This window comes from Salmo salar, chromosome ssa02 (assembly GCF_905237065.1).
Source record: "Salmo salar chromosome ssa02, Ssal_v3.1, whole genome shotgun sequence".
NCBI lineage: Eukaryota > Metazoa > Chordata > Actinopteri > Salmoniformes > Salmonidae > Salmo > Salmo salar.
The window spans coordinates 10,532,025-10,604,113 of NC_059443.1; the positions used below are offsets into that span (position 1 = coordinate 10,532,025).

The window sequence follows — 72,089 nt, forward strand, 5'->3', positions numbered from 1 at the left end:
CTATCTTCAGAGCTCGTGCTGCATAGGGGTGATCTAAACTGGGACCTCAACAAACACCAAATTTCATACATCTAAAGTTTCTAAATTTAGAAACAAGAACAGATATAGCCCTTGGTTCACTCAGACCGACTGACCCTTGACCAGCAAAAAAAAGCATTGAAAAGCCCCCGCGATATGCAACTTTTCAGGGAAGTAGGAACCAATATAAACAGAAGAAATAGGAAAGCAAAGGAGTTAACAAAAATTAATCTGTAGCACAAACTCCAAAAAGTTTGGGAGACTGTAAAGTTATGGAGAATAAGAGCACCTCTCCTCTCAGCTGCCCACTAAACTGAGGCTAGGAAACATTGTACAGGATAAATAACGATAATTGAGAATTTCAATAAGCATTTTTCTACAGCTGGCCATGCTTTCCATCTGGCTACCCCTACCCCGGTCAACAGCCCTGCACCCCCCACAGCAACTTGCCCAAACCTCCCCCATTTCTCCTTCACCAAAATCCAGATAGCTGATGTTCTGAAAGAGCTGCAAAATCTGGACCCGACAAATCAGCCGGGCTAGACAATCTGGACTGTCACGTCCTGACCAAAGGGGTTATTTGTTATTATAGTTTGGTCAGGACGTGGCAGGGGATATTTGTTTTTGTATGGTTCGGGGTGTGTGTATGTAGAGGTGTTTGATTTATGTATTCTGGGGTTTTGGTCATTGTTCTATGTTTGTGTTATTTCTATGTCTGATTCTAGGGTGTTTAGATCTGTGTTTAGGTAATTGAGATTGGGGCCTTCAATTGGAGTGCAGCTGTCTATCTCGTTGCCTCTGATTGAAGCTCCTATAATTAGGAATGTGTTTGTCATGGGAATTGTGGGAGGAATTGTTCTTTGCATAGCTGTGTGTTGCCTGCAAGACTGTTTGTCGGCCGGTCTTTGTTTTCTTGTTTTTATTTTGCTTAGGAATAAACATGAGCATTCACGTACCCGCTGCGCCTTGGTCCATTCACTGGGCCGACCAAGTTAAGCATTGACCCTCTCTTTCTAAAATTATCCGCACGAAATGTTTGTTGCAAACCCTATTACTAGCCTGTTCAACCTCTCTTCGTATCGTCTCAGGATCCCCAAAGATTGGAAAGCAGCTGCGGTCCCCCTCTTAAAGGGGGAGACACTCTAGACCCAAACTGCTACAGACTTATATATCCTACCCTGCCTTTCTAAGTTCTTCGAAAGCCAAGTTAACAAACAGATTACCGACCATTTGAATCCTACTGTACCTTCTCCGCTATACAAATGGCTTCCGAGCTGGTCATGGGTGCACCTCAGCCACGCTCAAGGTCCTAAACGAGTATCATAACTGCCATTGATAAGAGACAATACTGTGCAGCTGTATTCATCGACCTGGCCAAGGCTTTCGACTCTGTCAATCACCACATTCTTATCGGCAGACTCAACAGCCTTGGTTTCTCAAACGACTGCCTCGCCTGGTTCATCAACTACTTTTCGAGACAGAGTTCAGTGTGTGAAAATCGGAGGGCCTGTTGTCCAGACCACTGGCAGTCTCTTATGGGGGTGCCAGGGTTCAATCTCGGGTTGACTCTTTCTCGTATACATCAATAATGTCGCTCTTGCTGCTGGTGATTCTCTGATCCAACTCCACGCAGACTTTCCGACACCATTTGTATCACTTCTGGCCCTTCTTTGACACTGTGTTAACTAACCTCCAGACCGAGCTTCAATGCCATACAACTCTCCTTCCATGGCCTCCAACTGCTCTTAAATGCAAGTAAAACCCAATACATGCTCTTCCAACCGATCACTGCCCACACACCGCCTGTCCAGACATCCACTACTCTGGACGGTTCAGACTTAGAATATGTGGACAACTACAAATACCTAGTGTGTCTGGTTAGACTGTAAACTCTCCTTCCAGACTCACATTAAGCATCTCCAATCCAAAATTAAATCTAGAATCGCTTCCTATTTCACAACAAAGCATCCTTCACTCATGCTGCCAAACATACCCTCGTAAAACTGACTTTCCTACCGATCCTTGACCGGCTGTCATTTACAAAAAGCCTCTAACACTCTACTCAGCAAATTGATGCAGCACTATCACAGTGCCATCCATTTTGTCACCAAAGCCTCATACACTACCCACCACTGCGACCTGTACGCTCGTTGGCGGCCATCGCTTCATATTCGTTTCGCCAAACCCACTGGCTCCAGGTCATCTATAAGTCTTTGCTAGGTAAAGCCCCGCCTTATCTCAGCTCACCAGGTCACCATAGCAGCACCCACCGAGCACGCGCCCAGCAGGTATATTTCACTGATCACCCCCAAAGCCAATTCCTCGTTTGGCCGTCTTTCCTTCCAGTTCTCTGCTGCCAATGACTGGAACAAACTGCAAAATATCACTGAAGCTGGAGACCCATATCTCCCTCACTAACTTTAAGCACCAGCTGTCAGAGCAGCTCACAGATCTCTCTGCACCTGTACGTAGCCAATCTGTAAATAGCCCATCCAACTACCTCATCCCCATACTGTTATTTATTTTATTTGTATTTTGTTCCTTTGCACACCAGTATCTCTACTTGCACACTCTCATCTTCTGCACATCTGTCACTCCAGTGTTTAATTGCTATATTGTAATTATTTAGCCATTATGGCCTATTGATTGGCTTAACTCCCTTATCCTACCTCATTTGCACACACTTTATATATACTTTTTTCTATTTTATGTTGATTGGACTGCTGTATGTTTGTTTATTCCATGTGTAACTCTGTGTTGTTGTTTTTGTCACACTGCTTTGCTTTGTATCTTGGCCAGGTTGGTTTGCGCAGTTCTGTGAAGGGAGTAGTACACAGCATTGTTTCAGAAGAAAGGTATTTTCTTCTGGCCATTTTGAGCCTGTAATCGAACCCACAAATGCTGATGCTTCAGATGCTCAAATAGTCTAAAGAAGGCCAGTTTTATTGCGTTCTCATAAGTAGGACAACTGTTTTTCAGCTGTGCTAAAATAATTGCCAAAAGGGTTTTCTAATGATCAATTAGCCTTTTAAATGATAAACATGGATTAGCTAACACAACGTGCCATTGGAACACAGGAGTGATGATTGCTGATAATGGGCCCCTGTATCGCCATGATGATATTCCATAAAAAATCTGCCGTTTCCAGCTACAATAGTCATTTACAACATTAACAATGTCTACACTGTATGTCTGATCAATTTGATGTTATTTTAATGGACACAAAATTGGCTTTCTTTCAAAAACAAGGGACATTTTTAAGTGACACCAAAACTTAGTGTATGAATGCTGTGCGTGTTGTGGAATAATGTTTCTTGACCTCATGTATCTTTCAACTGATTTCATCAATTTTTACTGTAAAGTAAAAAGCTATACTTCACTGTAAAGTTGGATGAAATAGCTCGGAAGATCCACTGCAGCTACCAACTCAACTGCTGAAGCAGTCACACAGTGGGCACCAGGACACCCAGGACACTGACCTTGTGTTCCCCCTCCTCTCCCACCAGTCCCTCCGTCCTCTCTGCTGGTCTCTCCAGGGGAGGCCTGGCCGTCCTCGGGCACGGGGTTTGACGGACAGCGCTGGGACAATGCGGTAGACCCGAAAGGAAAGGAAGATAAACTCCACTATGAGGACACCAGGTTCCCAGCCCAGGATGAAGCCGCAGCCGATCACGTTGGAGGCCAGGGTCATGACCTGTCCCACCGCCAGCGGTGCCAGGATGTTGGTCACCTGATCGATGCGCCGCATGGTAGCATTCATCCCTTCAGATCAGAATCAAACCAAAAGGTACAGGGTTTAGTTGTGGTGATATGGTATCTGTGTTACCAGCTTTACTAATGCCTACATTATCAAACTATTCTGCCTCTATGGTAACGAGCATGTGATACATCCTAGAAAAACGAAATACACTGCTCAAAAACATAAAGGGAACACTTAAACAACACAATGTAACTCCAAGTCAATCACACTTCTGTGAAATCAAACTGTCCACTTAGGGAAGCAACACTGATTGACAATAAATTTCACATGCTGTTGTGCAAATGGAATAGACAACAGGTGGAAATTATAGGCAATTAGCAAGACACCCCAATAAAGGAGTGAGTTCTGCAGGTGGTGACCACAGACCACTTCTCAGTTCCTATGCTTCCTGGCTGATGTTTTGGTCACTTTTTGAATGCTGGCGGTGCTTTCACTCTAGTGGTAGCATGGAGACGGAGTCTACAACCCACACAAGTGGCTCAGGTAATGCAGCTCATCCAGGATGGCACATCAATGTCTGTCAGCGAGTGTCCAGAGCATGGAGGCGCTACCAGGAGACAGGCCAGTACATCAGGAGACGTGGAGGAGGCCGTAGGAGGGCAACAACCCAGCAGCAGGACCGCTTACCTCCGCCTTTGTGCATGGAGGAGCAGGAGCAGCACTGCCAGAGCCCTGCAAAATGACCTCCAGCAGGCCACAAATGTACATGTGTCTGCTCAAACGGTCAGAAACAGACTCCATGAGGGTGGTATGAGGGTCCAACGTCCACAGGTGGGGGGTTAGTGCTTACAGCCCAACACCGTGCAGGACGTTTGGCATTTGCCAGAGAACACCAAGATTGGCAAATTCGCCACTGGCGCCCTGTGCTCTTCACAGATGAAAGCAGGTTCACACTGAGCGCGTGTGAGTCTGGAGACGCCGTGGAGAACGTTCTGCTGCCTGCAACATCCTCCAGCATGACCGGTTTGGCGGTGGGTCAGTCATGGTGTGGGGTGGCATTTCTTTGGGGGGGCCGCACAGCCCTCCATGTGCTCGCCAGAGGTCGCCTGACTGCCATTGGGTACCGAGATGAGATCCTCAGACCCCTTGTGAGACCATATGCTGGTGCGGTTGGCCCTGGGTTCCTCCTAATGCAAGACAATGCTAGACCTCATGTGGCTGGATTGTGTCAGCAGTTCCTGCAAGAGGAAGGCATTGATGCTATGGACCGTTCCCCAGACCTGAATCCAATTGAGCACATCTGGGACATCATGTCTTGCTCCATCCACCAATGCCACGTTGCACCACAGACTGTCCAGGGAGAGTTGGCGGATGCTTTAGTCCAGGTCTGGGAGGAGATCCCTCAGGAGACCATCCGCCACCTCATCAGGAGCATGCCCAGGCGTTGTAGGGAGGTCATACAGGCACGTGGAGGCCACACACACTACTGATCCTCATTTTGACTTGTTTTAAGGACATTACATCAAAGTTGGATCAGCCTGTAGTGTGGTTTTCCACTTTAATTTTGAGTGTGACTCCAAATCCAGATCTCCATGGGTTGATAAATTGGATTTCCATTGATTATTTTTGTGTGATTTTGTTGTCAGCACATTCAACTATGTAAAGAAAAAAGTATTTAATAAGATTATTTCATTCATTCAGATCTAGGATGTTATTTTAGTGTTCCCTTAATTTTTTTGAGCAGTGTACATAGTGTCTGATAACCTTGAAGTGCTTTAACCAGCAGCCAGTTTAGCAGCTGAAACAGAAACAACAATCCCTCGTGATGTAATAGCGTGTGGCAGGTCTGCCAGTCTCACCGGCGAGGTGACCCCGGTTGTATCCAGTGATAACCACAATCCAGTCCCTCTGGATGGCGATGGTCAGCGCTGTGCTTGCTAGGTTAGCCACATCTGCCAGGACGATCACCACCGTATAACAAACCACCCAATTGTGTAAGTTTTGTGATGCAACACGTTACTACGCATGACAGCACAGAGCAGCAGGAGGCTCAGAACAGCAGCAGCAACAACATGGACACAGAACAGTGCAGGAGAAACAGCAACCGTCACAGCAGTTTGCAATAATATATCTAGCCTGATTCTCAACAGACCTGGGTTTAAGTAGTATTCATTTTCTTTCAAATACATTGAGAGTTTGATTGAGCATGTTTGGAGCACTGGATGGGTGGAGTTTGTCATTTTAGGACTATTCCATTGGTTCCATTGCACCAGGCAAACTCAATCAAGTGCAAATAAAGTCTTTTGAAAGGATACAAATGCTATTTGAATCCATATCTGATTCCAAAACATACTGTTGGTTCACATCATGAGAGTTTAGACAGTGTGGGAGAGAAAATGAAAAATATACTCACAGTTAACCAGCCATCCCAAATGCTCTCAATCCACTGTTTATATAAGAAGACCAACATCAGCACAATGCTACACACCGTCACTGAAATGTTCTGAACCAACAACGATGCATGCGCCACTAAAACCAAGGAGGGAGAAGAAACTAAGATTCTAAAATATTCTGGGACAATGCATTTCAGAGAACCATAAAGACTTCTACAGAACCATAAATGTATCATTGGTCTTAAAGGGGCATTCTGCAGTTGCTATAGCACATTCATTTTTTGACTTTTAAAGTAATGTATATAGCTATTGATTGTAAAGAATATAACTTAGTATTGACTCATGAGCTTAGTTCATCTGTTGTACCCCATTAGATCCCCAAATATATGCTTCTTTTACTTTGTAATTGTAAACTAACTCTGTATATCTTCAAAACATGATTAAAACTATAATGTTCGCTCTCATGGATGGTCAGTACTTGCATCCATAGCTCCATCTATGAATTTGTGAGTGGTTACATTTATCCAGCCAAATCCCTCAACAATTTACCAAAATAGTGGTGGGGGTGCAACTTGGTTACTGTTTGAACTGCAGAATGCCCATGTGAGGCAGACAGGCAGGAAATTAGGACTGCGTCCCAAATAGCATCCTATTTCCTATTGTATTACAGTACCTTTAGGGCGCCATTTGGGACTAGATGTCAGTCCCTATAGCTGTAAATAGAAATGATTGTTGGTCTAACCTTTGTTCCTGGGGTTGCGGTCAACCCAGTCCCCAATCAACGCCCCTAGCAGCAGCACTGACCCCGCCACCACCAAGCCGAATATTGCGGTCAGCAGCAGGTTACGTCCATACAGCTCGATCAGGAACACCGAAATGGCAAAGTGCCACATACGGTCACCCTATTAGAAAGACAAATAGTCATCATGATGGAGAAGAACGTTTTTAGCCTTTGGCTTTTAGCTTTTTACTCTTTCTAGGGGTAAAGGGCATAAAGACAAATGTAAAGTATGTCCATCTTTCATTGATTTGCAAGACACTACCAGGTTGATGACATAAACCTTATAGTGTCCAGCCGGTATGGCTTTGTAGCTCCCTTACCCATTGTTGTTACATGAAAAGGCTTCTTACCCACATGGACAGTGCCCCACTGACGTAGATCAGGAATTTAGGGCCCCTGAGGTAGATGAGGGCTGACCCTGGTGAGTAAGTTCAACAGAGATACACAGTAACATGAACAATAACCAGAGATAACATCATTATGAGTCTACAGGACACATTCTGCATCTATAGCTGGAAAACCACCTAATATTAAGCACTTAGCATCAGAGTATGTCTGAACATATTTTTGGAACAGGATGTGTTCTGATCAGAAATCAAAAGCATTAAGTTGCTCTTACACCTAACACTTTACATTAAGTAGATCGTACAGCTAAAACTTTACATTAAGTAGCTCTTATACCTAACCCTTTACATTAAGTAGCTCGTACATACCTAACCCTTTACATTAAGTAGCTCGTGACACCCAAAACTTTACATTAAGTAGCTGTTATACCTAACACTTTACATTAAGTTTCACTTATACCTAACACTTTACATTAAGTTGCTCTTATACCTAACCCTTTACATTAAGTAGCTCGTACACCTAACACTTTATATTGGGTTGCTCTAATACCTATATAAATGTAACGCTGTGATTCCGACAATCAGAACATGTTGTTACATCATCATTAAGTAATAGCTGTGTAGTTGTATTGTCAGGTCATGAGGTCAGGGTAAACTCTTGGTCATCTCTCTCTCTCCACTCCCGCAATAGACGAGCTGACCTGATGTACTCCCTGGCCTTCCTGGCCCGAGCCTCCCCTGATGTCATCAGACTCAAACTCCACCACCACCCCTCCACACTGGGCTGCGTCTGCTCGCAGGGACATCGCCTGTACAGAGTCCAAACCAGGTCACCGGTCAGGGGTCAGAGGACATACAACTACTGTAAAAGAATCCAGAAGGGGCTTGTCAACTCAAAGGAACTAGTAGAATTAAGAATGGGCCTGCTCAACTCAATTGAACTAGAATATACAGTTGAAGTCGGAAGTTTACATACACCTTAGCCAAATACATTTAAACTCAGTCTTTCACAATTCCTGACATTTAATCCAAGTAAAGATTCCCTGTCTTAGATCAGTTAGGATCACCACTTTATTTTAAGAATGTGAAATATCAGAATAATAGTAGAGAGAATGAATTATTTCACCTTTAATTTCTTTCATCACATTCCCAGTGGGTCAGAAGTTTACGTACACTCAATTGGTATTTGGTAGCATTTCCTTTAAATTGTTTAACTTGGGTCAAACGTTTCGGGTAGCCTTCCACAAGCTTCCCAAAGTAAGTTGTGTGAATTTTGGCCCATTCCTCCTGACAGAGCTGGTGTAACTGAGTCAGGTTTGTCGGCCTCCTTGCTTGCACACGCTTTTTCAGTTCTGCCCACACATTTTCTATAGGATTGAGGTCAGGACTTTGTGATGGCCACTCCAATACCTTGACTTTGTTGTCCTTAAGCCATTTTGCCACAACTTTGGAAGTATGCTTGGGGTCATTGTCCATTTGGGAAACCCATTTGTGACCAAGCTTTAATTTCCTGACTGATGTCTTGAGATGTTGCTTCAATATATCCACATAATTTTCCTCCCTCATGATGCCATCTATTTTGTGAAGTGCACCAGTCCCTCCTGCAGCAAAGCACCCCCACAACATGATGCTGCCACCCCCGTGCTTCACGGTTGGGATGGTGTTCTTCGGCTTGATAGCCTCCCCCTTTTTCCTCCAAACATAACGATGGTCATTATGGCCAAACAGTTCTATTTTTGTTTCATCAGATCAGAGGACATTTCTCAAAAAAGTACGATCTTTGTCCCCATGTGCAGTTGCACACCGTAGTCTGGCTTTTTTATGATGGTTTTGAAGCAGTGGCTTCTTCCTTGCTGACCAGCCTTTCAAGTTATGTCGATATAGGACTCGTTTTACTGTGGATATAGATACTTTTGTACTTGTTTCCTCCAGCATCTTCACAAGGTCCTTTGCTGTTGTTCTGGGATTGATTTGCACTTTTCGCATCAAAGTACGTTCATCTCTAGGAGACAGAACACGTCTCCTTCCTGAGTGGTGTGACAGCTGTGTGGTCCCATGGTGTTTATACTTGCGTACTATTGTTTGTACAAATGAACGTGGTACCTTCAGGCATTTGGAAATTGCTCCCCAAGGATGAACCAGACTTGTGGAGGTCTACAATTTTATTCTGAGGTCTTGGCTGATTTCTTTTGATTTTCCCATGATGTCAACCAAAGAGGCACTGAGTTTGAAGGTAGGCCTTGAAATACATCCACAGGTACACCTCCAATTGACTCAAATGATGTCAGAAGCTTCTAAAGCCATGACATCATTTTCTGGAATTTTCCAAGCTGTTTAAAGGCACAGTCAACTTAGTGTATGTAAACTTCTGACCCACTGGAATTGTAATACAGTGAATTATAAGTGAAATAATCTGTCTAAACAATTGTTGGAAAAATTACTTGCGTCATGCAAAACTATAGTTTGTTAACAAGAAATGTGTGGAGTGGTTGTTTTAATGACTCCAACTTAAGTATTTGTAAACTTCTGACTTCAACTGTAACTAGTATTATTAAGAATGGGTCTGTTCAAGTCAATTAAACTACAATATAACTAGTATTATTAAGAATGGGTCTGCTCAACTCAATAGAACTACAATATAACTAGTATTATTAAGAATGGGTCTGTTCAACTCAATTGAACTAGAATAGAACTAGTAGTATTAAGAATGGGTCTATTCAAGGCAATAGTCTGTTTAATAAAGGTATATGGGTGCATTGCCGAGTCCTTAGGGCGTACACTAGTAATAGAAAAACCCAAACTCATTGAACATGTTCTTTAGAACACGTGTCAAACTCATTCCATGGAGGGCCGAGTGTCTGCAGGTTTTCGCTCCTCCCTTGTACTTGATTGAGGAATTAAAGTCACTAATTAGTAAGGAACTCTCCTCATCTGGTTGTCTAGGTCTTAATTGAAAGGAAAACCAAAATTCAGCAGACTCTAGGCTCTCCATGGAATGAGTTTGACACCCCTGCTTTAGAAGTTCAATTCCTTTTAACAGCACATCAACATTTAAATGACAGGTTTAAGAAAAGTTTGTTGACATGAAGTAAAAAGAGCACCTTATTAAGCCTCAACCATGTCTAACATGTTCATCTGTTGAAGTCAGTATCTGGTTGCATTTGACAAGATCAGATAATGTTCAGTGACTGACAGAGGATGGATTCTGATTCATAAACCCTCATGTTAATTATCTTAGTGCCACCAGTCTTCACATCTTGTACCTTATCCTTTCATATCTCAGAAACCATCTCAGATAAACGTATCTCAGACAAAAATATTGTCAACCAGAAAGTACATCACACCGCAAATGTTGTTCTCAAGTTGTTTGTGCTTTACCTGTCTGAAATTAATACAAATAGTATTTCAGTGTTTTAACATGACTTGCAGTTCAGATTCTGAGGCCTACATATAAGATGGCTCCCATAGGTCATTAGGTCAAACCATCTGCAGCAGGGTACACATTCTGTTTACCTCAAATCTGGCAATAACATTCTGTACCTCAGGAAGACATTTCACAACACATCAAGCCAAGAACACACATAAACACATTTTAAACTTAAATCTCTGAAAACAAATACATTTGAGCATTTCTAGCACTGTGCGTCGATGTGCTGCTTCAATGTGCACTAAACTGCAGAGCAAAACCAAGCCAACATTTCCAGTCCTCCATGTAAAAAAAAGATATTAACACTTCTCAAGACATTTCTCAAACAATCCCAACATCACCTTGGCTCTGATGTTAGGGTGAATCCTGGCAGGTGCTCCTTGATGAGGTGTCTTTTGCCATGTATCCTACATGGAGATGCTCCTCTTTCCGGAGAGCTGGAATTCAAGCTATAGTAGTCTGAAAGGCTTGATAGAATCAGTGTGTAAAAATGCACCATTGTATGAAAGTGCCAGAAAAGCAGAACGAGGGACAACAAAAGCAGCCAGAGTATTCCAAAGACGTGACAATGAGGGGACAATATCTCTGTCCCCCGCACCACAGAAAGGATAACCGTGTCACTCGTATGACACATGCACACACAGACAAAAACCCACACACAGACGCACACGCACATGCGTGCACACACACACACACACACAAGGCCAGTTGAGTTCTGACAAAACTGGACCATGATAACATGAAACCATAACAAATAACGCAAAAGTTCTTCACAGTATGTAAGTTATACGGAACAAAAATATAAACACAAAATGTAAAAGTCTTGATCCCATGTTTCATTAGCTGAAATAAAAGATCCCAGAAATTTTCCATACTCCCCAAAATCGTATTTCTTTCAAATTTTGTGCACAAATGTGTTTGCATCCCTCTTTGTGAGCATTTCTCCTTTGCCAAGATAATCCATCCACCTGACAGGTGTGGCATATCAAGAATCTGATTAAACAGCATGATCACTACACATTACACATCTTCATTATCACAAATATTGGCACATCAAACAGAGGATGTAAGGAGCTTTCTGTATTTAGTTGCGTTCTGTGTCTTTCTTTATTTACAGTAGATACAGTCGGCCTGTCTTTCCACATGGATATAATTGTGCAATGATGAACTTGGCTGCCTACTGGTCCTCTTGCATCAGTCTCACCAATAACAAGCCACACATGCCATACAAAAAGCAGGAAGCTGAGGGAGTAAAAAATAGTGCTCAAACACTGTTGAATCATAACAATTAAATAAGGTTTATTTCCTTAAAAATGAACCTATCAATTTTATCAATATCATTGGCCATCTGACCTACAGTATGTAGCAATAAGTAATAATGTTTTGAAAGATGGAGAAGGTAATTAACTACTGAAAGGGATAATTAATCCCACAGAAAGATTATGATAGTGAGTGTTGTTTTACTGTAGAGTGCAGGTAAAAGTATGACACTGAATTCACCACCAAGTACCCTGCCTGTGTGTGTGTGTGTGTGTGTGTGTGTGTGTGTGTGTGTGTGTGTGTGTGTGTGTGTGTGTGTGTGTGTGTGTGTGTGTGTGTGTGTGTGTGTGTGTGTGTGTGTGTGTCTGTGTGTGTGTGTGTGTGTATCAAAGGGGTTGGGTACAGCAGAAGACACAGTTCTGTCTGATATGGATAAAGTATTCTTCTTCATTGTTCTACATGTCTCCGAACGTAAGTGTCATTCTAAAAGGGGGTTATGATTTTGTCTGTCCATGATACGTTTCTTCAGGAAGAGGGTGAATCTGTAGAGGGCCACCAGAGGGATTGAGACTCAGGGGAGAGCAGACAGCATCACACAGCAAACACCCAGCGGGATAGGGCTGCAACTCAGCCATGGGGAAGTGGACCTATGGAAAGGAGAGGATGTTTCTTTACCCAGTTCATCTAAAAATATGTCAAGTTTGCATCGATCACGTTTATTGGATGTAAAATGACTGGATTAAACATTAAGTAATATCATAATTTACTATTATCTGTATCTTGTCCTACTTCAGCCTGAAGTGATGCAACATTGCAACATGCAACAAAAAGCTGCCCCCGTCAGGGTTCCTATCTAATCAGGGTTCCATAGTCAGGGTTCCATGTTTATTGGATGTTCCACGTTTATTGGATGTAAAATGACTGGATTAAACATTAAGTAATATCATAATTTATTATTATCTGTATCTTGTCCTACTTCAGCCTGAAGTGATGCAACATTGCAACATGCATCAACATGCAACAAAAGCTGTCTAGTCAGGGTTCCTGTCTAGTCAGGGTTACATAGTCAGGGTTCCATGCAGCGTAAGTGGGTTGAGTTTCAGCCTGGACAACCGCGTAAGCCAGGAAGACCATCAGCAGCATCAGAAGGCTAATCACTCTGCACGTGGCCTGAAAATGTTAGGCCTTCGCCCCGTCCTCCACTCCACGTCATCACTGAACCTGAGAACATAGAAACATTCTCAGATGAGTTGAAGAAAGAAAAACAAAGATTTGATACTATTTTGTTATCTTCGCACTTGAGATTGAGCTTGATCAGAAGTGAGATAATTTATAGATGGAAAAAACACATACAGTACTAACTTGTTTATCCCATAGATGTAAACCACAGCGATAATCTCAAACAAGACTATGATGAGTAGAAGCAGGGATCCTACATAGCTGTTGAAGATCTCCATCCAGTAGTTTCCTGAGCCCATGGTAAAGATCAGAGCCACAGTGAAGGAGGTGAGGCACATCAACCCTAATAAAACAAACAGACAAATACATGATTATCCATGACTGATTCTATGTTATTATTATTTTCTTAAATGTATATTTTTATGTCTTTTCTGACTTTATTAAACAGAGAGAGCGAGAGGGGACGACAGTGGGGAAAGCTAGAGAGAGTTTGAGTCAAACGGCAGTAAAGGCCAGATTTGAAACCTATGCTGACACCGGCATTACCTCTAGACCAGCTAGGCCACGACCAGCTAGGCCACGACCAGCTAGGCCACGACCAGCTAGGGCCACGACCAGCCAGGGCCACGACCAGCTAGGCCACGGCCACGACCAGCTAGGCCACGACCAGCTAGGCCACGACCAGCTAGGCCACGACCAGCTAGGCCACGACCAGCTAGGCCACAGACCAGCTAGGCCACCAGATATTAGAATAGCTGAGAACATTGGGTAGATTGTTTTGGAGTCTGAAGGAGCTTGAATGGTATGTCTATAGCAGGGAAGGCTCCTCAGAGGAGGTGGGGATGACCATCCTCCTCAGTAAAACTCCAGATTGTGGCTTTAATCTAAACTCACATTCCTCCATACTGAGTTGCGCAAGAGATGACCCCCTTGACACAGTTTAATATACCCAGTGGAGGCTCCTCAGAGGAGGAAGGGGAGGACCATCCCTCCTCAGTAAAACTCCAGATTGTGGCTTTAATCTAAACTCACATTCCTCCATACTGAGTTGCGCAAGAGATGACCCCTTGACACAGTTTAATATACCCAGTGGAGGCTCCTCAGAGGAGGAAGGGGAGGACCATCCTCCTCAGTAAAACTGCAGATTGTGGCTTTAATCTAAACTCACATTCCCCCCATATTGAGTTGCGCAAGAGATGACCCCCTTGACACAGTTTAAGTAGGATCAATAGCACAAGTTTAATATACACAGAGAAGGCTCCTCAGAGGAGGAAGGGGAGGACCATATTCACGTCACCAAATAATTGATTAAAACACACTGTTTTGCAATGGTCTACAGTAGCCTCAACATCACTCTGTAGGGTAGCACCATTGTGTAGTCAGAGGACAGCTAGCTTCCGTCCTCCTCTGGGTACATTTACTTCAATGCAAAACCTAGGAGACTCTTGGTTCTCTCCCCTTCCATAGACTTACACTGTAATTATGACAACTTCCGGAGGACATCCTCCAAACTGCTCTTGAAACATGAACTGACATGTTGTCCAACCAATCAAAGGATCAGAGAATGAATCTAGTACTGCAAGCATAAGCTACAGCTAGCTAGCACTACAGTGCATAAAAAGGGGTGAGTAGTTGACTCAAAGAGAGAGAAAGACAATACTTCAAGAGTTTTCAACAAATTCAGTGCCTGTTTTTCCGTTGGGGTTTTGTGGGTAATTGTTTCTGTTGAGTGTTTTGCACCTGACAGGACTGTTTGGCTGTCAGTTTTTCGTTTTGTTTTGTGTAGTGTTCTTTAGTAAATTAAAATCATGATGAACACTAACTCCGCTGCGCCTTGGTCTACTCTCTCTCCCGACAGCTGTTACAGCATCCCTGAAACCTATAAAACACTACACAGATATTTCCAACAAACAATCACATTTCCAAATTGTTAGACAGTAACAGTACACATGGAATTATTACACATGTAACTATTTAACATCTGGATTTCCTTCATGCCAAACCAGCCCACCTACTCCTACTAGATTGAGTTCCAAACTCCAATGCTTCCCATGTGGAGCCTCTGTCCAATTGCCAGCTCCAAATGCAGCAGGGGAAGGCCCTCAAACACCAAGGCAATGAGATAAGGGATCAGGAAAGCACCTTTGAAAGCAGACTTAACTTTTATTCAGAATAGCACTAGTAACGGTATATATATATATCTTTTGTTGTTGTTGTCCGGGACCATGTACAACATGCCATCGCACCGGATTTAGATAGAGAGCTCATATTTATCTGTAGTCCCTGGGCAGAAAACATCTTTGTCTAATCCGAGGTGAGTGATCGCTGTCCTGATATCCAGAAGCTCTTTTCTGCCATAAGATACGGTGGCAGAAATATTATGAACAAAATCATTTACAAATAACGTGAAAAACCACATAACAGCACAGTTGGTTGGGCGCCGTAAAACTGCTGCCATTTCTTCCAGCGCCATTTTAAGAAGCTGCCAAAGCTCAGTAGGTTGTATTTCTTAATGTTATTGCAGTGGTGATAGGTGTTTGGTTTTTTTGTCCAGTACTTTCAGAGTTCAATTATAGAGCTTTTGAAGTGGTTTCATTGCTGTGACACTAGCTTGTGACCAGGTTGTAAAAACAGGACGAGAGATGGGATAAAATAATTGAGTGCATGTACAGCATGTACAGTTTAGCAGCATCTGTTGACATTTGGTTTCTGATAAATTTGAAATTCACCATGTTGCATTTTTGGTGTTCCATATACTTGTTTTATTCGATTTCTGAAGGAAAGGTCAGTCAATAATTATTCCTAAGTATTTAAAATGTGACACCTCCTTGATACTCTGCCCCTTTACAGTTACCTCAGGCTGATGGGTCTCACTGTACCTGATGGAGAAATACATGCAGACAGTTTTGGTTATGTTTAATGTTAGACATGAGTGGTCCAACCAGTCAGCTATTTTAGCCATTGCTGCTGTAAGTTTACGAAGCAGCCTGTTGCTTTGTCTTGGAATGGACATAGAAGACCATGCCGTCTGCATACATCTGCATTTTGATTTCGGGACATACAAATTCATCCTTGAGGGACCCCGATAGAGCGGTCAGCGGATGTTGAGTTTGATTTTGGTGCGTGGTTTATTTTGGTTACATAAGAGTTCCATCCGTCTGTTTGCGCGAGCTGATAGGTTGTGGGTTGACTAGTTGAGTATCTGGAGCATCAGTATTTGTGGGTTCGATTACAGGCTCAAAATGGCCAGTAACAAAGAGGCAGAGTTGCAAAGAAAAAGCCATATCTCAGACTGCCCAATAAAAATAAAAGATTAAGATGGGCAAAAGAACACAGACACTGGACAGAGGAACTCTGCCTAGAAGGCCAGCATTCCGGAGTCGCCTCTTCACTGTTGACATTGAGACTGGTGTTTTGCGTGTACTATTTAATGAAGCTGCCAGTTGAGGACTTGTGAGGCGTCTGTTTCTCAAACTAGACACTAATGTACTTGTCCTCTTGCTCAGTTGTGCACGGGGCCTCCCACTCCTCTTTCTATTTGGTTAGAGCCAGTTGCGCTGTTTGGAAGGGAGTAGTACACAGTGTTGCTACGAGATCTTCAGTTTCTTGCCAATTTCTCACATGGATTAGCCTTCATTTCTCAGAACAAGAATAGACTGAATGCTCAGGCATTCAGCGTAGCCGGCCTTCTTGCTGCTGTCGAACATACTGCTGGCAAACGCCTTCACTCATCAACCCTGGACTTGTCCTGTCATCATTACACACACATGGTTCCAATCCCAACTCTATCACTGTATATATATACTTCTTCTGCCATTTGTCTTTGTCAGTCATTGTAAATGTTACTTGTTTTCCTGAGAGGAATTTCTCCTGCTATTTCCTGAGTACTTTATATGTTGCACTTTGGGTTCGCCCTGTGCCTTTTTGTTTATGAAGATATATTTTGAACACAACAGCGTTTTGGTTTCGTCCCACTTTGTTCTATGGTACTTAAATAAGTTCAGTAGTTCTAAACCTGCGACTGCATCCTGCCTACTCCTCTCCGCCCCAGTGACACCTAATGCACTGTAGATCCAGTCTGGATTTGGCTTCAACTCCAAATCTGCAAGACAACTTTCCCGAAAGGGACACAATAAAATCATTAATATGGTACAGTTTTCCTACAAAGAAAGTCTCAGTATGAGCTAGTCTATCAACATGAACTGAAGCAATGCACTAACTTGTGTGTCTAACATAACCTGCGAATGTAATCTGTTATGGTCGAATTGTGACATAAATATCTTATTGGGTTTTCAATCAGTTTCTACATTTCAAAACTCTGTAGTTTAGCTGCTTATTATGTTTAGAGGGAATATTACTAATTCAGGATATAAAGTTTCTAGAAGAGCTTCTTAGTGACTGTGTCGTCAAAGTAGAAGACAAAAATTATGAACATGAGGGGACTGGTACAATAAATACATGACAATGGTTGTCATTTTATCATAGTAATCAATGGCATTTTGCATCTAGATCAGTACTCCCACCATCTTGAATAATGCAGTAATCCTAGAGATTGTTGAACTGTGTTTTGTGCAGTAGGAACATGCTGTGGGCACTTATGAGGAGATCTCAGGTTTGTCACAGAGAACAGGGATATGCTAAATCCTTAGAATACACGAGGCGGTCCCATGATGCCTATCATAAGCCCGCACTCTGTGAGTATCCCTATAAATTATAGGACTTACTAACAGATCGATCGAGATCAAGTTTCTGCGAGGTGTGGACACGTCCGTTGGACGAATGATCCCATCTCCTTGGAAACCAAACACAGATCGATGAAAAAGTATCCTACTCAGACAGAAGCGATCATCCCCGAGGGGACCCTGCAGAACTCACTGTTGCTCATTCAAGACCAACGGACTGACTTCACAATACATCCCGACCTGGATCAGAGAAAGTACGAAAACAACTCTAATAGACTTTACCTTCCGGGACTGAGGACTGAGGACTGAGGACTGCACGAGAGAGAGAAGTGGGTCTCACTCCTTTGGCTGTGAGCTATTTTTGGCCTGCTGGCCTCATATCACTACTGTTAAGAGAAGAGGACAATGGACTTTTTTTTCCTCCATCCCATCCTAGAGGAATCCACTTGGTCGGGCAACATCGGCATTCAAGTACATGACCTATTGCATTCTTATATTCCTCTCAAAGTGGCGTTGTGTGTGACGTGGTGGAAGTCATTGAGTAATTGTAAGACGGCTGGTCTAATTTACGAGCCCATGGTCAATACTGTCCCGGCATTGTCCACATTCGGAGGCTAACTGATTGCCTAGTTCATTGTCTATTCCTGGTTGGTGAAGCTCTCTATAAGGTCAAGGTTGTGAAAGCCTGTGTTGGTGAACCCCTTTCACATTGTCTCTTTCAATTACTAAGATCAAGGCATTCTCAAAAGTCCTGTGAATGTTCTGTTGAAGTATTGCCTGACTTGAGTAATGAAGTTCATTCATATTGACCTGTGGAGATTCTCACCTCAATAACTGTGTTGTATCCCGTTATACCCTGCTTTTATATAGTATCTTTAACTACCTAATTTTCCAACCGATTTAGTCTAGTAAATAAAACCTTAAATGAATTATTTGTGGCATTGTGTTAATTTGCGAGCTATTGGGTTCTTGAGGTTCCAGACCTCAACGACTGTTCAGAATGGAAACATGGTAAAAATGATTATATTGTTGATAGGATTTACACTGTAACGATTAATGATAACTACTGATAGAGTTAATTCAAGAGTCTCTATAGGCAACCCTTAATGGTGCCCCTTTCATTTGAACAGGATTACCAGATTAATCAAATAAATCTGATCAATTCATTATTCCAGTAATTAATCAGTAAATTATCTGGAATATTTATTAGCCCAAGTCGCAAGACCAGAACTGCACACTGAATGCTAATCCCCGAGGAATACTAAAACAAGACCAGAACTACACACTGAATGCTAATCCCCGAGGACTACACTATAACAAAGCTTGGTAATCCCGAGGACTATACTATAAAAAAACACTGAAAAAGAACTACACACTGAATGGTAATCCCGAGGACTACACTATAACAAGACCAGAACTACACACTGAATGGTAATCCCCGAGGACTATACTATAACAAGACCAGAACTACACACTGAATGGTAATCCCCGAGGACTACATATAAAAGACAGAACTACACACTGAATGGTAATCCCCGAGGACTATACTATAACAAGACCAGAACTACACACTGAATGGTAATCCCCGAGGACTATACTATAACAAGACCAGAACTACACACTGAATGCTAAACTATACATAAAACAGACTACGAATGGTAATCCCCGAGGACTATACTATAACAAGACCAGAAAAAGGTAATGAGGACTATACTATAACAAGACCAGAACTACACACTGAATGGTAATCCCCGAGGACTATACTATAACAAGAACATAACAAGAACAAGGGATATAAATTTAGTTTAATGTTGACTTTTCAGCACAAAATTACAACAATGTGTCAATCAATGTAAGCTTTAATGGCTTTTCTGCCATACCTCATTCCATTCAACCTTGTAGTGTGAAACTTGTAGTGTAAAACTATCAAACGTATCTACTCCTTTCAGCTATCAGTGGCATGAATTAAACAAATGAAAACATGTCATGAAAACAACAATGGGACTAGTGATTTGATCACTATCTTCCATCTGCTGTCTCAGGGATGTCTGGTTTGTTCTTAGTAGCCTCATCCGTCAGGTGAACTTGTTTTGCAATAGTGTTTAAGTCATCTTGTTTAAACTCATTATCCTTCTTGCAGCAGCGGTTCCTCAAACATTTGTAAACAGCCGTAAGAGGTACAGAAAGACCTGGGATTCCTGCCAGGATGAAGATTATAGCAAAGATCCAGGTTGGATATTCCTTCTCCTCCAATGTAGGGAAGTTGTCCTGTGAAGAAACAGTAATAACCTTGTTAAGTGTGTTTATAGGCTACTGATGCCACTGTCTAGTGAGATCTTTTCAAACACCCAATAGAGAACATGTGAATACACGTTGATTTACTATTAGCAAGTGGAAATCTCTTAATTTCTTAACTAATTTGGCCACTGACAACAAAGTGAAACTTTACCGATTCAGGGTTCCAGGCTTTGTACATGGGTGTTTCTTGGACTTTCGTGATAAAGTAGAACACAAAGATGACAAACATGATGGCGGGGCTGACAAATCTCCATGTGATCTGCCAGAAGAGGTTGGGCTTGTGGCCGATCATGAACTCAATATCATCGTTGAACCTGTTAGAATAACATACATAGTCAACATTCATTAGTGCCCAGACTCTAATGAATCTATGGTGAATGTAAGGACCATGTTAATCAACAGAATTTGGTTTCTATACTAACCTGTCAATGCCATAGTGTAACTGAATTAATGTATTACTCACCTATCAATACCATAGAGGTACACAACCCCGACCATCTCACAGAATGCAATGATCAGCAGAGGAATGGACCCGCCATAGCTGTCAAAGAGTGACAGCCAGTAGTTCCCTGAGCCTTGGACAAATATCAGTCCAACAATGCAGCAGAGGACACATGTTATCCCTGTAACAGAAGAAGAAGATAAAGATATTTAACAAAGGGATCTCCATCCTTCAAATGGTGTAAGGGACATATGTCTTTGTCTCATCTCACCAGCGATGGCTTCTTTGGGCCAACTCTTGGGGAAAACCCCCAGGTCCTGAAGTGGTACCAGAACTCCTTCGATACTGCCAAACATGGAGGACAGGCCGAGACAGAAGAGCATGATGAAGAACAAGACTGACCAAACAGGAGATACAGGCATCTTAGTGATGGCCTCTGTGAACACGATAAAGGCCAGACCAGTTCCTTCAACCCCCTGTAGCAACACAAGGAGAGAATGAATCAGAAGCCTAGCAACTAAGATATATTTACAGTAAGCCTCATATACTCCACTTGTGTTGTATCCATCTCACCAAACCTTATAGAAATATTGGTAACACTTTACATTCAGGTACCCTTTTATAAAAATGATTGAATCACCTCACTAAGGAAAGAATTCAAGTCACAGGTCTTCAAGTTGAGCCCCTGAATGACTTCTGGATATGTTCCATTGAGATTATGAAGAACCTGATCATAGTTGCTTTCAGTGACGTTTCCCTCTGGGAGATCAAATGTATTCAGCAGTGACAGGATATTTCTGCAAAAACATTTATTTAGAGGGTAGTTCATATCTTCATGCAACAACTCTAGTTTAATTCTAGTATAGGTACATACCCAGTAATACAGTCATCAAACTTCTCTGTGCCTCGGAAACCAATGATGGTGTAAATGACTGTTGCAGCGTAGACAGCAGTGGCTCCGTTCACGATAGAGATGATGACTGCATCCTGTTCACAGTTATTACTGGAAAGATAGAACACATTAAAGGACCAATCTGGAATGGCTGTTCACAGTTATTACTGGAAAGATAGAACACATTAAAGCAGCGGTCCCCAACCCCGGACCGGTACCGGTCCGTGGGTCATTTGGTACCGGGCCGCAGAGAAAGAATAAATAACTTACATTATTTCCGTTTTATTTATTATCTGAGTCTGAACGATGTTTTATTTAGAAAAATGACCGGATTCCCTCTGTTACATCCGTCTATGACTCACTCTTGTCGCTTGTCTCGGTCACGTGATACGTTGCCGCTAAAATTAAACACACAAGCTAGCAAAATGAGTAAAAAAACAAACGTCTTTGGAAAGTTTCTTTGCGAAGTGGAAAAGGCCCAGTGAGGAGACAGAAGAAGAGCCTACGACTTCCAAGAAAAAGCAAGCTGCATTTAACCTGTCTGGGCTAGGGGGCAGTATTTTCACGGCCGGATGAAAAACGTACCCAATTTAAACAGGTTACTACTCTGGCCCAGAAACTGGAATATGCATATTATTAGTAGATTTGGATAGAAAACACTCTGACGTTTCTAAAACTGTTTGAATGGTGTCTGTGAGTATAACAGAACTCATATGGCAGGCAAAAACCTGAGAAAATTCCAAGCAGGAAGTGGAAAGTCTGAGAATTGTAGTTCTTCTTTTGAATCTCTATCGAAACTACAGTGTCTGTGGGGGACATTGCACTTCCTAAGGCTTCCATTGGCTGTCTAAAGCCTTCAGAAAGTGGTTTGAGCATTCTCCTGTCACTGGGCAGAGTATAGGAGCTCATTCACTGAGTGGTCTGCCTGGCAACAAAGGGATTGGATATGCTCGGTCCCGCGAGCGCGCCCCTCCTTCTTTTTCTTCTTGAATGAATATGCTTTTGTCCGGTTGGAATATTATCGCAATTTTACGTGAAAAATACCATAAAGATTGATTTAAACAGCGTTTGACATGCTTCTAAGTACGGTAATGGAACATTTTGACTTTTCGTCTCTCGTTCTGCTCTCGCGCATTATGCCTTTGGATAAGTGATCTGTACGCACAAACAAAATGGAGGTATTTGGACATAAATATGGATTATTTCGAACAAAAACAACCTTTCTTGTGGAAGTAGCAGTCCTGGGAGTGCATTCTGACGAAGATCAGCAAAGGTAAGAGAATATTTCTAATACTAATTCTGAGTTTAGGTTGCCCCGAACTTGGCGGGTGTCTGAATAGCTCGCCATGATGGCTGAGCTATGTACTCAGAATATTGAAAAAATGTGCTTTCTCCGTAAAGCTATTTTAAAAAGCTGACACAGCGGTTGCCTCCAGGAGTAGTCCAACTATAATTCTTTAAATAATTGTTATATATTTTGTCAACGTTTATGATGAGTATTTTTGTAAATTGATGTGCACATTCACCGGACATTTTGGTGGGAATACATTTTCTGAACATCACGCGCCAATGTAAAATGCTGTTTTTGGATATAAATATGAACTTTATCGAACAAAATATACATGTATTGTGTAACATAATGTCCTAGGAGTGTCATCTGATGAAGATCGTCAAAGGTTAGTGCTTCATTTAGCTGTGTTTTGGGTTTTATTGACACATGTCCTTGCTTGTGAAATGGCTGTGTGATTATTTTTGTCTATGTACTCTCCTAACATAATCTAATGTTTTGCTTTCACTGTAAAGCCTTTTTGAAATCGGACAATGTGGTTACATCAAGGAGAAGTGTATCTTCAAAATGGTGTGAAATAGTTGTATGTTTGAGAAATAATTGAATTATGACATTTAGTTGTTTTTGTATTTGCCGCCCTGATATTTCACTGGCTGTGTCCCGCAGGTGGGATGCTAGGCGTCCCACGAGCCCATAGAAATTAACAGACAATACCAGGAGTCCTACTTAAAATATGGATTTATCGCGACAGGTGATTCCCGCGCACCAAGCCCGCTCTGCATAATATGTCGCGGCGATCGGCTCTCTAATGAGGCAATGAAGCCTTCAAAACTGCTTCGCCACTTGGAGACCAAGCACCCTGCATTAAAAGACAAGCCTTCGGAGTATTTTGAAAGAAAAAAGCATGAACAAGAAGGACAGAAGCAATTACTGAGGGCCACCACACCAACAAATGCGAGTGCACTGAGAGCATCATACTTGGTGGTAATCGTATTGCTAAGGCTAAGAAGCCATTCACCACTGAGGAAGAATTTATCCTGCCCACCACTAAAGACATTTTGCCGTGAACTTCTAGGAGAGGGCTGCTGTTAAAAAGATAGCGCATGTGCTCTTTTGGCTACCACGTCACTCGGAGCATTGGAGGAAATAGCAGAGGACATTGAGACACAATTGTTGGAGAGGATTAATACATCACCCGTGTGGTACGCACTCCAGGTTGACAGAGAGTCTACAGATCTTGACAACAAGGCAATACTACTTGTTTAGTCTGCGATATCTTCATCAGGAGGATGTGCATGAGGATATGTTATGTGCCTTGCTATCGTTGCCAACCAAAACCACAGCCGCGAGAAGTATTCAAGTCGCTGGATGATTATATATCAGGAAAACTGAAATGGTCCTTTTGTGTCCGGCATATGCACAGATGGAGCTGCTGTCTGGTTTAACTACTCGGATTAAGGAGGTTGCACCTGAATGTGAGTCTACGCGATTGTGTCATTCACAGGGGAAATGCTGGCTAGCCGAAAAATACCACCGGAACTTAACAGCGTATTGAATGATGTTGTTAAAGTTATTAACCACATCAAAGCACACGCCCTTAACTCGCGCCTGTTCGAGCAGCTTTGTGAGGAGATGAACGCGGAGCACAGACACCCTTCTCTTATACACAGAAATAAGATGGTTATCCCGGGAGGGAGATCGCTCGGCCAGAGTGTTTGAATTACGAGAGCCGCTGCAGAGATTTCTCTCAGAAAAAGTCACCGCTGGCAGCACATTTCAGTGACGAGGAATGGGTCGCGAAAACCTCGCGACATATTCAACCAGCTCAATGAACTCAATCGGTCACTTCAGGGGAAAATGACAACTGTCTTCAAGTTGGCAGATAAAGTAGCTGCATTTAAAGCCAAACTGGATTTGTGGGGACGGCGCGTGAACAGAGGTATATTTGACATGTTTCAAACATTCCAAGGATTTTGGAAGAGACTGAGCCCGAGCCTTCATTGTCCCAGCTGGGTGCACGATCACCTGTCTTTGCTTTTAAAAAGAGTTTGAGCGCTACTTCCAAACCACAAAAGACCCACAAACTGCCAAGGAATGGATCCGCGACCCATTTGTCAACAAACCAGGTGAATCCAGCATGTGTCTATGCAAGAAGAAGATCAACTGCTGGAGATCGCAAATGACGGCGGCCTTAAAAGTATGTTCGAGACAACAACAAAGTCATGGCAGCATACCCTGAGATCGCCACAACAGCACTGAAAACCCTGTTGCCATTTCCGACATCCTATTTGTGTGAAGCGGGATTTTCTGCAGTGACAGCAACCAAAACAAAATTACGGAGTAGACTGGACATAAGCAACACACTTCGGGGTGTCATTGTCTCCCCATTACCCCTAGATGGGACCGTCTCGGTGTTGCAGAGAAACAAGCTCAGGGCTCCCAATGATTTAGCGTTATGGTGAGTTGTATTTTTCATGCACTTTATATTTGTTTTTGTGTTGTATCTTATTTTAAGGCGTTTAAACGTTACCATAGCAACCAGAGAGTGTTAGGGGGCAGAGGATGTTACTCAGTGTTATGTTGTTGGTCTGCGATGTTACGAGGACGCTGCTAATAAAGTTGCATACGAGTACACAGTGGATCACGTTTATTATTATATTAAAAAAATACCACCGTTTTTATGCCGGGTCGTATCATTTTATTTGTGTATTTATCCGCCACACCATAAAGGCCGGTCCGTGAAAATATTGTCTGACATTAAACCGGTCCGTGGCCCAAAAAAAGGTTGGGGACCGCTGCATTAAAGGACCAATCTGGAATGGCTGTTCACAGTTATTACTGGAAAGATAGAACACATTAAGAATCCAGCCATCAGAATCCAGCCATAAAGTTTGAATCTAGTTCAACTGTCGTACCCCATCAGAATCCAGCTATAAGGTTTGAATCTAGTTCAACTGTCGTACCCCATCAGAATCCAGCCATAAGATTTGAATCTAGTTCAACTGTTGTACCCCATCAGAATCCAGCTATAAGGAATTAATCTAGTTCAACCGCTTCGTACCCCATCAGAATCCAGCCATGAGGTTTGAATCTAGTTCAACTGTCGTACCCCATCAGAATCCAGCTATAAGGTTTGAATCTAGTTCAACTGTCGTACCCCATCAGAATCCAGCCATAAGATTTGAATCTAGTTCAACTGTTGTACCCCATCAGAATCCAGCTATAAGGAATTAATCTAGTTCAACTGTCGTACCCCATCAGAATCCAGCCATGAGGTTTGAATCTAGTTCAACTGTCGTACCCCATCAGTATCCAGCCATAAGGTTTGAATCTAGTTCAACTGTCGTACCCCATCAGAATCCAGCCATAAGGTTTGAATCTAGTTCAACTGTCATACCCCATCAGAATCCAGCCATAAGGCTTGAATCTAGTTCAACTGTCATACTCCATCAGAATCCAGTCATAAGGTTTGATTCTAGTTCAACTGTCGTACCCCATCAGAATCCAGCCATAAGGTTTGAATCTAGTTCAACTGTCGTATCCCCATCAGAATCCAGCCATAAGGTTTGATTCTAGTTCAACTGTCGTACCCCATCAGAATCCAGCCATAAGGTTGAATATAAACTAGATATATTGCAGCATAACTTTAACTTTTGCATAAATCTTGGCTGCATTAATGTCAATAAAATATTTTACGATGAAAGTTAAGCGTGCTCACTTTGAGGTAGGTAGGACTGGGTCCTAAGCTTGCAGTGGTTATGTACAAGTTATGATATGTCTTGAATTGATTTAATGTCTCAACTGGGATGTGAACAACAAGTCATTTAGTAGTTATTAGCAAGCAGTATGGACTTACTGCACTGAGTTGTAGCTGGAGAAAGACAGAAGACCTCCAAAGGCCAAAGAGAATGAGTAGAAAACCTGGGCACCCGCATCAAGCCAAGTAGTTGGGTTCATTAGTTCATTCATCTGGAGAAACACACACCCAGAGAAAAGTTGTTAGGCGTGTTGTTTTGATTCATACTACCTCATATATTAACGCTAGCTAAAAGGCCTTAGATGCACTCTACGTGGATCTGGATCTGTGGCTGAACTTGGAATATTATATACTTAGAATAAATACTTTTGTTCGATGACGGGATAGTAATGTAAACTACTCACATCTGGGGTGAAGAGGAACTTCACTCCATTCAAAGAGCCTTTCAAGGTCAAGCCTCTGATCAGAAAGATGGTCAGCACCACATAAGGTAATGTTGAGGTGATATACACAGCCTAATGGGGAGCAGACCACAGGGTAACGTTGAGGTGATATACACAGCCTAATGGCAGTAGACCACAGGGTAATGTTGAGGTGATATACACAGCCTAATGGGAGGAGACCACAGGGTAATGTTGAGGTGATATACACAGCCTAATGGGAGGAGAGCGGGATGTTGTTATGAGTTACTGTTTTGTGTACTATTATAGCAAATATACTAACATGGACTTATTAGTATATGTCAAAATAGTGACATACACTATCAGTCAAAAGTTTTAGAACACCTACTCATTCAAGGGTTTACTATTTTCTACATTGTAGAATAATAGTGAAGACATCAAAACTAAATAATACATATGGAATCATGTAGTGACCAAAAAAGTGTTAAACAAATCAAAATATATTTTATATTTGAGATTCTTCAAATAGCCACTGTTTGCCTTGATGACAGCTTTTACACACTCTTGGCATTCTCTCAACCAGCTTCACCTGGAATGCTTTTCCAACAGTCTTGAAGGAGTTCCCACATATGCTGAGCACTTGTTGGCTGTTTTTCCTTCACTCCGCGGTCCGACTCATCCCAAAACCATCTCAATTTGGTTGAGATCGGGGGGATTGTTGGAGGCCAGGTCATCTGATGAAGCACTCCATCACTCTCCTTCTTGGTCAAATAGCTCTTACACAGCCTGGAGGTGTGTTGGGTCATTGTCCTGTTGAAAAACTAATGATAGTCCCACTAAGCCCAAACCAGATCGGATGGTGTATCGCTGCAGAACGCTGTGGTTAGCCATACTCGTTAAATGTGTCTTGAATTATAAATAAATCACAGACAGTGCCACCAGCAAAGCACCCCACACCATAACACCTCCTCCTCCATGCTTTACGGTAGGAAATACACATCCGAAGATCATCCGTTCCCCCACACCGCTACTCACAAAGACACAGCGGTTGGAACCAAATATCACCAATTTGGACTCCAGACCAAAGGACAGATATCCACCGGTCTAATGTCCATTGCTCGTGTTTCTTGGCCCAAGCAAGTCTCTTCTTATTATTGGTGTCCTTTAGTAGTGGTTTCTTTGCAGCAGTTCAACATGAAGGCCTGATTCACACAGTCTCATCTGAACAGTTGATGTTGAGATGTGTCTGTTACTTGAACTCTGTGAAGCATTTATTTGGGCTGTAATTTCTGGAGGCTGGTAACTCTAATGAACGTATCCTCTGCAGCAGAGGTAACTCTGGGTCTTCCATTCCTGTGGCGTTCCTCATGAGAGCCAGTTTCTTCATAGCGCTTGATGATTTTTGCGACTGCACATGAAGAAACTTTCAAAGTTCTTGACATTTTCCTGATTGACTGACCTTCATGTCTTAAAGTAATGATGGACTGTCGTTTCTCTTTGCTTATTTGAGCTGTTCTTGTCATAATATGGACTTCATTTTTTAACAAATAGGGCTCTCTTCAGATTTGCTCAAACGCATTAACCTCTATGGGATTGGTGTCCCCACCACGGGATGGTTGAGCTAACGTAGGCTAATGTGATTAGCATGAAGTTGTAAGTAATTTTTAAAAATCCCACGACATAGACATATCTGATATCGGCAGAAAGCATCAATTCTTGCTTATCTAACTGCTCTGTCCAATTTACAGTAGCTATTATGGTGAAAGTATACTGTGCTATTGTTTGAGGAGTGCACAATGATGAACATTTGGGTAGTCTTGATACAACATTTTGAACAGATATGCAATGGTTCATTGGATAAGTCTAAAACTTGGCACATAATCTGCTGCCATCTAGTGGCCAACATCTAAATTGCGGCTGGGCTGGAATAATACATTATGGCCTTTTCTTGCCTTTCAAAGATGATGGTACAAAAACAAAACAAAAAACGCATGTTTTTTTCTTTGTATTATCTTTTACCAAATCTAATGTGTTGTATTCTCCTACATTAATTCACATTTCCACAAACTTCAAAGTGTTTCCTTTTAAATGGTATCAAGAATATTCATATCCTTGCTTCAGGTCCTGTTACAGGCAGTTAGATTTGGGTATGTCATTTTAGGCAAAACATTTTGTTTTAAAGGGTCAGATCCTTAAGAGGTTTTAAGAAGGAAAGAAATTCCACAAATTCACTTTTAACAAGGCACACCTGTTAATTGTAATGCATTCCAGGTGACTATCTCATGAAGCTGGTTGAGAGAATGCAAAGAGTGTGCAAAGCTGTCATCGAGGGCAAAGGGTGGCTATTTGAAGAATCTCAAATGTAAAATATATTTTGATTTCTTTAACACTTTTTTGGTTACTACATGATTTCATATGTGTTATTTCTTAGTGTTGATGTCTTCACTATTCTTCACTATTTTACAATGTAGAAATTAGTAAAAATGAAGAAAAACCTTTGAATGAGTAGGTGTTCTAAAACTTTTGACCGGTAGTGTATAACTATTGTAAATATGTTACGCAAAGCTGACATTAGTTAAATATATGTCACTATGGATACATAAAATAATCACATATTACGATTGCAGTTTAATGTCACAGAAGCTGAGATATATGAGTTGCAGTGTATGTCATTAGAGTGATATACTACTGATATGTCATTAGGGGTGATATACTACTGATATGTCACCATGTCAGACCTAGGATAACTATAAGTTTAACAATGCTTTGTGGAAAGTACAACTAATTCTGGGGTAACAAATAGTTACTTGGAGGTGACTACAACAATTTGAATATAGATTTTATTTTTTACTATTTGAATACAGATCTCAGGAAGTGACTATTTTTCTGAAACTATTGGATTGGCTGCCTTCAACTGGCAGGGCTGTATCTAGAACTGCATGTTGAAGATAGGAATAGAATGAATAGACAACACACAATGCCCTATACTATTCCAATTTATCTGACAGTCTTGATCTACATGATACATTTCTATCTGAACATTTTGTAAATGTATATTCTCTTGTATTTCTATTGCCCCAGGTGCACATAATCAAGTAAAACCAAATATATCAATGATATTTTGTACAGATGAGTATAAATAAGTTGTGATGCTCAACTACTGTATGACTCCTTCAACATGCTACTGAAAAGGTCGAAAGCTGCCATTCATTTTATGACACCTGAAAAATACCGGAGAGTAATTCAAAGCAATTTGCAAACATTACTAACAGCAAGTTGAATGCTTAGCAAAAACAACTCCGAACCTCTTTGTCCATCTGAGGGCTTGTGTTCTTGTCAAACACACACTATACCATCTTTAAAGGGATAGTTTACTCAGAATGCAAACTAACATGATTTTCCACCTACCTTGTCTATAGTTGGGACATTTAGTTTCCTTTCGACACTTAATGCCCGTACTTTGTTACTGTTAGCTTCTCAGTAACACTTAACATTAAACTGTTCTTGTACCTGTGTAATAAACTTTAATTACTTTTGGAACAACATTTTATTAGCATGTTGTTACACAATACTTTGTCAATTGCATTTTAATCGCATAGCAATGACCTGAGTGTTTTTGTAACTGCTGTACACAAGAGGAATTGTGACTGTTCCTTATTCCACTTATGTAATAACTCCATTATTATTCAATTATAAATCAACTGCTTAAGTCAAATTTAAAAACAATGTTCTTGTTGTAATAATGACAAAGTTACTATACAAGTATAAGAACTTAATGTCATGTGTTACTGTATTACCTTATGTCTCACTCATTATGAAAATATATTTGTTAGTTTAAAGCTGCAAATGTGTTCTACTCTAATGTGGCGGTGATTCCATGTCCCTCGTGTATTTCATTCTAGGTTATAGGCTAAATTACGACTCATATCTAAGAGCCCTACGAACCACATGGTTATAATAAAATATTTTGACTAATTCAACTAACTGGTTTATTTTTTTGGATTCTTCATCAAATATTTGACAGCCATATATTCAAATACCTTCAAATATTATTTGGTTTTCTGAGAGGTATTCAAAATACTACATTTGTTTGTCTTTTAGCTGAAACTCTATATAAACTATATTTGTCTACATCGAGTGTTTGAAAAGTTGGTATTTTCAAATAAACTACACATTTTCTGTCCAGGTTTGCACCATGGTGCCATACACTGTATATACAGTATATAATACAATATGCAATACAAATATATAAAATACATTAAAATTAGAACGTGAACACTGTCTACAACTGTTTACACTGTCGAAGTGGTGTCAGAAAGGTCAACAAAGCTGTTATTAAAAACAGCTGGGTCATTTGAGTGCTATGGTAACATGCTTTATTGCATCAATATATAAACTGAACAAAAATATAAACTCAGCATGTAAAGTGTTGGTCCCATGTTTCATGAGCTGAAATAAAAGATCCCAGAAATGTTCCATATGCACAAAAAGCTTATTTCTCTCAAATTTTGTGCACACATTTGTTTACATCCCTGTTGGTGAGCATTTCTCCGTTGCCAAGATAATCCATCCACCTGACAGGTGTGGCATATCAAGAAGCTGATTAAACAGCATGATCATTACACAGGCACACCTTTGTGCTGGGGACAATAAAAGGCCCCTCTAAAATGTGCAGTTTTGTCACACAACACAATGCCACAGATGTCTCAAGTTTTGAAGGAGCGTACAATTGGCATGCTGACTGTAGGAATGGCCACCAAAGCAGTTGCCAGAGAGTTGAATGTTAATTTCTACCATAAGCCACTATGTCATTTTAGAGAATATGGCAGTATGCCCAATCGGCTTAACATACGTGTAATTGGCTGGGCCTGTGCCTGGCTCCCAAGTGGCGCCCAGTCATGTGAAATCCATAGATTAGGGCTTAATGAATTTATTTCAATTAATTGATTTCCTTGTATGAACTATAACTCAGTAAAATTGTTGAAATTGTTGCATGCTGCATTTATATTTTTGTTCAGTATAGTAAAACAAATCATTCTGTATTTCTTTGTATATGGCTATAATATCATAAAAAGGAAACATTGATTCAGTGCTTCAATAACCAAATGCCTATAAACATAACCTTGATCATTTTGACATTGACAGCTGCTGCTGCTTTAGTATTATAAAGTGATTTGCTGTCCAGAGGTTATGCCGCGACCTTCCCAGTAGTCTCAATGCCTCGACTTATGCAGATAAACAGCAACGCCCAGGCAGACACATGGCATGGGACCATCCACCACTGTAGCCCACCTGCGTTGTCTATGTCTGGGGTGGTGTTCAGGGTCTCTCTGTACCAATAGTAATCCACTGGAGAGCTTCTTTCACACTCTGACACCAGGCCTGGGTAAAGTTCATTTAATTCATTCACATGGCAAAATACAATAGAATGAAGCAACTGAAGACAGAGTTACAGGAAACGAAATAAGGGGTGTGTATAAAGTTAATAATTTTCCATCATTATAGCTTAACTACCTATGGATGCCTTACCTGTCATGTTGGCATTGACTGGACATTGGCTCCAAGGCAGCCGGATCTTGGAAGGAGTTAAAGAAGTACCACATCACCCAGGCCATGATGGTGTTGTAGTACAGGCTGACCAGAAAGGACACACACATGGATCCAATGCCTATGGAACACAACACAACACAACACCGTGGCCCAATGAGATTTGGTCTATTTTTACCCATGTCTAAATTCCTATGGAGTGTTTTGCTTACCAATGCCAGTCAAGTATGGATGGATGGTAGACCAGACACCCACACTGCCTTTCCTTAGACGTTGACCAATAGCAAACTCCAGATGGAGCAGGGGGAACACCTTCTAGAACCAGTAGGATCAGGAAAGGAATCATGAATGCACCTGAGAACAGAACAAGAAGCAGGGTGGAGGAGAGGTTATCTGTTGCTGTTGTATGTACATAAAGAAACACAGGGTTGCAAAATTACAGTAACTTTCCCAAAATGTCTGTATTTCCTGCTTATTCCCCTTTGTATTAAGGGAATCTTCAAACCAGGATTTCTGGAAGACACATCAATTATTGGAAAGTTACCGGTATTCTGCAACCCTACTCTCAACAACACATTCAGCAACACCTACCTCCCCATGGCTCTGGCAAAGGTACGGGAAGCGCCAGACGTTCCCCAGCCCCACACAGAAACCTACGATAGTCAGCATGTACTGGGCCTTGTTGTCCCATTTGGGTCTGTCCCCAGCCTCCTCATTCTCCAGCTTTTCCAGTTCCTCATAGGAAGGGATCCTTTCTTCCAGGCCTTGGTTGGGTACCTGTAAACACCTCATGGTTCCTTCCACGCAGATGGACAGGCTCAATGCAAATGGAAAATGTTACTACTTTCTATGGAGTCCAATGTATGTGTAATCTGTCCACTGTTCAAAGGAGGCTATTTATAAGGGCAAAACTGTTCGATTATAATCAATGTCTTGATGGATGTGAGGCGCATTGCACACGCCACAACCCCATTCCGTATGCCTCATGCTAGTACACCATGGTAATCTATAGTCATTAGCCTCTGATAACGATCTCTATGACTCTTTTATGAGTGGTATCAATTCCAATGAAGGTTCAACATTCAACACTGTTATTTGTATCTAATATACTGTTGGGTTCTTCTCTATAGAGTAGAACTAACTCCAATTAGATGGTGGTTGTGATGGTGAGGATCATTATGTTATTGTTGGTTACTGTACAGAGTACTTTAGCTGTTTTATCTGTGTTATTCATGGGGATTCTCTGTATCCACAAAGTTTTGATTTGATCATGGCATAAGAATTATTATAAACTGGGTGGTTTGAGCCCTGAATGCTGATTAGGCATTGTATGGTGCCTAAGAACAACCCTTAGCCGTGGAATATTGGCCAAATACCACACCCCCTCGGGCCTTATTGCTTAAATATACCATCTGCACACTTATCTCAAGAGGGCAGCCTCCCAACTCACCCATGTGGACTCTGTACAGCACATCCATGGTCAGACCAGTCACTACCATCTATTGGCTCTCAGGCCTGACAGCAGTATCCATTCATATTGAAATGGCATCATATTAGAATCAATCGTGCAATCAACTCCGTCAAATAAGTTGAAATGTATTAGGAAATATTTAGTTGGAGGATGGCCATGCTACCCTTTTAGAAACAACAACCTGAACCTAAACCCTCGTTAGAGCAAGCTAATACAGAGTAGCAAAAGCAGTGGAGATTCATAAAAAACTACAGCAAGAAATAATGAGAACTACATTTGAAGAGGAGTAATTTATGACTTCCGTTGAATAGCTAACTCTGCCCTCTAGTGCTGCAGAATGAAAGTATGCCCTCAGAACAGCCTCAATTCCCTGGGGCATGGAATCCTACAAGGTGTCGAAAGCGTTGCCCCACAGGGATGCTGGCCCATGTTAACTTAAATGCTTCCCACAGTTGTGTCAAGTTGGCTGGAAGTTCTTTGGGTGGTGGACTATTCTTGATACACAGGGGAAACTGTTGAGTGTGAAAAACCCAGCAGCGTTGGAGTTCTTGACACAAACCGGTGCGCCTGACACATACTACCATACCCCGTTCAAAGGCACTTAAATATTTTGTCTTGCCCATTGACCCTCTGAATGGCACACGTATCAATCCATGTCTCAAGGCATAAAAATCCTTCTTTAACCTGTCGCCTCGCCTTCATCTACACTGAGTTGGAGTGGATTTAACAAGTGACATGAAAAAAGGATCATGTCTTTCACCTGGTCAGTCTACGTCATGGAAAGAGCAGGTGTTCTTAATGTTTTGTACACTCAGTGTATGTTAAGTATTATGTTTACCAATAGATGGCAGTATTGACTCAATATGTAGTTTGCTTCCCACTTTCCGTAGCCCTTTAATGTCTGCTATAACCTCAAGAGACCTCAGGTAGCTAATGCCAGCTACATTCCTCTAATGTTATTCTAAGTTACAATGAAATACTAAAATGTACTTACATGTCCGGAGTCCCTCGATCTAAGAAGCATCCTCAGATAATACAGTTTTCATTCATAGACATTTCAGTTTACAAGATATACAGCAATACTATGCTAAAAATATCTCAGTAAGATTCAAGTCAAATCACAATTTAAAGTCACAACACACTTTACAGAATGAAAGAAATGAAATAAATAATCATGAATAAATAAAAACAGTACATACGTTTATGAAAATGAATAAACGTTAAAGGCTTTGTATTTATGAAGTTTTTATTGGTGGGGAGTTATTACGGGTAATCAGGTACGGGATGTACCATCCTGAGCCTTGTCGTTCATGTCAATTTGGTTAGAGACTGTTTTGAGCTCTTGCTGTTCAGACTTCTATCTCTCTTCCTCCGTAAACATTTGAAGAGAGCAGTGCCAGGCACAGCTAGACTGGGTATCCCTGCCAGGATAAAGATTATCACATAGATCCAGGCTGGATAGGGCTTCTCCTCCAATGTAGGGAAGTTTTCCTGTAACGGAAGATGAATGGTATAAGGCTTTTAGTATGTCCGTGTTGTCACTGTAATGTACAGTACTGTACCATATGGAGATTATGTGACTAGTGGAGCTATACATGTAAATATAGGCATATGGAAAATCTTTGTTTGTGAGTAGTATGTTAAGAGGCCTGAAAACAAATGACAGCAACATTTATGTGTTGCAATTTGAATGTTTTGATTTCAACAGATTTATAGACTTGACAGAGCAAAAACCGTACCGATTCAGGATTCCAGGTTTTATATAGGAGCGTTCGGTGACTTTAGTGATAAGGTAGAACACAAAGATGACAAACATGATGGCGGGGCTGACAAATCTCCATGTGATCTGCCAGAAGAAGTTGGGCTTGGCCGATCATGAACTTTATATCATCGTTGAACCTGGCACAGAGAGAGACACACAAAACAATTGTCATTATACAGTACCAGTCAAAAGTCTGGACACACCTACTCATTCAAGGGTTTTTCTTTATTTTTACTACTTTCTACAATGTAGAATAATAGTGAAGACGTAAAAGCCATAAAATAACACATATGGAATCATGTAGTAACCAAAAACGTGTTAAAAATATATTTTATATTTTACATTCTTCAAAGTAGCCACCCTTGCCTTGATGACAGCTTTGCACACTCTTGGCATTCTCTCAACCAGCTTCATGAGGAATGTTTTTCCAACAGTCTTGAAGGAGTTCCCACATATGCTGAGCACTTGTTGGCTGCTTTTCCTTCACTCTGCGGTCCAACTCATCCCAAACCATCTCAATTGGGTTGAGGTCGGGTGATTGTGGAGGCCAGGTCATCTGATGCATACTACCTCAATTGGCCCAACCAAGCAGTGCCCCCGCACATTGGCTAACCGGGCTATCTGCATTGTGTTCCGCCACCCACCATCTGCCAAACCCTCTTTTTACGCTACTGCTACTCTCTGTTTATCATATATGCATAGTCACATTAACCATATCTACATGTACATAATACCTCAATCAGCCCGACTAACCGGTGCCTGTATATAGCCTCGCTACTGTTATAGCCTCACTACTGTATATAGCCTCACTGCTGTTATTTTTCACTGTCTTTTTACTATAGTTTTTATTTATTTCTTTACTTACTTACCTATTGTTCACCTAATACCTTTTCTTGCACTGTTGGTTAGAGCCTGTAAGTAAGCATTTCACTGTAAGGTCTACACCTGTTGTATTCAACGCACGTGACAAATAAACTTTGATTTGATTTGATGTAATGTTTCGAACTCAACCCCCCCATCTCACAGAATGAATGTATTACTCACCTATCAATACCATAGAGGTACACAACCCCGACCATCTCACAGAATGCAATGATCAGCAGAGGAATGGACCCAGCAAAGCTGTCAAAGAGGGACAGCCAGTAGTTCCCTGAGCCTTGGACAAATATCAGTCCAACAATGCAGCAGAGGACACATGTTATCCCTGTAACAGAATAAAGAACATGAGTTAAAGATATTTAACAAAGAGGCTTCAATCTCTCAACATTGGAAAAAATAGGTCTGGATTTCTCTTGTCCAGAAACAGACTGGCCATAGGGCAGTTCGGGCAAATGACAGATAGGCTGGTCCATCTTTAGACCAGCGGGGGGTTTTGGTCCGAAGTAAATTAATGGTGTGTTGCCTGAGCTGATGTCCAGTCCCAGTCTGTCCCAACTCTTGTCTCACCTGTGGTGGCCTCTTTCGGCCAACTTTTGGGGAAAACCCCCAGGTCCTGAAGTGGTACAAGAACTCCTTCGATGTTGCCAAACATGGAGGACAGGCCGAGACAGAAGAGCATGATGAAGAACAAGACTGACCAAACAGGAGATACAGGCATCTTAGTGATGGCCTCTGTGAACACGATAAAGGCCAGACCAGTTCCTTCAACCCCCTGTAGCAAGACACATAGAGAAGGAGAGGAATTAGAGCCTGTTTTAAATAACATTGTGTTACTACACTGTATAGGACTAGAATATTCAGTGTATAGTTCCCTTTGGGATTGCCATTGCCATATAGTCAAGCTAAAATAATATTCTTATATTGTCAGTATTTATACGATGAAATTAAAAGCATGTGGAGCATGTACGTAAGAGACCTTAGCTAGTTTTAAAACTCTGGTTTCCCATTTACAGATTAGGCCTACTGCTGGACTAAAAAGCACTTTCAATGGAGAATCTCATTGAGCATGCTTTTTAGTCCGGGACTATGGTTAATCTGTGTCTGGGAAACCAGCCCTAAAAATCATACCTCGCTGAGGAAAGTGTTCAAGTCACAGGTCTTCAAGTTGAGTCCCTGAATGACTTCTGGATGTGTTCCATTGAGACTCTGGAGAACCTGATCATAGTTGCTTTCAGTGACGTTTCCCTCGGGGAGATCAAATGTATTCACCAGTGCCAGGATATTTCTACAGAATCATTGTGGAAAATTAGTTGACGTCATGGTAACTTTCGTGGTAACATTACATCTAACTATGTCACATCGGCTATTATACTGTCATATCGGATGTAGGGGGCACTGTTAGGTACATTTAGGGTTGCAAAATTTCCGATTTTACAGAAATCGTGGTTGGAGGATTCCCAGATGTCCTGCTTATCCCATCCTGATTCCATGACTCTTCCAACTGGGATTTCTGAAAAACCTGGGAATTTTGGGAAAGGTGACGAATTTTGGCAACTGTACTCATATCATATCGGATGCAGTGAGTACTGTAGTAGGAACATGTCATCTACAGAGACGGGTAGATTCCTACCCGCCAAGACAGTTGTCAAATCTCTCTGTGGCTCTGAAACCAATGATGGTGTAGATGACTGTTGCAGCGTAGACGGAGGTGAAGCCATTGACGGCAGAGATGATCACTGCATCCTGTTCACAGTTGTTACTGGGGATCAAAAACAACAACGTCCTGCTCAAATCAAATCAAATCAAATGTTATTGGTCACATACACATGGTTAGCAGATGTTAATGCGAATGTAGCAAAATGCTTGTGCTTCTAGTTCTGACCATGCAGTAATATCTAACAAGTAATCTAACAATTTCACAACAACTACCTTATATACTGTACACAAGTGTAAAGGAATGAATAAGAATGTACTGTCATGACGTTGCCGTGTTGGTGAGGTTTATGACCCCCATAAATATCTTCCCCTTTCCTCTCTCTACTCTACAGATGTGACTGTTGGAAAGCCCTTTGTTAACATAGAGAGAGTCTGGTAACGTCAAAAGGGTGGGGAACAGAACCCTATTTCGGTAATCCAACCAGCTGAAAATATGCGTTGGTACTTAAAGAATATGATGTCAGATCACTTGTCGTCTGAGACATTGTTACTGATGATAGGATGACATAAAATGTATCTTGGAAAGTCTAGTCAGATTCACATGGAATTGTTGTGCAATTTAAATGTTTAAATATGAAACTATTTGTGAAAAGATGAAATGTAATTTTAGCTTGTAAATGAGAGAATGGTTTTCATAAAGTAAAACTCTGCTCACCAGTGCCCAAGTGAACAGACATTGGTTGTAAACTATGAAACACGCCCTTCTCTCCCACCACTACACAAGCCCCTTTACGAAAATGTAACTTTGTTGTTCCCGAGGACATGAGGACTGCTGTCCATACGTTAAAAGGGCTAATATCAACTACAGAACTAAGCCAACCTCAGCGTGAGCTCTGGTTGAGAATGTTTGAACGACAATAAACTAACGAAATTAGCATCGTGTTCCCGGTGACGTGAGGACTGCTGTCCATACCTTAAAAAGGGTGAATTTCAACGTGGAGGTGACGATCGACACGCCGGAAGGATGAATTTCGATTATACCAGCCAGAATATAGCATAAGTGTATAGTATGGCAACCTGGTATGAACTTTGAACTCTTATTCCCTAAAGAAGAGATACCTCCTAGCCGTTGAGTTAGCAGCTGCAGCTGTAAACGTGGGCTAGGAAAGGACGGACAAAGTATTTGATCTACCACACGACAACGGTACTACAACGTATCCACTTTACCACCAGACATTCTTCAGAGGACAAGAGATCCCTGCTGGGCAACCCAGCCTTCCATCTACGACCAATCTATCGAAGCGCAGCTCAGAGTAAATATTTCTTGCATTTTCCTTTTCCAAGTGGGCGGTTATTTAGAATGCATAAGATTACAATAGCATAGCTTCACGAGGTCTGATAGCGACCCAAACCTTTTGTTCCTCAGTCTTCCCGCGCTTTCATTCAAACCCAACCCCCTTTCTTTGTGTAACCGGCCGTCATATCGGTTCCGTCCACTAGGGACGTTTTCTTGTATGACATAATTAGTAATCAATGTATGATCCATCCTGTGTATATGTAATTCTGTGTGATTATTTAGAAAATAAATAATTAAACCAAATGTTGTATTGCTGATTCAACTTGTTAGCCAGGGTTTGTGAAGATAACCAAGAATTTACGACGTTCAGATGAGACTGAATACGGTGACAATTAATGATTGACTACTTTTGGGGTAAAAGATTACCAGGTCTTTAAGAGTTTATTCAGAAGATAACAGGTCTATTAACATTCTTTCTAGATAATTACATTTACATGATTAGTTTAATCAGGTAATATTAATTACAGAGATATTATTTTATAAAATAGCATGTCATATCACTTAATCTGGCATAGCAAAGACACAACAGTACATATAAATATATGGATGAGCGATGGCGTGCGGATAGGCAAGATGCAGTAGATGCTATAGAGTACAGTATATACATATGAGATGAGTAATGTATGGTATGTAAACATTATATAAAGTGACATTGTTTAAAGTGACTAGTGATACATTTATTACATATAATATTTTATTATTAAAGTGGCTAGAGATTTGAGTCAGTATGTTGGCACAACCACTCAATGTTAGTGATGGCTGTTTAACAGTCTGATGGCCTTGAGAAAGAAGCTGTTTTTCAGTCTCTCGGTCCCAGCTTTGATGCACCTGTACTGACCTCGCCTTCTGGATGATAGTGGGGTGAACAGGCAGTGGCTCGTGTGGTTGTTGTCCTTGATGATATTTTTGTCCTTCCTGTGACATCGGGTGGTGTAGGTGTCCTGGAGGGCAGGTAGTTTGCCCCCGATGATGTGTTGTGCAGACTTCACTACCCTCTGGAGAGCCTTACGGTTGTGGGCGGAGCAGTTGCCATACCAGGCGGTGATACAGTCTGACCCGATGCTCTTGATTGTGCATCTCTAAAAAGTTTGTGAGTGTTTTCGGAGACAAGCCAAATTTCTTCAGCCTCCTGAAGAAATGCTGTCTGTGTGGGTGGACCATTTCAGTTTGTTTGTGATGTGTACGCCGAGGAACTTAAAACTTTCCACCTCTCTCCATTACTGTCCCATCGATGTGGATAGGTGCTCCCTCTGCTGTTTCCTGAAGTCGACGATCATCTCCTTTGTTTTGTTGACTTTGAGTGTGAGGTTATTTTCCTGACACCACACTCCTAGGGCCCTCACCTCCTCCCTGTAGGCCGTCTTGTCGTTGTTGGTAATCAAGCCTACCACTGTAGTGTCATCTGCAAACTTGATGATTGAGTTGGAGGCGTGCATGCCCACGCAGTCATGGGTGAACAGGGAGTACAGGAGAGGGCTGAGAACGCACCCTTGTGGGGCCTTAGTGTTGAAGATCAGCGGGATGGAGATGTTGTTTCCTACCCTCACCACCTGGGGGCGTCCCATCAGAAAGTCCAGGACCCAGTTGCACAGGGCGGGATCGAGACCCAGGTGCTGAGACTGAGCCTGTCCTAATATGGACACCATAACGCTCTATTTTAGCACAGTTGTCGTGCTTTATAACGCAATTCAAAAGTGTCCCAATACAACATAGTAAACCACTTTTTTCTAAAATATATAACACATTGATTAAACAATAGTAGTTTAGATGGATGATTGTGACTTACTCCACAGAGTTGTAGCTGGAAAAAGAGATGAGTCCGCCAAATGCTATGGAGAAGGAATAGAACACCTGGGCACCTGCATCCAGCCAGGTAGTTGGGTTGGTCAGCTCTGTCAACTGGGACAACACAACGTTTTGTTACATGAATCACATTTACCTGATTTATATATGACCTATTTATCTGATATCATTTCAGGGATGGGTTTGTATTTCTTTTAGTGTGAGTTTTTTTTGTGAAGTGTAAGGTGTCCCAAATGGCATCCTATTCCCTATAGTGCACTACTTTTAACCAGGGCCCATATGGCTGTAGTCAAAAGTAGTACACTATATAGGGAATAGGTTGCCATTTGACCACAACACTTGACTTACGTCTGGGGTGAAGAGAAACACGACTCCACTCAAAGAGCCTTTCAAAGTCAGACCTCTGATCAGGAAAATGCTCAACACGACGTAGGGGTAGCGTTGAGGTGATATACACAGCCTATGATGAGAGGGGTAGACAGTGATTTCACTATATCTTTATTTGTATTCGCAATCACTGAGACATGATACATAAAACTTCCTTTATACTATTTTATTTGTCCATTTGTCCATTTTCATCCATTGTTATTGGTCATAATTGGATATAGATGTGAACGTTAACATGTAGTCCTGGTCTCAGATAGATTGAGCTGCTCTACCTTCCCAGTGGTCTCGATGCCTCGGATGATGCAGATATAGAGCACGGCCCAGGCACCGACCAGACACAGCACCATCCACCACTGTAGACCCCCGTTCTCACCGATGTCTGGGGTGGTGTTCAGGGTCTCTGTACCAGAAGTAATCCACCGGGGAGCTCTGCTCACACTCTGACACCAGGCCTGGGACATTTAGGTAAAGAATTTACAAATAATACATTATTATAATTAGACATACACGACTGGATGATTCATACATAGGTTGCATCCCAAATAGCACACTATTCCCTAGTGCAATACTTTCGACCCGGGCCAATAGAGCTCTGGTCAAGTATTACACTATAGGGAATAGGGTGGCATTTAGGATGCAGACAATGTTCAGCCATAGTACATGTAGAGTATCTTCAGATTCCATAATAAATGTACTTCTTCCTTGTAATGTAGCTGTCATCCTGAGTGTGAAGCATGTTTATCAGGGTTGAGGTCAATTCCATTTCAATTCAATTAATTAAATCAGAAAGTAAACTAACATTTTTCTCAGTTCTCCTCTATGAAATATCTGTTGGCTTTCTGAATTTGCTGAATTTTAAAATGGAATTGACCCCTGACCCCCATAATGTCTCAAATACTATACAGTACATCTGCTACTCTCGGTTGTCATCTATGCATAGTCACTTTAATAAGTCTACCTACATGTACATACTACCTCAACTAACCGGTGCCCCCACACATTGAGTCTGGAGTGGCACCCCCCTGTATATAGTCTTGCTATTGTTATTTTACTGCTGCTCTTTAATTACTTGTCACTTTTATCTCTTATTCTTATACGTATTTTTTTTTAACTGCATTGTTGGTTAGGGGCTTGTAAGTAAGCATTTCACTGTAAGGTCTACACCGGTTGTATTCGGCACATGTGTCTAATACAATTTGATTTGATTTGATTTCTCATTTTTACCAGTCTTGCATGGAGACTGTGTCTGTACTGAACTCTTACCTGTTAGATTGTAATTGAGGGGACACTGGCTCCAAGGCAGCGTCTCTTGGAAGGAGTTAAACAAGTACCACATCACCCAGGCCATGATGGTGTTGTAGTACAGGCTGATCATCAAAGAAACAAACATGGACGCTATGCCTGGCAAGAACACAGAGCAGTGAGTCCATGATGACTTAAGGTTTATTGAAGCATCACGTGTAGCTCTGGTCCCGGGGCGTTTCTCTGCGCTTACATGCAGCAAACTGCACGTTAGTATTTGCCCTGGACCAGAGATAGGGAAAGTGCTGCTTACCAACTCCAGCTAAGTAAGGATGAATTGTTGACCACACGCCTAAACTGCCTTTCCTTAGACGTTGACCAATAGCAAACTCCAGATGGAGCAGGGGAACACCTTCTAGAACCAGTAGGATCAGGAAAGGAATCATGAATGCACCTGAGAACAAAGGGGCCACAATCAAAGCTCTTAAATCATTGGTACATATCCATGACTCTTAGTGACATCTCATGACATACAGACACCTGCAGATGTAATGGAGTGTATATTACAAGTCTTCTGTATCATATATAGGGGTGGCAGGTAGCCAAGTGGTTCGAGCGTTGGGCCATTAACCGAAAGGTTGCTGGATCGAATCCCCGAGCTGATAAGGTAAGAATCTGTCGTTCTGCCCCTGAACAAGGCAGTTAACCCACTGTTCCCCGATAGGCTGTCATTCTAAATAATAATTTGTTCTTAACTGACTTGCTTAGTTAAATAAAGGTTCAAATTTAAATATGAAACACCTGTACTGGGGTATGGATAAAAAACAGGGCTCATAGATACACATACCTGCTCTATGTAAACATACTGCCAAAAAAAGGATAGAAACAGATGGAGAGAAACAATAAAACCACTTGGGAATCACATAACACTGATGTCCTTTTAAGGAGACAAGTCAATACACCTGTTGCAGGCAGGAATGGCTGAAGTAAAGGATTTACTGTGGCACGGGATAGTGATGGTGTTGGTGGTTCAATGTGCAAGTGATTCTCCCTCAGTTCATAACAAACACTTCTCAAGGCTTTCCGTCCATTATCAATCTTCAGTAGATAACAGTCTTTATCTGCCTTAACAGTCCTTATGTCATTCTGGCACTTGTAGTCAAACGGTTTCATAGAACGTGATGGGATGTAACCGTAAGTCCATTTAGGCACTCTCTGTATTTAGATAAGATAAGAGCAGAAGTGTTTCATTCTATTTATCACACTGGGTGGATTTTACTGGGCACAGCACCCTATCTACCCTGGGTCGGCACAAGAGAACACATGCTGTAGTTACAGCCCTCATTATCCCAGTGTATAACCATTAGAAATAGTCTTCTCAATGTTTGCCAACAATACAGTAGATGGCTATACAGTGTCTTCAGAAAGTATTCACACCCCTTGACTTTTTCCACATTTCGTTGTGTTACAGTCTGAATTTAAAATGGATTCAATTGAGACGTTGTGTCCGTGGCCTACACACAATACCTCATCATGTCAAAGTGGAATTATGTTTTGTGAAATTCTTACAAAATGAATAAAAAATGAAAAGCTGAAAATGTAAGTATTCAACCCCTTTGTTATGGCAAGCCTAAATAAGTTCAGGAGTAAAAATGTGCTTAACAAGTCACAATAAGTTGCATGGACTCTACAGTAAAGTGTTTTACATTATTTTTTAATGACTACCTCATCTCTGTACCCCACACATACCTTTATCTATAAGGTTCCTCAGTCAAGCAGTGAATTTCAAAAACAGATCCAACTACATAGACCAGCGACTTTTTCCAATATCTTGCAAAGAAGGGCAACTATTGGTAGAAGGATACAAAAAAAGCAGACATTGAATATTCCTTTGAGCATGGTGAAGTTATTAATTACACTTTGGATGGTGTATCAGTACACCCAGTCACTACAAATATGTAGGTGTCCTTCCTAAATCAGTTGCCGGAGAGGAAGGAAACCGCTCAGGGATTTTACCATGAGGCCAATGGACTTTAACCCCTGCTGGGTTCCGGTCGAATTTGACAGATTTACAAGGTTTCTCTCTGAAAATGTAGTTCATTTAATCTGATTGTCATAAGGTTCCATGACTTTGTCCACACAGGGCATCTGAACACACAAAATACATTTTGGGTGTTTTATTTAACTTTTGTACACTCTGTGGTGTTCCCGGTCAAAAATGACCGGTCATTAGAAATGAATGGGTGAGACTACAATTAGTGTATAAAATTGAGTTCAAGCACATGCCCATTCATCAGATGGACACACTTCCCTCCCAGACCCCCACATGCACGTGTGTTTGAACACACACACACACACACACACACACACACACACACACACACACACACACACACACACACACACACACACACACACACACACACACACACACACACCTCACCCCCTCTTGGCTTCCATGGCAACCCCCACAGGAACCTTTCCCCAATAGAATCTTTCCCCCACGGGAACCACACCTGTTGGTATTCTCACAAACAATCTCAACATTGTTTCAATAATATTTATAACTTTTCTCGCAGCCTGGTATATAAAGCTTTTTTGAGGCCTTGCTCACAATTCATTCTGTGGCAGCACAATGACCAAACAATATACGTATGTGAGGCTCTTGATCGTATCTTTGATCATGACACTGGTGAGGAGGAGAGAGTCCTTGTTAAACTTTGACACAAAGTAGTCTGTGATAAATAGCACAATATGTTTCATCTGAGTATTTGTTATAGTCAAAATAATCCATACATTATGCTTTTTTCTACTCAAAAACTAGTTGTATGAGCTCAGGTCAATGAGGCCAACAGGCCATAAATAGCAAATAGAAGTTCAAAACTTGTAATGTTCACAAGAACTTAAGTTGATAAAAAGATCTAACACAACATTAGGTGATAATGTATGTATTATTATGGATTTATAATCAGCTATAATGGGGCGGTCATTTTGGACCGGGAACACAGAATGAATTAACATGAAACGAACTCAACAGGAGGGTTATTAAAACAGTTACAGAGTTTAATGGCTGTGATATAAGAAAATTGAGGATGGATCAACAACATTGTAGTCATTCCACAATACTAAACTAATTTACAGAGTTAAAAGGAAGCCTGTATAGAACAAAAAATATTCCGAAACATGCATCCTTTATGAAATAAAGCACTAAAGTAATAATGCAAAAAATTTGAATGAACTTTATGTCCTGAATACATAGTGTTATGTTTGGGACAAATCCAACACAACACATCCCTGAATACCACTCTTCATATTTTCAAGCATGGTGGTGGCTGCATCATGGTATGGGTATGCTTGTCATCGACTGGGGAGATTTATAGGATAAAACGAAACCTAATAGAACTAAGCACAGGCCAAATCCTAGAGGAAAACTGGTTCAGTTTGCTTTCCAACAGACACTGGGAGACGTTCACCTTTCAGCAGGCCAATAACCTTAAACACAAGGCCAAATATACACTGGAGTTGTTTACCAAGACGACGTTCAATGTTCCTGAGTGGGCTAGTTACAGATTTTACTTAAATCAGCTTGAAGATCTATGGCAAGACTCTGAAAATGGCTGTCTAGCAATGATCAACAACCAACTTGAGTTAGAAGAATGTTAAAAATAATAATGTGCAAATATTGTACAATCCAGGTGTGCAAAGCTTTAAAAGACTTACCCAGAAAGACTCACAGCTGTAATTGCTGCCAAAGGTGATTCTAACATGTATTGACTCAGGGGTGTGAATACTTTTCTAAAATGTATATTTCAACACATTTGCAAACATTTCTAAAAACATGTTTTCACTTTGTCATTATGGGGTATTGTGTGTAGATTAAGAATAGTGAATTCAAATAAATATAATTGAATTCAGGCTGTAACACAACAAAATGTGGAATAAATCAAGGGGTATGAATATTTTCTGAAGGCACTGTAGCATCATGTGTTTGGCGACAGGGCAAAGTGCAAATTAATAACTAAATTAATACTAACTGACAATCAGTTAGGTATTTTTCCTGGGATCTATCTATAGACTCCAGGCATGTCCTCTCCATCAGTCATTGACAAGTCAATATGACTGGAGGTGTGATGTAAATCAAGCTTTAACACCTATACAAGGCCTGTCAGCATAAGTAGTAGTAATAAGTTACTACATTAGCTAATGAAATGCAGTGTTTGTGGTGCTGGAGCCACATAGACACAGCTCACCATGGAGCCTCCATAGAGACAGATCACCATGGAGCCTCCATAGAGACAGATCACCATGGAGCCTCCATAGAGACAGCTCACCATGGAGCCTACATAGACACAGATCACCATGGAGCCTCCATAGAGAAGATCACCATGGAGCCTCCGTAGAGACAGATCACCACGAGCCTCCACAGAGACAGATCACCATGGAGCCTCCACAGAGACAGATCACCATGGAGCCTCCACAGAGACAGATCACCATGGAGCCTCCGTAGAGACAGATCACCAGGAGCCTCCGGAGACAGATCACCATGGAGCCTCCGTAGAGACAGATCACCACGGAGCCCATAGAGACAGATCACCACGGAGCCTCCATAGAGACAGATCACCATGGAGCCTCCATAGAGACAGATCACCATGGAGCTCCATAGAGACAGATCACTCATGGAGCCTCCCATAGAGACAGATCACCATGGAGCCTACATAGAGACAGATCACCATGGGAGCCTACATAGAGACAGATCACCATGGAGCCTCCATAGAGACAGATCACCATGGAGCCTCCACAGAGACAGATCACCACGGAGCCTCCATAGAGACAGATCACCACGAGCCTCCATAGAGACAGATCACCACGGAGCCTCCAGAGAGACAGATCACATGGAGCCTCCATAGAGACAGATCACCGTGGAGCCTCCATAGAGACAGATCACCATGGAGCCATAGAGACAGATCACCACGGAGCCTCCACAGAGACAGATCACCATGGAGCCTCCACAGAGACAGATCACCATGGAGCCTCCACAGAGACAGATCACCATGGAGCCTCCATAGAGACAGATCACCATGGTTAGACTACCGTAAATTCCGGACAATAAGTCGCAACTTTTTCCCAGCTTTGAACATCGCGGCTTAAACAATGACGCAATATATGGATTTTTCGCTTTCAATTTTTTATTTTTTTAAAACACATTTTGTGACGTGCTCAGTTTTTTGGCGGCATGAAGCATTAGACCAATGAAATAGCCGAACGGGTTAAGGTCAAAACAACTTTTTGTTTATGTTTAGATTAAATCGAGCACTCTCGAACTTCCCATCGTTCTGATTACGGTAGTCATTTTGTCAACCTCATCATGGCAAAGACACGGAGAAATGTATATGATGCAGCTTTCAGTTGAAGGCGATTTATCTGGCTGTTGGAAAAGGAAATAGAGCTGCTGCACGGGAGCTTGGTCTTAATGAGTCGATGATAAGACGTTGGAAACAGCAGCGTGAGGAATTGACTCAGTGCAAAAAGACAACAAAGCTTACTGCTAATTTTGTATTTTTTTGTTACAAGCCATGTTTCTAAAGCTATTTATTTTTGTTATGTTCGTGTTTCGTTAAAGCCTATTTATTTTTGTTACAAGGTGTTCGTTAAAGCCTGTGTAAAGTTTATTTGTTTCAATGTACCGGTAGGCACTGCGACTTATAGACATGTGCGGCTTATTTATGTTCAAAATAATATTTTTTTTTAATTCAGTGGGTGCGGCTTATATTCAGGTGCACTAATAGTCCGGAGATTACGGTACACATAAACTAGTGACATAAACAGCAGACATGTTTTTCACTGTTCTCATTAGTTCTGTGTTTTTATTGTATTGTAAGTACACTTAATGTACCCTGAGAACAGTGGAACAATGTGTGAAATGTGTAATTAGAATATGGGTTAAACTGCACCTACAATAATAAGAACACTGTAAAGTAAAGCAAAATCAGTATTTTCCCACGGTCACCAAATACAGATTGTTCATCACGTCAAATCAGATAAGTACATGAGCTTTCCCTGTACAAGTGATCCCATCCAACCCCATCCAACCACACCACAACACAACCCATTCAACCCATCCAACCACACCACAGCCCATCCAACCCCATCCAACCACACCACACCACAGCACAACCCATTCAACCCATCCAACCACACCACAGCCCATCCAACCCCATCCAACCACATCACACTACAGCAAACCCATTCAACCCATCCAACCACACCACAGCCATCAACCACACCACACACAGCACATCCCATTCAACCCATCCAACCACACCACAGCCCATCCAACCACACCACACCACAGCACAACCCATTCAACCCATCCAACCACACCACAGCCCATCCAACCACACCACACCACAGCACAGCCCATTCAACCCATCCAACCACACCACAGCCCATTCAACCACACCACACCACAGCACAACCCATTCAACCCATCCAACCACACCACAGCCCATCCAACCACACCACACCACAGCACATCCCATTCAACCCATCCAACCACACCACACCACAGCACAACCCATTCAACCCATCCAACCACACCACAGCCCATCCAACCACACCACACCACAGAACATCCCATTCAACCCATCCAACCACACCACACCACAGCACAACCCATTCAACCCATCCAACCACACCACAGCCCATCCAACCACACCACACCACAGCACATCCCATTCAACCCATCCAACCACACCACACCACAGCACAACCCATTCAATCCATCCAACCACCACAGCCCATTCAACCACACCACACCACACCACAGCACATCCCATTCAACCCATCCAACCATACCACTGCCCATCCAACCTATCCAACCACACACCACACCACAGCACAACCCATCCAACCCTTCCAACCCCATCCAATCCCATCCAACCACACCACACCATAGCCCATCTAACCCCATCCAACCACACCACAAACCATCCAACCCCATCCAATTCCATCCAACCACACCACAGCCCATCCAACCACACCATACCCCATCCAACCACACCACACCACAGCCAACCCCATTCAACCACACCCCATCCAACCCCACCACAGCACTACAACACCTACCTCCCCATGACTCTGGCAAAGGTAAGGGAATCTCCATACGTTCCCCAGCCCCACACAGAACCCCACGCAGGTGAGCATGTATTGGGTCTTGTTGTCCCATTTGGGCCTGTCTCACTCCCAGCCTCTTCCGTCTCCAGCTTGTCCAGCTCCTCATGGGACAGGATCCTGTCTTCCAGGCCTGGGTTAGGGCAGCTGTAGTCTCATGGTTCCTCCAGTGTAGATGGAGGTTCAGCAGTGTGACAGGGGAGAGCTGATTTATAGGTTACTGGTAGATGGTACACTAGCTGAGGTGTGGAAAAACTGGTTGCCAACTTTGCAAAACAGCTCAACCGAACTTGTTTTAGTAGATGATTGCTTTACCAAGCTGAAGAGTGACACGTGAAGTTATCTTGTCAAGTGTGACTCAACCAAAACAACACGCTCAACAAAATTGATATATATCTGAGAGGGAGGGCAGGGATGCACAGAGCCATCCGTATTGGAAACGACTTCTGATAATGATGTTTATAACACCCGAGGTTAGATACGATGTTTAACCCTAGGCTATAGGGTTAACATTCAATGTCAGAGGTGATAACTTAGGTGTAAAAAATAAGTAGCAAAATGTATGGCCAGGTAGATGGTTTATGATTATAGATCAGTAATCATGTTTAGGCCCAGAGTGTTTCTTTGATCATGTCTGATGGTCAGGTAAAAACCCTGGCCTAATATGTTCCTTGCATCTCTCATCTACAGAAAATCAGTGTTTTGATTGCTCAGCAGAATGGGAAAGGGGGAGACCTAGTAGTTGTAGAACTGAATGCATTCAACTGAAATGTGTTTCCACATTTAACAACCCCCCGAATCAGAGAGGGGGTGGTGGCTTAATCGACATCCACGCCATCGATGCCCAGGGAACAGTGGGTTAATGACCGACATCCGGCATCGATGCCCAGGGAACAGTGGGTTAACTGACTTGACATCACGCCATCGATGCCCAGGGAACAGTGGGTTAACCGACTGAATTCACTGATGCCCAGGGAAAGGGGTTAACTGACTGACATCCACGCCATCAATGCCCAGGGAACAGTGGGTTAACTGACTTGTCAGGGGCAGATCAACATATTTTTTTATTGTCAGCTCGGGGATTCGATCCAGCGATCTTTCAGTTACTGGCCAATGCTCCTACTGTTCATCACCTGAATACTTACCAAAGTTATCACCACTGAGTGGAATTATTTGTAATTAATAAACAAACTGTTGTAAATAGAATAAAACAGAATACAAACTGTTGTATTCGGGCATGTGACAAATACAATTTGATTTGATTTGATTTGAAACATGGCAACACAAAACCAGAACAAATATATCGTTATTAATATAATTATAGCTATAGGTAACATATCATTTTCCTATCAATCAATTCATACAACAACAATCTTCCAAAGTTTCATATCTGTCAGTAAGCTACCGTACTGTCCCCACAGGCTACAGGCAACAATGCATTGTATTTCAAGCCTCTCTTCACACGGCCACAGGAGGTACCAACACGCATATAATGTGAAGGTCCCGTCCTGCATCGCCCTGACAGCGCCGTCCGCCGCTACTGGCCGAGTTTGCGCTAGAGGAGGGAGTCCCTATCCCACTAACGTTACCGTCAGACGCCACAAGTCTAGCAGTACCGTCCTCAGCGCAGTCCGCTTCAGCACCTTGCCAGCCTGGCTGCCCGCAATGCCCGTGGATACGCCGTCCCTCATCGCTACACAATTTACATTATGAGAGAGAATAATAGGGAAAATATTCAGACAGGAGAGGGATATGATTTATATTACCGTGTGACGGCGTTCAGTGTTTTATTTTGTGAGCCTGTATGGGGCGAATGGAGAGGAGGGTGCATGATAATTGAGGGAGCAGAGCAGGATTTGCTGCCCGCCGCAGAAAACCGACAGCTCGGTGGATTTGGATTTGCTGCTGGGACCAGCAGTCGGGCGCGGGGGTTGCGCGTCATATCAAAGGATTTCTCCAGACGGAGCGTTCTACTTTTTGAAACCTGAGTTTAAAAAATTGCATGGATAAAATATGGAGTATGAGGGTACAGTTTTAGATGATACTGATCCATTCAACAGCACCAATTTTCCTGAGCCGACCAGACCGCTCAGTACACTTTCAGGGAAGATATCCCCCTAAAAGATTGCTGGAGTCACAGTTCTCAAAGCCCCACACAAGGTATGTTAAGTGTTGTATGTCTTTATTAGTTCTGGCAACTGGATTTTTTTTGAATGCTTTGCAATTTTTCTATCCATAGAAATTGGAGAATGTAGCCAATTTTGGGTTGTTTTGTCACATCAATATTGACGTCTAGAACAGGATGTAATGGTAATGACATAATAATGAATTGTAACGTTGCAAACTCATATCCCTGACTCAAAATTGTTAGTCAACATAGTTATTTTATGTGTTCACTTTCACATGTGAATTAGTTTTAGGTTTGGCACCACTGAGTCACCAGTATGACAAAAGTTAATGATTAGATATTTTTGAAATGGAGGACATATCGATATTTCAGGACCAAATGTAACCAATCATAACAAGCGCCAGTCAAGTGTTAACAGGTTTCAGGATGGGTACTGTACTGTACATCAGTGATTTGGGTCAGCCTACACAGGATATCCATGGCTATGACTCCCACAATAGCAATGACTGCATGAATCCAAGCTCAGTGGCATTAATATTTCCTCTAATCAGGATGGAGAAACCATTAATGGGTGTAAAGTAAACATCCTCTTGATTGATGCTACTGGCCTGGGAGAATGAGACATATTGGTTTGACAGTAATTCAGACCATTTCCAAAATGTAAAACAACCTATGAATAAAGTGCCAGAGGCTAGTTTTAGGAGCAGTGTTGTGTGGTATTCACTGGAGTCTAGTGGAGGCTGCATGCATGGACAGCGATGAGGACATGCTGGAATGGATGGACAGACCTAGGCTGTGTCCCAAAGAGCAACCTATTCCCTATATAGAGCACTGCTTTTGACAAAAGCATTCCATAGGGTATTCAGCATTCCATAACTCAGAGGAACTAGGTCAAAAGAAGTGTACTACATACCTAGGGGATTGGCTTCCATTTGGGACACAGACTATAGATTGGACGGGTGTGAACTCGACTGCCATGCCATGAGCCTTGGTCAGGGGGACAAGCAGCTGTGACCGCTACATGGTATTCTCCCTAGGCAGATGGGTTGCCTTGCCCAGCCCACATTAACCATGTTCCTGCTGCCCTAGGTCTGGAATTTCTGAGACTAGTTCAATGGTGACCACAACAGTAAAGCTCTGTTTAGTTGACCGATCTCTTCACCACAACTAGGGTTGCAAAGCTACCAGTAAATGTGGTAATTAACAGAAAATCTATGGCAATCTAATGTAACCTTTGTAATTTATACTTGAATAACTTAAAAAATATATATGAATATATATAGTATTATTTGTTATATTGTGTCATATTGTATGAGTTTTAGTAAATAGACCATATGGTTGAAATATAAATGGTTAATTAATAAAAAAAGCATCTAATCAACAATGGCATTATTTTCAATTAACTCTGCAACTCTTCCAACTATTGACTTTTTTACACCCGCCACCAGTTTGACGACAAAACATTACAACAAATAATGTTGAGAATAGTAAAATAATACAAGTGTGTAAAAAAGAGGATATTTCATGCTGAAACCCTCATATTAAACAAATGATATTTATAAGTTGATGGTTTATTTTTAAGAGAATGTTTTACAGCTTTGTCATTCTATTTTCTGTTTTAAAATTCATCTTATTCAATGATTTCCTATATTTTATTGTGATAAGGCCGGAGAGAGGACCAGAGATAATTAGACACCGAGATAACTGAAGTACCCAAAAGGGCACTAGATGTCTTGTGACAGATTACATCAAATCTTTGAAAGATAGCAACATTCTTGTAGTTTACTGGTAAACCCAGAACATTTACAGTAATATACACTCTCTTTGCAACCTAACAATGACATATTACGTAGAACAGTGATTAACCAGTGTAACCGATGTGAAATTGCTAGTTAGTTAGCGGTGGTGAGCGCTAATGGCGTTCCATCGGGTGACGTCACCGCTTCTGAGACCTGAAGATAGTTGTTCCCCTGCTCTGCAAGGGCTGTGGTTTTGTGGCGCGATGGGTAACGATGCTTGCGGGTGTCAGTTGTTGATGTGTGCAGAGGGTCCCGGGTTAAGCCCAGGTTGGGGCGAGGAGGGATGGAAGTTAAATGTTACATTGGTGCCGGGCCACCCGGATCACTGGTTGCTGCGGAAAAGGGGGGTGAGTGTAACCGATGTGAAATGGCTAGCTAGTTAGCGTGGTGTGCGCTAATAGCGTTCAATCAGTGACGTCACCGCTCTGAGACCCGAAGTAGGGTTTCAGTTGTTGATGTGTGTAGATGGTCCCTGGTTCAAGCCCAGGCTGGGGTGAGGAGAGGGACGGAAGCTAAACGTTACACCAGGACCATAGGCCTACTGGTAAAATAAGAGGGGGACTTCAGGGGTACTCCGGGCAGATAAACAGTTGGTGGTACAATAACTAAAAAAAGGTTGGGAACCACTGTCGTAGAGAGGACTGATGCAACAACCACACAATGGCTAATGTGCCCTTTGGTGTCTAACGGGGTCGCTGAGAAAGACAATATTATTGTGAGGTTTTAGTGAAAAGACAAACAAATGAAGAAAGAAAGAAATGTAACAGTTAACGCTAAACTATGTTGACATCTTGTCATCTTGTGGTTTTTGCACAACTTTGAAAACCCATTTCCGCTCTATTTGGTGTTTTAGACCTCATCCAGTGATCTATTGTTCATACACAATGGTATTTACACACTGCTTGTAATTTTGATTAACCAGTCTTTGAAAGTCTATACTCAGAATGTTTTCCGGTACCAACCCTCTCTTGTGACTTGACATCATAGGTATAGCATCCTTGCCTTGTTTAATCATCTCTGTGTCAACTATGCTGAATCACTGGCTGGTCTTTTGATTAGTAGACATTTTGACCTATGTCCTCAACATAGCCCTCAAAGCTAACCTCCTTTTCCATTTAATGTCATTTCTAACTTCACTGGATTTACATTGTTTTTTGGCCAATCATGCCTCATGCCTGTCTTCCTTTATCCCCACTTATTTCAGGAGGGATATGTTCTAGGATATTCACTGTTATGTTGCTTCGGCCAATAGTTGGCCTACACCCATATCATTGTATTGCCAGTTTGACCAGATGAGAGAAAATGGGCTCTCCCTTCTGCAGTACCTTGTGGTTACAGGAGTTAGCGTTCTTTTATAAAATCCCTAACAGTGACAAATGATGTCAACCAGATGCTTAGCTATTCTTTGTCTCTGATGGTCATTCAGAGGATCCCTCCCGCTCCAGTTGAGCTTATAAACCTACTTCCCAGTCCTGCTGGATTTATCTGCATCTAAACACATTGTCAGAGGGCCTTTCCTCTAACCATGACATTTAAACAGAGTGGAGAGGAGGAGAGGCCCATTGGGTTTGGAGACAGAGGGAGTTGACTCAAAGTTGAGCATTCATCTCAGCCCCAGTTGAAAAGTACGCAGGTCCTAATACAAAGTTATTTGGGATCTTTCTTCATTCTGTAGATCAATTGTTTTTTCACTGGGTTTGAAAAGAGCTTGGTAGATAATACGTCACGGAACCCACAGGATGCTGTGGAACACCACAAGAGCCGGTTTTCATTCTAGAACCCATTCCAGTCCACTCTGCTCTGACCAACAGGGTGGGAAGGGAACTCCTCCCCGCTGCCTGCTCTGAGGCAAAGGGGAGAGAGGGAGGCTGACAAAAAGGGGCTGTATTGTTGGTTTCACACTCTATTGGCCTCCATCTCCTGCTGCACCAGCCTTAGTTTAAGCTGATGGCAGTTAGCAGAAGGCTATGGGAGAGGGTGAACGAAAAGGTTGATGCACTAGGGTTAGCTTCAACTGGATAACCAGACAGCAGCAGCTGTAGTTGTCAATTAGAGCCCAGGCAGATACCAGAGGACTGTCTCAAGGGGGAGACCTATCCTTTATGTCTATGTTGAAACTTGAAAATATTCTCGGCTTTATGTTTAACATTTTAATCACCGTTTAGTGAGTATTGGTGGGTATTTACTAATAGACACCAGTAAACACACGCACAAACAATTAAGACAGAAATGCATGTTCCCAATTGCACAGTCAAATTGACGTGTGGCAGAGTTGCCTCCCACCCGCTACATGGGAATGACTGAGAGTGGATGTACAGACTGGTATTAATAGCCCAGTGCTAACACATGTACCAGGGGGAGTCAGACAGGACAGCACACTAGCAGATGCTGCTGGTGTCCGAGACTCGCCCCCTCCCCCGCTGCTCCTGTCAGTTCCAACCTGGCTGACTGGAGTTCTCTGGGGATGAGAGGTGGAGAGGCTGGAGATGGGGGGGAGGAGGGGACGGCCGCCAGGAGATGGTGATGCCATGGGGACCTGCCTGCCTGGTTTTCTCATTGCTGACATTGACAATCAGCTCAAATAGATAATGCCCGGAGCATTCACACACAGTAGTATCATATTCAGTTTGTGTTGGATTTACAATCTCTTTGTGCACGAGCATTGATTATGCGTATTTTACTTACACCCAAAGTCTAACCTTCAAATAGCACCAACTTCCTCTTTGTGTAGATACCACTGAACATAGATCAGCGTAGATAGAACAGAACGTATAAGGCAGGCCGACCAGGATTTCATGCAAATGTATTGTTTGGAAACTAGGAGACTGAATAGACAGAGGTATTCAGTATGCTAGGGCTGTGTCCACAATCAGCCCAACGCATCACCGGGGGCACACCGCCTGCCCCTCCAGGACATCTACAGCACTCTGGAGTCACGGTCAGGCCAAGAGGATCATGAAGGACCTCAGCCACCCGAGCTACGGCCTGTTAGTACCATCTAGAAGGCCGGAGACAGTGCATCAAAGCTGCGACCGAGAGACTGAAAAACAGCTTCTATTCAGGCCATCAGACTGTTAAACAGTCACCACCAGCAGGCCTCCGCCCAGTACCCCGCCCGAACATAGTCACTGTAAGCGGCCACATCCTGTACTCTACCCTGCACCTTAGAGACTGCTGCCCTAGTACATAGTATTGAACACTGGTCACTTTAATAATGTTTAATACTGTTTTACCCAATATGTATATACTGTACCTAGTCAGGCTCATCCTATATAACTATGCTGTACACACCTTTCATTCATATACTGTCCATAGTAACACACCAATATAATATTATTTATTTGATGACATTGTTCTAATATTCTGTATTTCTTCATTTCTTAATTTTGGGGATTTGTGTGTATTGTTGTGTATCGTTAGATATCACTGCACTTGGAGCTAGGAACACAAACATTTCACTACACCTGCGATAGCCTCCTGATAAATATGTGTATGCGACCAATAAATGTGATTTGATTTGATATGGCACAGTTCCCAAGTGATACCTGTACCAGAGCTCTCTTCAAAGGAAGTGCACTATAAAGGGAATAGGGTGCCATTTGGGATTGCACCCCATGCACAGTTCATCACAGATGTACCGCCCAATGAAAAGTTACATACTGAGCAAAAGCAATAGTTCAAAGAAACATAGTCAAGTGATTTTTTTTGTACTTCTTCCGATATTTCCTGCCTTTCTAAAATAGTTGAGGGGTAGGGTATTTTATTTGGAATGCCAGAAAGCATCCGCTCTGACACGCTCAACGCTTATGCGAGGGCAGAGGGGAATGCAGGACAGTCAGTCGTTGAAAGATGTACACACCCTTTAACAAATTCACTCTTTGTGAAGATGTAGCAATATTCCAGGTTTGTTCTGGGGTGGAATTACACATTGTTATGTACAGTTGAGGTTTGGCCTGTCAGTCTCCAAGTTTGTCTGTGTTTTAGGAGCATAGAGTTCTAATTCACACAGAGCTACTGTAGCTCCTTGTTCAGGCTCATCCCTTGCATGCTCGACAGAAGATTACTGTTGTGGTCTCTCTATGTGTATAGTGTATTTTAAAGAGCGTGCTAATTCCACTGTTTGGGAAAGAGACCACAGACGACATATCACCGTAGACAGAAATAAGGTTGGAACTCTGCCCAGACTTTATGTATGTAGAGGCAGTGCCATCAGAACGTTCACTGGTTCATCGAAAACCTCAAGTAAAGGGCACACAAAAGTAATTGTTATTCCCCCCACAAATAAATAGTGTTAAACATTTTTTACATGCAGGCGATAAGTGAGTTATTTGTAAATCCCAAAACTTGGGGTATTTTTTCCCCTTGTCAGCCTCTACGCCCGCAACAACGCAGCTGCAGGAAGAAATTGAGGGTGAGATTGCATTTTGAGTTGGAGAATGTATGTTCTTTATTTTTAGCTGTCACTGCTTAACTGCCTGCCTCTCGGCCGATGGACCACAGTGCGGGGTAGGGAGAGGCCAGGCCTCAGTGTGAGACTGTGAGCAGGATTGGTGGTTATTTCGGGACTCTGGGACCACAGGGCCTTGTTGCTCGGGTTCAAATCCGGCTGGGCAGGAGACAACACATCCCTGCCACTCCGCTAATAGAGCACTGGTATGGATTAAGGGCCATTTGTGGATCACTAAGGCATTTCTGGCTCGGATATAAGGCTGTGATCTGTAATCCATTGGGTCTATTATAGCCAAAAGAGAGACTTGTGTGTGTGTGTGTGTGTGTGTGTGTGTGTGTGTGTGTGTGTGTGTGTGCTTCACTAGTGTGGCCTGTCTGCTCTTGGCCTGACTTGCCGAGGTTTTGTGTATAACCTCTATGTAGAGAGAAATGGATTTCTTGGATTCACACTAATTGCTGGTTACTGCTTTGACTTCTGCCCAGTTTTTATCATTTCAGCTCTTGATACTGAGTATACTGTGTTAGAGTGTCTTAAGAGAAGAGGAACTCAATGTCTTTTGTAGTTGTTCATTTTTGTATTTCTATATTTCTGTATCAGTTGTATGAACAGAAGTGGATCATTCAACGCTCCCACACTAGACTGAAACAATCGCCTTGTACTGTAGTTGTTCTGTTATGTAATCCTGTCAGTCCAAGATGATTGTAGGTCTTTATAGATGATAGACCCCTGGATAGATGATATTAGTATTTTTAGTCCTTTCCATGTCCTGCTTAGTTTCATGTCACACCCATTCCATTCCATCCTATAGGTCTTCAAGGCATACCTGCTCCTCATGGACCCAAATATAGTAGGCCCAAACTTTGGCCTGTACAAAACACTGGATATCCTGTCAGTGCTGAATTGTCCTGTAATCTGCTGAAACCATCCCTCAGACTTACAGTAAGAGCATTTAAAGAAAACTTATCCCAGGCCATGAAGTAGTCTGTTTTCCCAAGGGTAGCTCTTCACTGTGTCTGTCCACTCCTGAATAGATCAGCTTTGTGTGCTGCCTGTGATATTCAGGTAGAACTTTGAGAAGAATGTTTCCAATAATACCATTTTTGGTTGTTTATATTGTTTAAAGGAAAGAGACAAGACATTAGTAGTAAGTGTTATCCTAGCTGACCACATGTTTGTCCACTTCTCATCTTGACACAGTCTTGGGCGCTGCAGTACAGCCAAAAACAAACACGAGTGGCTGAACAGATCAAAGCTGCTCCCCCCCATAATGTTTTTCCAGTTAGCAACCTCCCTTTGCCCTTTCTCCATGTAATTAAGTTACAGTAATTCAAGGGGAGGAAATGGAACCACATCAGAGCCGGGACAAATCACAATTTTAATTTCCAAAACAGTTAGTATTGGGATTTTCACATTGGTTGTTTTTCTTCAGCGGGTAGTGGGTACCGCCTCGATGCAGCAGTTTGTGGATATTTGAAAACTAGAACAATGATATTTTTCTCTCTGCCTTGTGTTGTCTGTCTCTGTATAGGCCTACTACACCTGAAAATTAAACGCTGTGGGTCAACAACAGGAGGAAAATTGATTCCTTCTCAAACGGTTCATTTACCCTCTATAGCACACTCAGGCAGCCTAGACAGCCTAGGAGCAGCTCAGACTCAGACACCCTAGACAGCCTAGGAGCAGCTCAGACTCAGGCAGCCTAGACAGCCTAGAGCAGCTCAGACTCAGACAGCCTAGAGAGCTCAGACTCAGACAGCCTAGACACTAGAGAGTCAGACTCAGACAGCCTAGAGCAGCATAGACTCAGACAGCCTAGACAGCCTAGAGCAGCACAGACCTCAGACAGCCTAGGAGCAGCTCAGACTCAGACAGCCTAGACAGCCTAGAGAAGCTCAGACTCAGACAGCCTAGACAGCCCAGAGAGCACAGACTCAGACAGCCTAGACAGCCTAGGAGCAGCTCAGACAGCCTAGACAGCTTAGAGCAGCACAGACAGCTTAGATCAGCACAGACTCAGACAGCCTAGAGTAGCTCAGACAGCCGAGACAGCTTAGAGCAGCACAGACAGCTTAGAGCAGCACAGACTCAGACAGCCTAGACAGCCTAGAGCAGCACAGACTCAGACAGCATAGACAGCCTAGAGCAGCTCAGACAGCGAGACAGTTAGAGCAGCACAGACAGCTTAGGAGCAGCACAGACTCAGACAGCCTAGACAGCCCAGAGCAGCTCAGACTCAGACAGCCTAGACAGCCTAGAGCAGCTCAGACCTCAGACAGCCTAGACAGCTTAGGAGCAGCTCAGACCTCAGACAGCCTAGACAGCTTAGAGCAGCTCAGACTCAGACAGCCTAGACAGCTTAGAGCAGCTCAGACTCAGACAGTCTAGAGCAGCTCAGACTCAGACAGTTAGAGCAGCCCAGACTCAGACAGCCCAAAGCAGCTCAGACTCAGACTCCCTAGACAACCAGAGCAGCACAGACCCAGACTCCCTAGACAGTCTAGAGCAGCACAGACTCAGACTCCCTAGACAGCCTAGAGAGCACAGACTCAGACTCCCTAGACAGTCTAGAGCAGCACAGACTCAGACTCCCTAGACAGCCTAAAGCAGCACAGACTAAGACCCCTAGACAGTCTAGAGCAGCTCAGACTCAGACTCCCTAGACAGCCTAGAGCAGCTCAGACTCAGACATGTTAGGTCTGGACGGCTACATCCATCCAGCCTTTGTACAGAGTTCAAACGCTCATCTGGGCAGTTGGAGGGAAACCGAGCACCATGGTTTGTCATGGACAGCCAAGTTGGGTGCTATTGGTGGCGTTAACGTTGGCCAAATCAAGGGGTTTGTCATTTGATGTTTTCCCATGTTGCCTCATAGTGGAATACATGCAACAGTTTGATATAGCTTGGTATTTAGTTGTATATGCTGTAGCTAGGTAATCTATAAGAGCTATGCTGTATAATAACTTTAGCTGTATGAAGGGGAATTATTAATAATGCAACCTCCTCTTATCTCCTATCTAGCTTGATGACTGTGCCCTCCAGCTCTCCCAAAATGGGAGCTACCTGGACTTGGAGTCTACCCTGGCAGAACAAGAGATGAACTGGAGGGCTTTAGGAGGGAGGGTAAGGCTTTCATAACGCTCGTCTCAACAACCTATTTAATAGCTGATCATGCCCTTATATGTCCATTACATGAGGTCTTTCCAAAATAAGAAAACAAACATAATCTTAGAAATGATGTTCACTGAGGAATATGTACAGGATTGTAAAACTTGTACCGTCAGCACATTTATATTTGTATTGTACAGGTAACAAAAGGTAGGTCATATTCTCTACACTTTAAAAGATCAGTTGGGATTGAGTCCAGAGGGGTGCTGTTTGAAGTTCAGGTTGGGTGAGTCAGAGTGGTGCTGATTGAAGATCAGTTGGGATTGAGTCCAGAGTGGTGCTGTTTGAAGATCAGGCTGGAATTGAGTCAGAGTGGTGCTGATTGAAGTTCAGGCTTGGGTTGAGTCCAGAGTGGTGCTGATTGAAGTTAGGCTTGGGTTGAGTCAGAGTGGTGCTGTTTGAAGATCAGGCTGGAATTGAGTCAGAGTGGTGCTGATTGGAAGATCAGGCTGGAATTGAGTCCAGAGTGGAGCTGATTGAAGATCAGGCTGGAATTGAGTCCAGAGTGGGCTGATGGAAGATCAGGCTTGGGTTGAGTCAGAGTGGTTTGATTGAAGATCAGGCTGGAATTGAGTCCAGAGTGGTGCTGATTGAAGATCAGGCTGGAATTGAGTCCAGAGTGGTGCTGATTGAAGTTCAGGCTTGGGTTGAGTCAGAGTGGTTTGATTGAAGATCAGGCTGTGTAGAGTCAAAGTGGTTTGATTGAAGGACAACTGGCACACCTTGCAGGTGCATGCATAACAAGCCAAGCTACAGTGGTCTAAGTAAGAATACCTTTTCAGTTCCTTTCTGGGGTTTAATGAGCTGTTATGAACCATAAATACAACTATGTATTACCCAAGACTGGCTTGAAGTCTGTCCTACAGCAGTGCTGTACTGTAGTTAATACTAAGAGAGAGAGAGAGAGAGAGAGAGAGAGAGAGAGAGAGAGAGAGAGAGAGAGAGAGAGAGAGAGAGAGAGAGAGAGAGAGAGAGAGAGAGAGAGAGAGAGAGAGAGAGAGAGAGAGAGAGAGAGAGAGAGAGAGAGAGAGAGAGAGAGAGAGAGAGAGAGAGAGAGAGAGAGAGAGAGAGAGAGAGAGAGAGAGAGAGAGAGAGAGAGAGAGAGAGAGAGAGAGAGAGAGAGAGAGAGAGAGAGAGAGAGAGAGAGAGATCAGAGGTAGTCTCCAGCTGGAACTAGCAGGTCAATACAATGTCATCATTGTTTTGAGGAAGAGAAGAGAAAGAAAAAAAGGTATTTCAATCCCTTCTTGGGGGATATGTATTCATTCTGCTCCCCATATTCCCCCAGTCTAATTTGATTTTATTACAGTGATGAGGATCACAATGACACCCATTCTGGTTCAGTTGAATGACTGAAATAATCCCTTTCCTGGCCTCCCCAGTTTTAGCCAATTGAGCTGTCCCGCCAAGCTGCTCCCTGTAGGTGGGGTGGGTGGAGGGGGTTGGGGGGCTTGGGGGGGTTTGAAGAGTTAAGATGATAGGCTTTACTTCACCTAGAGCCAGCGCTAGTCTAGGGAATAAGGCCAATCCTGTGATTAACTATAAGGGATTTAACATAATACAAAAGCCTATGATTTTTTGTCAGTCAATGGAGCCTGTTTCAGACGCAGACGAAACACTTCCTGAAATTTCTCTCACACATTTTCTGACGCCCTAAGGTGGTTTGATACATATCAGCCGAAGTGTAACAGCTATTGGTGTAGAACCTTCCATTGATTCCTTCAGAGGTTAGGAATCTGGATGGACATCTTGTAGCTTCAGAGGTCTAGTGATGTCTGGATGGACATTTGTCATTCCTTCAGAGGGTTCTCAGTGACATCTGGATGGACATTTGTCATTCCTTCAGAGGGTTTCAGTGATGTCTGGATGGACATCTTGTCATTCCTTCAGAGGGTTCTCAGTGATGTTGGATGGAATCTTGATTCCTTCAGAGGGGGTTCTCAGGATGTCTGGGTGGACATTTGATCCTTCAGAGGGTTCTCAGGATGTTGGGTGGAATTTGTATTGCTTAGAGGGTTTCAGTGATGTTGGATGGACATTTGTCATTCCTTCAGAGGGTTTCAGTGAGGTCTGGGTGGACATCTTTCATTCCTCAGAGGGTTCTCAGCGATGTCTGGGTGAATCTTGTCATTGCTTCAGAGGGTTCTCAGTGATCTGGATGGAATTTGTCATTCCTTCAGAGGGTTCTCAGTGATGTTGGGTGGACATCTTGTCATTCCTTCAGAGGGTTTCAGGACTGTTGGGTGGACATCTTGTCATCCTCAGAGGGTTTAGGATGTCTGGGGGGAGATCTACCCAGAGGGTTCTCAGTGACATTGGATGGACATCTATCAGAGGGTTTAGTGATGTTGGATGGACAATTCCTCAGAGGGTTCTCAGTGATGTCTGGATGGACATTTGTCATTCCTTCAGAGGGTTCTCAGTGATGTCTGGGTGGAAATCTTGTCATTCCTTCAGAGAGTCAGTGATGTCTGGGTGGGAATCTTGTATTCCTTCAGAGGGTTTCAGTGATGTTGGATGGACATTTGTCATTCCTTCAGAGGGTTCTCAGTGATGTCCGGATGGACATCTTGTCATTCTTCAGAGGGTTCTAGTGATGTTGGGTGGAAATCTTGTATTCCTTCAGAGGGTTTAGTGATGTCTGGGTGGAAATCTTGTCATTCCTTCAGAGGGTTCTCAGTGATGTTGATGGAATTGTATCCAGAGGGTTCTCAGTGATGTTGGATGGACATTTGAAGGCCCTGGATGTGGGTGCCAACACTTATCAAAATGGCAAAGGAGGGATGTTATGGTTGGTTGTTTTTCAACCCTACAAATGTACTTTAAAATACCTGGCTGACATCCCAAAGGCAACATCCTTATGTAGTACACTACATTGATGAGTTAGTTGTGAAAGGGTGATTTGGGATGCATCCCGGTCTCTGTTTGGCAGATGGAGAGAGCAGGATGACAACGAACAACCAAGGGTTGTACACTACACAATTTTGGCCCAGATTTGGCCCAGAGCTTGGCCGCCCCAGTCAACTTCGAGATCGGAGACAAAATCCCACTGAGGCGGGCGTCACGATGCTTGTTTATGTGAGCGGATAGAGAGAAATCTGAGGCTACCAATCTTGTTTTGAGCAGTCCAGACGCCCCGCTGATTTTGTTGGACACAGCAATATCATAATCATCATAAATACATCACACAATAAGAATACATATACTCAATATTACATCACAACAAAAAAACAAACATCATCAATAACAAAATATATAATAATTATTAATCATTACTCTATTATTACTTCACAACAAAAGACAACTACAGCACAATACTAACACAAATCACACAATAAATTACTATTATTACATACAACAAAACACAATACATTATCATAATAACACAATACATCACATAATACATTATTAATCATTACTCATTATTAATACAACAAAACACAATACAGCTTAATCATCAATAACACAATACATCACATAAAATATTAATCATTACTCTATTATTACATCACAACAAAACACAACACAGCTTTCATCATCAATAACACAATACATCACATAATACATTATTACATCATTACTCTATATTAACAAAAAACAAACTACAGCACAATCACAACACAATACATCACAAATAATTATTAATATTACTCTTATTACTTCACAACAAAACACAACTACAGGTTTATCATCAATAACACAATACATCACACAATACATTATTAATCATTACTCTATTATTACTTCAAAACACAACTACAGCCTACATCATCAATAACACAATACATCACACAATACATTATTACTCTATTATTACATCACAACAAAACACAACTACAGCTTACATCATCAATAACGCAATACATCACACAATACATGATTACATCATTACTCTATTATTACGTCACAACAAAACACAACTACAGTCTACATCATCAATAACACAATACATCACATAATACATTATTACATCATTACTCTATTATTACTTCACAACAAAAGACAACTACAGCCTACATCATCAATAACACAATACATCACACAATACATTATTACTCTATTATTACATCACAACAAAACACAACTACAGCCTACATCATCAATAACACACAATACATGAATACATCATTACTCTATTATTACATCACAACAAAACACAACTACAGTCTTCATCATCAATAACACAATACATCACATAATACATTATTACATCATTACTCTATTATTACTTCACAACAAAAGACAACTACAGCCTTCATCATCAATAACACAATACATCACATAATACATTATTACATCATTACTCTATTATTACTTCACAACAAAAGACAACTACAGCCTACATCATCAATAACACAAAACATCACACAATAATACATTATTACTCTATTATTACATCACAACAAAACACAACTACAGCTTACATCATCAATAACACAATACATCACATAATACATTATTACATCATTACTCTATTATTACATCACAACAAAACACAACTACAGCTTTCATCATCAATAACACAATACATCACATAATACATTATTACATCATTACTCTATTATTACTTCACAACAAAACACAACTACAGCTTTCATCATCAATAACACAATACATCACACAATACATTATTACATCATTACTCTATTATTACTTCACAACAAAACACAACTACAGCTTTCATCATCAATAACACAATACATCACACAATACATTATTACTCTATTATTACATCACAACAAAACACAACTACAGCTTTCATCATCAATAACACAATACATCACACAATACATTATTACTCTATTATTACATCACAACAAAACACAACTACAGCTTTCATCATCAATAACGCAATACATCACATAATACATTATTACATCATTACTCTATTATTACGTCACAACAAAACACAACTACAGCTTTCATCATCAATAACACAATACATCACACAATACATTATTACATCATTACTCTATTATTACGTCACAACAAAACACAACTACAGCTTTCATCATCAATAACACAATACATCACATAATACATTATTACATCATTACTCTATTATTACGTCACAACAAATCACAACTACAGCTTTCATCATAAATAACACAATACATCACACAATACATTATTACATCATTACTCTATTATTACGTCACAACAAAACACAACTACAGCTTTCATCATCAATAACACAATACATCACACAATACATTATTACATCATTACTCTATTATTACGTCACAACAAAACACAACTACAGCTTTCATCATCAATAACACAATACATCACACAATACATTATATTACTCTATTATTACGTCACAACAAATCACAACTACAGCTTTCATCATCAATAACGCAATACATCACATAATACATTATTACATCATTACTCTATTATTACGTCACAACAAATCACAACTACAGCTTTCATCATATATAACACAATACATCACATAATACATTATTATATCATTACTCTATTATTACGTCACAAAACACAACTACAGCTTTCATCATCAATAACACAATACATCACATAATACATTATTACATCATTACTCTATTATTACGTCACAACAAATCACAACTACAGCTTTCATCATCAATAACACAATACATCACATAATACATTATTACATCATTACTCTATTATTAAGTCACAACAAAACACAACTACAGCTTTCATCATCAATAACACTAAACATCACATAATACATTATTACATCATTACTCTATTATTACGTCACAACAAATCACAACTACAGCTTTCATCATATATAACACTAAACATCACATAATACATTATTACATTATTACTCTATTATTACATCACAACAAAACACAACTACAGTCTACATCATCAATAACGCAATACATCACACAATACATTACATCATTACTCTATTATTATGTCACAACAAAACACAACTACAGCTTTCATCATCAATAACACTAAACATCACATAATACATTATTACATCATTACTCTATTATTACGTCACAACAAATCACAACTACAGCTTTCATCATATATAACACAATACATCACATAATACATTATTACATCATTACTCTATTATTACGTCACAACAAAACACAACTACAGCTTTCATCAACATTAAAACCTGTTGGGGACCCCTTCCCGCTCTGATCCCGCTAACGGGATTTATTGACAAGATACCATGGCGGGAAATTCAAAACTGCAAGAATCTAATAATTTCAATTTCTCAAACAATCAAGTATTTTTCACCATTTGAAAGATAAACATCTCCTAAATCCAACCACATTGTCCGATTTCAAAGAGGCTTTACGGCGAAAGCATAAAGTTAGGTTATGTTAGGAGAGTACATTGAAAATAGCTGTGTGTAATGTTTTGTCAATTCAAAGACCGGCGTCACCAAAAGCAGAAAACCAGCTAAAATTATGCACTAACCTTTGACAATCTTCATCAGATGACACTCCTAGGACATTATGTTATACAATAAATGCATTTTTTGTTCCATCAAGTTCATATTTATATCCAAAAATAACATTTTACAGTGGCGGTGAAATTCAGAATTTTTTTCTCCCTCAAATGCTTCCGGTGAATCAGCGTTACAATTTACAAAATTACTATTCGAAAACATTGGTAAATTATAATATTGTCATTCAAAGAATTGTAGATTAACATCTCGTAAATGCTACCGCATTGCCAGATTTCAAAATAACTTTACTGGGAAATCACACTTTGCAATAAACGGGGTGCTATGCTAAGAACAATAGGCTAGGCTATAGGTTAGCACCATCCTGGAACCATCTAATATCAATAATACTATTGTAAATATTCCCTTACCTTTGATTATCTTCATCAGAAGGCACTTCCGGGAATCCCAGGTCCACAACAAATGTGGTTTCTTTCGACAAAGTTCATAATTTATGTCCAAATAACTCCAAGTTGTTCCATGTTGTTAGCGCATTCAGTAGGCTCCTCAAAATGTAGGGCGGGGGAGGGAAAAGTCACCACGAAAAGTTAAAAAAAAAATCTATTTACGTTCGTTCAAACATGTCAAACCTTGTTTAGCATCAATCTTTAGGGCCATTTTTAACGTGAAACATCAGTAATATTTCAACCCGACCTCTCCTGTGTGTGTCTTGAAAAACGTAGTGAAAAATGTCTCGCCTCACATGAACGCGCAGTGTGCGCAATAATGAAGTGACGACATCCCAGGGACGTCAACTTCCCTTCCTTGTCATCCGGTCTCTGTTCATCATAGATGCTTCAAACAACTTTATAAAGATCGTTGACATCTAGTGGAAGCCGTAGGAAGTGCAAAAGTAATCCTTTGTTACTGTGTGTTCTATTAGCAATGACTCGAAAATAGTACAGCCACAAAATTCTCATTTCCTGCTTGTATTTTTCTCAGGTTTTTGCCTGCCATATGAGTTTTGTTATACTTACAGACACCATTTAAACAGTTTTAGAAAATTCAGAGTGTTTTCTATCCAAATCTTTTTCAAAATTCTCAATACTGCCCCCTAGCCCCAACAGGATAAATACATCACATAATACATTATTACAGCATTACTCTATTATTACAGGTTTACAATATACTATCCAATGTACAATATCAAATCCAATCTCTATTTGTAAATAGCCCAGTATTTTATCTCAAAGTTATTTATCTTCAAAAACATATACTGTATTTTGACAGCACAAGTGCTGAATGAACAGGGATTTGCATTTGAGATAACCTTGCTCAAGTCCAGCCAAAGAATGATTCCTATCCTATATACACATAAATGTGTGGCTTGAATCTGTCTTTATAATATGAAAGTACAGTATTTATTTGAGTACAGTGTCAACCTCCATGTTCTTTTATTCAGTCCATATGGTTTTACCTGCTCAGCTCTACCCTGCAGTGTGTTGATAGGACATCCATGTTCCGCACAGCTCTCAGTCGATGTGAGACCAATCCACAGTTGGCATGAGACTTCCTGGTCGGCCAGACCACAAGCATCTATGGATTTATTTGTGTTCATAGGCTGTTCGCTGGGCTCGGTGTTTCCATTGGACCCGAGACACTTCTCTCATTTCCCAGTTTCATCAAAAGTCATTGGGAGGCTTATTGAAGTCTAGAGAGAGCCTTGTGAGGTTAAAGTGGTCTGCTTCTTCTCTCGTCAAAGAGTGAGGCTGCCAGGGGCATCGCCGAGCCAACTGTCTCTGTCTGGTATGGATGTGTGTCATTAAATCTACACTGTGTGTCTGAGAAGGCCGGGGGGTGTAAAGGGGGATTGAGGGGTTTAGGGGAAGGCGGCTGTGTATTATTTGTAATAGCAGGGTAATTCTGCCTGCTGGCTTTTTTATGGAGTGGATGTGCCCAAGTTCACAACCCCCCGCTGTGCACTGTTGTTGATTCTTTATGATTATTAGGCTCGTAAAAAGGCCTGATGAGGTATTTCACCTTTACTTGTTCCAGTTTGGTTTATTTTCTTTCTCAGTTTTTTTGCCGTATGGGATATTTCAGCAACTCAACTTCAACTTTGTAATATATTATTAATTCACTACGTAGAAAGAAATCTGTATTTTACCTGAAGTTTGTTGCTGCTTTACACATTCCAGCTGCTCTTAAAGTAACATGTGTGCATCCAAAATGGCTCCCTTATTACGTGAATAGTGCAACACTTTGACCAGGGCCTATAGGGCTCTGGACAAAATAGTGCACTAAACAAGGAATATAGTGCCATTTGGGATGCAGACATGCTTTCAAAACTCCAGTCAAAGTACTGCTGTAGTTGAGCTTACTGCCTTGGTCTAAATGTCTGGCCTCTGTTCTATACTGGAGGTTAGAACAGCAACAGACCTGAGACTGGCCACTGTGCTATACTGGAGGTTAGAACAGCAACAGACCTGAGACTGGCCACTGTGCATACTGGAGGTTAGAACAGCAACAGACCTGAGACTGGCCACTGTGCTATACTGGAGGTTAGAACAGCAACAGACCTGAGACTGGCCACTGTGCTATACTGGAGGTTAGAACAGCAACAGACCTGAGACTGGCCACTGTGCTATACTGGAGGTTAGAACAGCAACAGACCTGAGACTGGCCACTGTGCTATATATTGGAGGTTAGAACAGCAACAGACCTGAGACTGGCCACTGTGCTACACTGGAGGTTAGAACAACAACAGACCTGAGACTGGCCACTGTGCTATACTGGAGGTTAGAACAGCAACAGACCTGAGACTGGCCACTGTGCTATACTGGAGGTTAGAACAGCAACAGACCTGAGACTGGCCACTGTGCTATACTGGAGGTTAGAACAGCAACAGACCTGAGACTGGCCACTGTGCTATACTGGAGGTTAGAACAGCAACACTTCTCCAGGTTCAACACAATCTGTATCCCATTCTGAAGGAGAAAGTCCCTCTGTCTACCATAGAGGTTCTACCAATAGAGGTTACCAGTGGTGTAAAGTACTTAAGTAAAAATAGTTTAAAGTAGTTTTTTGGGGTATCTGTACTTTACTTTAATATTGATCTTTTTGACAACTTTGACTTTTACTTCACTACATTCCTAAAGAAAATGATGTACTTTTTACTCCATACATTTTCCCTGACAACCATAAGTACTCATTACATTTTCAATGCTTAGCAGGACAGGAAAATTGTCTAATTCACGCACTTATCAAGAGAGCATCCCCGGTCCTCCCTACTGCCTCTGATCTGGCGGACTCACTGAACACATGCTTCATGTGTAAATGATGTCTGAGTGTTGGAGCATGCCCCTGGTTATCCGTAAACTAAAAAAAACAAGAAAACTATGCTGTCTGGTTTGCTTTATATGAGGAATTTTAAAGTATTTATACTTTTACTTCTACTTTTGATTCTTAAGTATATTTTAACAATTACATTTACTTTTGATACTTAAGTCTATTTAAAACCAAATACTTTTAGACTTTTACTCAGGTAGTATTTGACTAGGTGTCTTTCATTTTTACTTTAGTCATTTTCTATTAAGGTATTTTTACTTTTACTCAAGTATGACAATTGGATACTTTTTACACCACTGGAGGTTAGAGGTTACAACCAACATTCCAGAGGCACCTGTGTCATGCCTAGTGTCTTTCCAACCTGATGAAAGTATGACCCTCTGACAGACAGAGTGTTTAAAAAGCCTGGAGATATCCATGTCACAGGAGCTTAGGGGCCATAATCACTTCCACACCCTGTGTTGTGGAGGGCTGGAGGCCGGCTGGATGGAACCATGGAACTACCCAGTGTGATTATGACTCCCATACCTCGGCACCATCTCCAACCCTGCTCTCTCTGCTGTAATCTCAGTTAGTGATTGCAATTGACCGTGGCACCTGGCCATAATGTGGTGCGAGAGATGCTGAGGTCCCGGGAATATTTGTGCAGATTACTTG

At 41.7% G+C, this 72,089-nt stretch overlaps 1 protein-coding gene and 2 pseudogenes across 1 annotated transcript; all 3 read right to left on the reverse strand.

The window, feature by feature from the left end:
- Nucleotides 1-3,445: 3,445 nt before the first annotated feature.
- Nucleotides 3,446-13,440, reverse strand: LOC123733387 (solute carrier family 40 member 1-like). The gene is made up of 7 exons (XM_045712797.1): nucleotides 13,360-13,440; nucleotides 7,955-8,045; nucleotides 7,243-7,310; nucleotides 6,854-7,013; nucleotides 6,133-6,247; nucleotides 5,578-5,705; nucleotides 3,446-3,780 (listed from the first exon to the last, which is right to left on the reverse strand). The coding sequence occupies exons 1-7, from the start codon at nucleotides 13,438-13,440 to the stop codon at nucleotides 3,446-3,448; spliced, it is 978 nt and encodes a 325-aa protein (XP_045568753.1).
- A 6,189-nt stretch (nucleotides 13,441-19,629) lies between these two features.
- LOC123727837 (sodium-dependent neutral amino acid transporter B(0)AT1-like) lies at nucleotides 19,630-33,259 on the reverse strand (annotated as a pseudogene).
- A 1,849-nt stretch (nucleotides 33,260-35,108) lies between these two features.
- Nucleotides 35,109-51,827, reverse strand: LOC123733393 (sodium-dependent neutral amino acid transporter B(0)AT1-like; annotated as a pseudogene).
- Nucleotides 51,828-72,089: the final 20,262 nt, after the last annotated feature.

Coding starts and splice junctions, on each gene's coding strand:
- LOC123733387 (XM_045712797.1), bottom strand. CDS start 13,440: ATGTGCCTCACCTCCTTCACTGTGGCTCTGATCTTTACCATGGGCTCA. Junction 5,706..6,132: donor ATTTGGGATGGCTGGTTAAC/TGTGAGTATATT, acceptor CTTACACAATTG/GGTGGTTTGTTATACGGTGG. Junction 3,781..5,577: donor CAACCGGGGTCACCTCGCCG/GTGAGACTGGCA, acceptor TCTGATCTGAAG/GGATGAATGCTACCATGCGG.